The sequence below is a fragment of the Thunnus albacares genome, chromosome 8, assembly GCF_914725855.1.
Source record: "Thunnus albacares chromosome 8, fThuAlb1.1, whole genome shotgun sequence".
Taxonomy (NCBI): Eukaryota; Metazoa; Chordata; class Actinopteri; order Scombriformes; family Scombridae; genus Thunnus; species Thunnus albacares.
Genome location: NC_058113.1, coordinates 8,201,823 through 8,273,911, shown reverse-complemented (window position 1 = coordinate 8,273,911; position 72,089 = coordinate 8,201,823). Strand labels below are relative to the sequence as shown.

General features: G+C 39.5%; 2 protein-coding genes and 1 long non-coding RNA gene across 3 annotated transcripts; 2 read left to right on the top strand and 1 right to left on the bottom strand.

Annotated features, from left to right (window-relative positions):
* Positions 1–26,117: 26,117 nt before the first annotated feature.
* On the bottom strand, positions 26,118–30,919 carry LOC122988111 (transmembrane protein 74). The gene is made up of 2 exons (XM_044360271.1): positions 29,647–30,919; positions 26,118–29,010 (listed from the first exon to the last, which is right to left on the bottom strand). The coding sequence occupies exon 2, from the start codon at positions 28,942–28,944 to the stop codon at positions 28,099–28,101; it is 846 nt and encodes a 281-aa protein (XP_044216206.1). The 5' UTR covers positions 28,945–29,010; positions 29,647–30,919; the 3' UTR covers positions 26,118–28,098.
* On the top strand, positions 28,509–33,581 carry LOC122988112. The gene is made up of 2 exons (XR_006404710.1): positions 28,509–28,593; positions 33,341–33,581. It is a non-coding gene; the product is annotated as an uncharacterized LOC122988112 (long non-coding RNA).
* Positions 33,582–43,034: 9,453 nt separating this feature from the next.
* trhra (thyrotropin-releasing hormone receptor a) lies at positions 43,035–52,522 on the top strand. The gene is made up of 2 exons (XM_044359362.1): positions 43,035–44,265; positions 51,508–52,522. The coding sequence occupies exons 1-2, from the start codon at positions 43,459–43,461 to the stop codon at positions 51,946–51,948; spliced, it is 1,248 nt and encodes a 415-aa protein (XP_044215297.1). The 5' UTR covers positions 43,035–43,458; the 3' UTR covers positions 51,949–52,522.
* The last annotated feature ends 19,567 nt before the right edge of the window (positions 52,523–72,089 follow it).

Below are 72,089 nucleotides of genomic sequence, written 5' to 3'. Positions count from 1 at the left end.
GTGCTGCTCTAGCCTTTACCTTAATGTGACACTATTCAATTCAGACTTGTGTATGGGGTTCAATTAGTCTCCAAAACCCCGCACATAAAAACCAGGTGCACGTGATACAAGCGAACAGAATAGTGTCTGTGAACGGAAAACCTTCCTCCCGAAGGAGCATTTCTGCTCTGCGAGCACACAGAACAATATCTGCGAGCGGAAAAGCATCCTCATGAGGAAGCATTTCTGCTCCGCATGCACAAATGCAGTCCTGCGAGCACTGGACTATGATGAACGTGAGCTCGGCTCTCCGTACAACTTCCAACTGCTCAACATAGTTAGTCCGCTACTTTGATTAGTCACTTAGTTGTCAGACATCATTGATATCTGAACTTTTTGTATACAGTACTATGTACACTACCATTATAATATGCACTATCATATACATATGGATTATATATATTTGTCTGTATATTCTTGTTTGTATTTTTGTATATATATATTGTTACCCCTAGGATGTATTTGGGTTTAGGTTCACATGACCACATGATGTGACTTGTATTCATGTATATATTTAAGATGGTGTTGTGCTATTGTCACTTGAGTCTGTTGAAGAGCAGGTGCGCTCGAAACATCACCTTGGTGCAATAAATTCCAGTGGACATTGGCAACCTGCAGCGTGCGGGCTATTTCTTTGTATTTTTCATTTAGAATACTGACCATGACCTTTGATTGGCTGTTTGGTTTGATCGCTGTTGCCTGAGAGAACAAAGGGAAATAATGATATTTAGCGGCTGATTCTCCAGTTGTCGTTTTTTTTTTTTACCACTTACACTTACAAAAAAGTGTTCATCATAGCAAAAGCCTTAACATTGTTTAAACCCACTTCCAAATTTGTGAAACCTTTATTTTGCTCCATCCAGACCACATTAGACCAGGTCTAAATAATATACCACTATACTTAGACTTACCAAATCTGGACTAGATTACCAAGGAGACTCCAAAGAATCATTAAAACACAGTTTCAGATTTGTGAAAACTTTATTATATTAATGAAAACACAAAAAATTTCACTGATCTTGTGGCTAGAAAGTCACAGCACAATTCCACATCTCTTCATTTCATTGGTTATGGCCATGTAGAGCACATCTTTTTCACTTTAAACAAAGTTAGAAAAGTTATTTTTACCATTTGAAATACAATCACACAGTGTCTTTATAGCGTAAATTTTATAATCTATCTAATGTGGTCTGGATGGGAAAAATGCAGTGAAATAGTCCTTTTTCAGTTTTCACAAGGATGTAACGGTACACCAAGTTCACGGTTCAGTATGTACCTCGGTTTTGGGGTCACAGTTCGGTACGATTTCGGTACAGCAGGGAAAAAAAAGAAAGGTAGAAAATAACATTTTGGTCTTTTATTTTGAAAAATGTAAAATTCCAACAATGGCTCATTGGCCAAAACTATTACTGAGACAGTTTAGTTGCTGCAGTGAAAAAGGAAAACAACCTTTCTGTTTCTTGCAAGGAGTCTGGACACCTGCTGACAGCTGTTTTATGCTGATTTATGGTCTAAATGTATATAAAGTAGTTGAAACTAGCTCCACCTCCAGCAGCTACAACAGTAACATGCTGCTTACACACTAATGTTTCAGTATTAATAATCTAATAATGTCATATATGTCAGTCAGAGGGACCAAACCACTACTTTTACTTTAATACATTTTAACTACATTTTTCTCTCAAACTGGTTTTTCAAATGTGCTGTCTGACCATGTCAGAAATCAAATGTGTTTATTGTAGTTCCGAACGGCTTCACTCAAAGGTGGAGTGAAAAGCCAACCATCACAGAGAGGGGAGGGAGACAAGGAGACGCAGTATCCTTTCACTACACAGATAACGGAGAATAGTTTAATAATGTTACATGCAGTCAGTGTTATAGGTCTCTCATTTGTCATTCTGATGGCAGGGTAACCCAGGCTACCTTGGCTAAGCCAACTAACATACCCATGAGTATGCTAGTGCTGCACTGCCAAAACGTTCCACGTGGACTTCCGCACGTTGGACTAAGTGGATTATTAAACTAATCTGACAGTAATTATTCAGGTCACGAAGTGTATTCGTCGTACGTCGGACTGCATGCACCAAACCGTAGTGTCCATACCGTGATGGTTCAGGACGAATACATATACCGTTACACTCCTAGTTTTCACAAATAGAATGAAGGTTTCACAAAAATGAAACTATGTTTTAATGACTCTGGAATCTTCTTGGTAATCCAGATTTGACAGGTCTAAGTATAGTGGTTTTTGATCTATCTAGACCTGGTCTCATGTGGTCTGGATGGAGAAATATCAATGAAATCATCACAGCCCTGTGCTTGCAGGACCGCATTTGTGCACATGGAGCAGAAATGCTCCCTCGCAAGGATGCTTTTCCACTCGTGGATACTGTTCTGTGCACTTGTATCACGTGCATGCGACTAGTTTTTATGTGCACAGGTTTTGAGACTAATTAAACACCATACTTGTGTTTTATGGAAACATTACTAAGTCAGACCTTGCAAGACAGCTATAGACAGTTATGACTTTTACGTAAAAGTGCCATAGGCACTTATTCAGACACGAGACATGTTGAATTGCCATCAAATTTACGTACCAAGATGCATATCTGAGAGGAGCTACTGACAAATAATCACTGGAAAGTGGAGTGAGGAAACAACAAAATTTTATGAAAAAAAAAATTAGGAAAGAGCAATATTCCTGAGGACCACTTTAGCACAACACACAGAGAGACACAAAGAAACAAAGTGGAAGCGCTGTGGAAAATGTGCTGTCATTTAGTATCATTTTCTGAATCCTGTCTGGCCAGTTTTATGAATACGAGGCCAATGGAAACAAGTGCCGCTGCGGACTCCCAAAGATCCCAATATTACTGCGCTTTTCGAAATAAAACAGGCCAAAACTGCAACCAACCTATCATCTTCATATAATGTTACGCATTCTCTTTATCAAGTACATTTGCAGTAAGCTTGAGTGACTCATCATTTTCGCAGAGTATCCCCAGCACACGTCAGAACTCTCCTCCCCTCACCATCACCCTTTCACCCCAGAAGAGGGTTTATATTCCAGTTCAGTGCAATACGCCAACAGCCCTCAAGCCACATAACTGCTTCTTATTTTCACTGCAGCCTCTCCATGTCTCTTTTATGAGGGTTTTGCCAGAGCAGGACGGCTCTTTGGGTTTAGGAAAGAAAAGGCCCCACAGCTGCCAAAAACGATCGGTGGTTGAGAAACAATGGCACGCCCTGTGTGATTCTCACTGCTCCTCGAACCCCAGACGTCCTCCTTGCTGTAATCCTCTGTTCCTTTTATTTGTCAGATCATGGTTGCCTCCTCCAATTGGTTGTGTCAGCTTTGGCCCAGGAACACTGAGACGACCTGACCAACATGGTCGTGCCTCTTGCCAAAAGGACAGAGAAGAAAGGGAATGAGAGAAATGCTTTAATTGCTGCAAGAATCTAGACAGTTTGGGAAAATTTGTTTGAGAAATGTGCGGGTAATAAGACAGAGGCGAGGCGAAAAGTGGCGGTGTGATCCAGCGGACTCGAATTTGCTGCACTTCCACTTGCGACTTGTGTGGCACACACTCTCGCCTGGGCCACATTGAGACAACGGCGGAGAATCGAGAGCAATTATGAAAGTGTGGGTGTGTGTTTGTCACAGTGACGTGGATGGTGGCGGTTATGTAGATGCAGAGGAAAACCATGGGTAACTGAAGTTGACAGATGCGGAAGGGGTGTACACTTCCAAGATGCGAAGGAAACAATTAAGTAAATATGACTGAGCAGAGCAAGTTCCCATAGACATGAAGTCAACACACCACAGCCTAATTACTCTCGGAAGTAGAATTTATTCAGATATCACGTTTTGGGTTTGACATAAGTTGAAAGGACTTTTGAATAATTCTGAATATTTGGGATATTATTGATTCTTCCTTTTACAGCAAATGATCCTGGAAGAATTATTTTTACGGTAGCTATTACTGTAGTAATTTCTATGGAATAAGTGCAGAAAGCTGCTTCAGCCCCACTGCTTTGGACTTTCGCTGAGAGCTGTGAAAGTGATTACCGCTGTGGTTTCTGTCTGCATTTCAAACCTCTGCAGCAGTTTCATTCAGTGTTCAACTTTGACAGAAAATATTTGAATAAAGCACAAAATTGTGTCATCAAATACCTACACACTCATTCACTTCTGAGAGGTTCGGAGCAAAGAGACATTACCGCCCATTTCAGTGAGTTTATTGGAAGGGATGCGTGGGGAGAACAAGATTAATGGCTTTAACTTTATCTTGGCAAATCAAATTCCAATAAAGCTCAAAGAAAAATTAAAATCAAGCCAGTGCGAGCACTAAACTATGACTTGATTGATGCGGGTTGGGTAGAGTAGCTCCAAAAGCCTGCAGGTGATTCTTTTACAGCCCCAATATCCAATTCAAATGGAGGTTTTATTAGCGGACGATTGTTGATACAGGGACGCTCATTTCCTAAATGAAGTGCTGCTCACCTGGACGTGCCTGTCAGGAAGAAGGATTTATAATCTTCTGGTTTAACATTACAGTGTATAAACTTATGGATATTTAATTAGAACCCCTTAATCTTTGTTAAAGTTAATTTGAAGAAAATGGGTCCCAGCAAGCTGGACTGAGGGTCATATGTGGAGCACCTTTTTTGGCCGTGTATTATAATGCATTTAACAGAGACGTTATCGTGACCATATATTGGTGAGTTGCAAACATTTCTGAATAACCTCTTTTTTCGCAAAGTTCAAGCAGTTCAGTATTTTCTTCAGAATTTAATGTGTAGCTCAAAGACACTTAAGCAGGGTGAATCCGAGGATACCAGCGTTGGAATGGAACTACCATTGAGTCTGACCAACACTGACTTTGTTCCCCGGAGTCATGCTTTGCACAAAGAGAAGCTTTTGTTTGATATTTTGATAGTTTGATGACTCAAGTCTTTCTGGGTAAAGAAACCATGTCATGTCATTGTGTATAATCTCTCAATTTAAAGGCAGTTTTCCAACAGAAGAGTTACGGCTATTTCATAATAACTCTCTATCTTTATTGCAGACTGTGACTCTCATTTTCTTCCCAGTCTCCCTTTCATTCCTGCTGTCCTCCTTGCATCAATGCTGTGTTGCGTCTTTCATTCGCATTTTGGAGAGTCATTCAGTCGGTCGAGTTCTCTGCCTCCTTCACTGCAGGATGCCCTGCTGGCTGTGGGGTTCAGGGTGAGGGCAACCTTGTGATGCCAGTAGTCTTAGAAGTACTGATAGGGCAGGCCAGAGGGAGGCCTGATGGATGGAAATCATTATGGGTTTTGAGCCCCTTCAGGCTTGGGTCAAAGAGGGCCAACAGAGAACAAGACTGGATAAATATGGATGACCTGACAGGAAAACATGATCGTAACCTCAATAACCTCACTTAGACCTTGGACCATTTTGTAAACTTAGTGTATTACAAGCCAATCACAACACCAAAATAAAGGTAAAGACAAAGTACATATGAATATTAGCTTTTTCTATTTCCTGCCTTAACATGTTTCAGATAACATCATGCAGACACCTTTTCAGCAACAAACCAACATGTCCCACATCTTTGCTCATGACCATTTTTATCTTCATAGCTTTAGCTGCACTTGAGGATAATACCCATTAACGCCAGTATGGAGGCATGGGGCAAGGCATATGCGGAGCTGGAGTGGACGCAGTTGGTGGTGGCCTGTGGTCAGGTGCCAGTCAGGCCATCATCAAGAGAACGCCAGCCCCATGAGAGAAGATATCACCATAGCCTGGTTGGCTGACAGCTTCAGGGCCCTTATTGAAAAATCAATGTCCATTTGTGCGTCCAGCTCACCTGGCTGTCTGCCAGCTCGGCTGAAGTCACCTAATGAAGCCTGATCCCGTTACCTGATTCCTGATTCACTGAGTCAAAGTGACTTTGCAGCTGAAGTCATCCACCCATCAGAAACCTCGGGGGTGAGTTCAACATGAACCATGCAGCATGTTGTTGTTGTTTATGTTGTTGTTTTAGTTTGCATTCTTGTGCTCTTTTCGGTGTGGAGTTGCATCCTGACATGTAGATCTACTGGTCTCTGCAATTGCATGCAATCATGGTGAAAGTTGTCATCTAATTGTCTGAACCCTCCTAATGTGTTCAAAAAGGGTTTACACCGTTAAGTGTTCACGGGTCAAATTTGACCCATGTTTGAATTCACTAATGAGCACTCAAAAAAAAAACAAATTATCATCGGTTTTATCTGCCAAGTGACTTATTATTCATCCATAACCATAATGTGTATATATATATATATATATATATGTATATATATATATATACTTACGTTGATATTTTATGTACCTTAGACCACATTTAACTTACAATGCACAAATCGTTTTTAGTTTAAAATAGGAACAATTTATCTATTTTATTGCTTATGATGAACAGAACAGGCAAATAAGACCATGGGATGATCTGATAAACAAAATAGTTCCCAAAATAACTTGTTTATATTTTCTTATATGTTAAAATGAGTAATTATTGTTACATCTCTTGTGTTATGGGTCAAAATTGCCATATATACTTCCCTATGAAAAAAGGAGAAAAGTCAATTTGATTTACAAAAACAACTTTTTATTTCGGTCAATTACACAAGTGTGTTAGTGTGTGTGTATGTGTGTGTGTGTGAGTGTGTGTGCCAGGTGTGCGGTAAGATGTGAGAAATAAAGAGTGAGAAAGCTCCAGTCTATATGCTATATAGCTGGGGGGACAGGAAATGTGTGTCAGTCTGTGTATGTTTGTGTGTGTGTGTGTGTGTGTGTGTGTCTGTCTGTCTGTCTGTCTGTCATAGGCTACGTTGGGGGACAAATTTCAGACTAAAGACGAGTTAATTGGGGATGGCTTGTCCAATTGAGGACCAAAGCTGATTTTTAGGTCAGTGGTTAAAGTTAGGGTTAGTTTAAGGTTATGGTCAGGGTTAGGGGAAGTCTCCAGGAAATTAATTTAAGTCTATATAATGTGTGTGTGTCTGTGTGTTGTGCCAGGTATGTGGTGAAATGTGAGAAATAAAACACAAGAAAGCCACAGCCTATATACTGCTATTGAGCTGGGGGACAGGAGATGTGTGTGTGTCTGTGGGGTGTGAGTAAAAGAGACAGTAGAAGGGTGTGCGTGGGGTCATATTAGCTGCGTGCCACTCCACAATTAAATTCAAGTCAATATGCTTTCTTGGCATGAAACATAATTTTAATATTATTACATAATATTATTATACTATTTTTATAGGATTTCATTACTATTATTTTTGTTTTTTGTAACTTTTGTTATTCATGATGGTTTGGCAACATTTACTATGTTTTTCTCTGCATAAACAACCCATAATTACTACTGGGTCCAATTTGACCCATAACACAACAGATGTAACTTTTTTATATGCATTTAAAAATGTAAATAAATTATCAAAATGTGTTTTATTGTATTCAGTAGGCCATTGTAGAAGATGGAATGAAGCCTTGTTTTGATCAGAAAAAATGAAAAGAATGTTTCACACATCTAAACTTGAAAACGGGTCAAATTTGACCCAAACACAATAGGAGGGAGAAGGGATGTTGTTAAGGCTCATGGTAGATGAAATATATATACAAATATGGGTTTACATTGAATTCAGATGTACTTATACTTTATACTCACTGGTCATATGCAGACATAAAAAGGTTTTTTTTAATAATAAATACTAATTTCTTTTTTTTTAAGATATATTTTGGGCATTTCTTGCCTTTAATGAATAGCTGATAGTAGACAAGCAGACAGGAAACAAGGGTAGAAAGAGGGGCATGACACGCAACAACGGTCCCTAGCCGAACCAGGGACGTCACTGTCATGTGGGATGCGTAGTAACCACTCGGCTACCAGGGCACTCCATAAATACTAGTTTCTGACTCATAACAGCCTTCATTTCAACATCCATGTCGTAATTATGGAAATGAAGGAAACTTGGATTCAAATACATCTGACTTAAAAATACAGTGTTTGAAAACCAAACAAACAAGGATGCCTGATGTCAGCCAGAATCCATTTTTCAAAGTAATTAAGACCCAACTTTAAGGAATATAGACATATCTTGTCAATGCACAGTATTTTCAACCCTCACATGACCTACTCTCCAATCATAGTCTTGAATCATCCAGCGACACGAATGTTCACAAATCATAAACATGAGAATCTTTCCCACCTCTATCTTTGATCCCATATGATATGAACATGGCTTAATTCTCACTACATCAGGTCAATATTGTTAAATTAAATACTTCCTCAAATTCCTCTGATTGGTGCTTGTTTGTTGGCCAGGAGTCCTGCTCAGTTTGCCTTTGTCAAGACCTTTGAATCCACCCGCTCCACTGAGTCGACTGATTTGTCTGGCATCATGACATGAAACAGTGGTTTATTGTTTGAAAAAGTGATTGATCCAATGAGCGCCGCAGGAGGACTAACAATTAGACAATCAGTGCCATGGGTGGGACTAATGTCGTTGTCAAGCTGTTGTCAAGCTGTTGTCAAGCGTTGCCAAGCTGTGAGCCAGAACCAAGGAAGAGTAAAACTAGGCAGTGCTGATCAAATACAATTCAAGTTTCTGTCACTGCATTGCCCGTTTCTCGCTTCAAATGTTTTCAGAAACATATTTTAATGTACTGTTTGGCTGTAATACGAGAACATTTGTGACCCGGCTGCCATGTTAAAAACAGATGAGTCAAAACCAAGCACCACCCAGTTCACAGTACGTCACCCACCACGTCACCACCAGCCAGAGCATTTAATGGTAATCAAATAGAATCCCTCTCCCCCATGGAAATTGGTTAGAGTGGAGGCAATGTCAGACCGAAGATGAAAATGGATTGTAACGAGTTGAAAATTCTGTCTGATATCAGGCAGTTGCTCAGTGGGATCTTCCTCATTGACCAGGCAAGCAGGCATGACAGGATTTTTAGGAGGCAGATAATTCACCAATGTTTTACCAAAAAGACATGTTTGGGGCATATTGAGAATATAAGTGGATACTGAAACTACTCATGCTGTATAGCATGAGTAGTTTGAGTGACAGAAGTCGAGTATAAAATGAAAGACTTAAAGTTCCAAACTGTTTTGTTAATGTTGATAGGATGGAGTGAGGAATTCCATTCTTGCAATAGTGCTGTTTTAGCACTGGAAAACTTGGGTAACCCCTCTAATAGCATACCGTAAATGACTCATACCAGGATGGATTGCTAAAACCAAAATGCAGCCTGTATCCTAGACTATACACTGTACAGTAGATTGTAACTGTGGTCATCTTTTCAAGCTTTGTGGATAAACCACTGTAATATCACAGCTGAGACTGAGGCTTTTCTTCCAGTCACTCCACTCACAGTTTACCATTAGATGGATGGCAGGACTACACTATGGTATTGTGTATTGTGATACATTTTTAGCCCATGCGAGGACTGTGGTCTAATTGTGTCCGGGAAACCTTTCCCGTGTGTAAATGCTCGGCCACTCTGACTGATCATTATGTTAAATGTCAGCTGGCTTTAAAGTTGTGGCCGAGGCAGCTGAGCAGCAAAGCCACCCTTCTTCGGTGGATTACTGCTCTCTGTGAAGTTTCATCTGTCCACGGATGAACGGCCGGCAGCGGCAGCAGGCTATAATCCTTCAGGCCACAACAGCAGTGCCTGATCCAAGGTGGAATGAAACATCTAACTGTAAAACCCCAATCAGAATTAAAATCCCAGAAACTCTAGTGGACTAGGGCAGCAAGCTGATCTGGTGGCTGGGGCACTATAAGAAACCTACTGTGATTTTTACAGTAACTAACTAGTAGCAATTGACATGTAACTTACTGTAAAAAAAGTTTATATTTACAGTTAGTAGCAATATTATAACTGTAAAATGAAACAGTACTTTAATGATAGTGTATCTACAGTTACAGTAGCTGTATGTAATTGTAAAATAAAATACAGTAATTTTATGTTACTGTGTATTGGATTAAAGCACCAGACATTTTGCAGTAAATTAGATTATGGTTATTCATGTAATACTGTAAACTTTCAAACCACACTTCTATGGGTACAAAACCAACTCTTTAAATGACAATTATATATTGTTAACTGTTGAACAGGAAAAAACATTAACCTATTTCAATTGTGTGCAGGGATTGTGCACCATGTTCACAGTAATCTCATGGCCTTCTTCCATATGGCAGGAATACCCACGCTGAATAGTGAACTGCTGCAATTATATCTGTGATGCACAGTGCAAATGGTTTTCCCTTGGACAGGACAGCAGAACAATATAAGTTGTTTATCTCAATTACAAATTAGACGTGCGCTGGTTCACACAAACTAGTAAAAGAGCCTGTTGCCTGCAGCTCTTTGCGTACCAGCTCACTGTGGCTGCCTCCTCTTTTACCCATCCTCCTTTGCAATATATAAATCTGATCTGCTGACCAAACAGCACAAAAATTTTTGCTGTCTAGACTAATATTTGCTGACCATAGTGCACTCAGTTTTGCATTTCCTGTACATGCTTCATAATAAAAGCCACACAGAGGTATACCAATGAGAAGCTCATAATATGAAGTAGCAACAGCAGGAAATGTTTGGAGTGCATGGGCATCAACTCAACACAGTAAATAAGAATGTTTTCTTCTTCTTGTTATAATTTCTGAAAACATTCTACCTTGTCTCCTCTAGCCATAAAAGTAGCAGGGACCATGTGCAGCTCTCTGTCCTCTAAAAGTCATTCTGTAACTCACAAGGTCAATAACGTTTTATGAACACGGCTTAATTCTCACTACATCACGTCAATATTGTTAAATTAAATACTTCCTCAAATTCCTCTGATTGGTGCTTGTTTGTTGGCCAGGAGTCCTGCTCAGTTTGCCTTTGTCAAGACCTGCTCTATATATATTACAAACATTAGTAAATGTTACAAAGACAACATTAAAAATCCAATATGTAAAAAGCTTGTTTAAATATGTAGCCACAGTTAAACAAATCCTCACAAAAAAATACTGACATAATTTCTTAAGCCCACTACAAGAAAAAAAAAAATCAAATAACTGAACTTGACAATATACTAGACAATGTAATTTTCTTGAAACAAAACACTCTCGGTCAATCTAAACAAGGATATTCAATTGTGGGAGATGTCATGTAACCAGGTGGGCAGGTGTCCATAGAGTCTTCAGAATGGTGTTTGTGCATGCGTACTTGTCTGTAAAGAAAAGCCCACCTCTGTCTTTGCAACACAAGTCTGCTGGGCCAGAAAGATTTGGATCCTTGCATGTTAGGAGCCGATTGATTTCCAGGGGTGCAAACTGGTGATGGGTCAAAAAGATGATAACAGGTGAGAACACCCCTGAAAACAGGGTGTACTGGGAAAGAAATTCAGCCCTGGACTTACGTGCTGGGATCGGCCAGGGGGCTCAGGGACAATGACCAATGCGTGGTATCCAGGGCCCTTCCCTTAACAAGCTAACTTTACCACTCCCATAATTACTTTGAAAACAGCTTGTTTATTGTGAATGTGCTCCACACTGCCTGGAAGTGTTGCTAGCTGCCTGAAGCAGCCAAAAGTTTGTGACATGAGACAGTCTATCCAGCAGTAGCTGAGTTTAGCCAACAGAGCAGACAGCAAGATGTTAGCTTGTGCATCAATGTAATGACACAGGGTGGATACATTTTTATTCCTAGGATGGCGAAGTCATGACCCACCCTACTCTGCCTCTGATTGTCTAGTATTCATTGCCTTCGTTGGTTGGGTTGGTTAGGTTTATGGATGAGCAGTGAGACTGGTTAGAGTTAGGTTGAGAATATCACAGTAAGCCAATCAGAGGCAGAGTAGGGCAGGTCATGCCTTTGTCATCCTAGGAAATAATGTACTGCCAAAGGGTGAACGCGACAGAAAATGTGTTATGCCTACTTGCAGATGACTTGGATGAGATTTAGTGCCATCCTCCCCAAAATATTTTTTTGCAGATCTACGCAATTCATGTGGATGACGTAAAAACGGCAAATTTCGCCAATAGGTGACACGTTTGCACTCCTGAATTCAATTTTGATCCTCCACTGCTGCTGCATATTCTTCAGCAAATTGAATGACAGCTACTGTAGATGACAGAAAAAAATATTTTTTTACTATTATTGTTAGTTTAATAGCTAAGCTATGATCAAGAAATGTTTTTAAGACTGTCAAACATAGGAGTAATCTTTTGAAAAATAGGTTACACCTAACAAGATTTTAATTACCTATGCTAACAAACTTTTAAAGACATCTTAATAGTAATGTTAGTAATCATAGGGAAAATGCAAGTAAAAAGAATGTAAAGGACATGGGATGTGAAGCAAAAATACTGATGAGCAATACCTTTTGTACAGACTCCAGATGTTGTTGTTTCCTCCTGATATTTAATGGTGAACATATAGTAAAATGTGAAGAGGAGCATCCATTTGGTCACACACAGAATCTCAGGTTCAGGTTCTCTGGTGAGTTAATAATCAAACACTGAATTGACAACAATTCTATTACTTTAAAGTGGCAATGTCGAAGATCTCCCTTTTGTTCTCTTTGGCGTCACCATATAGTGTTAAGCAGTAATTGCAGGTGTGTTTTTGGAACTCACTCGACTTTACTCCCAGAGATCCAAAAGTTGCCACCAACACCTGGTTCATAATAATCATAATACTGCAAATGCAAGAGCTTTCATCAGTGGGCCATAAGCTCAGTCACCATTGTGTTACCTCATTCGGCCATAGAGAGTGACTTAACAGACATTTATTTAAATGAAAATCTTCGAGATTATAAATTTGAAGTATTGTTTTCTCTGTGAAAAGTTATAAACTTGCACAACAGAGACAGCATCATCTAAGCAGATGACTGCTGCAGTGCTTGTGTTTAAGCCAAATTGAATATAAAATATGAATATAAAATGTATGAAAACAGGCACATAACATAACAAGCACAACTGCCACAAAAGCTGACTAAATTAGCTTTGTCTGTGGATTTTCAAAGAACTATTTATAAATAAATAAAAATCTAACCTTACACAGTGAGACCTGGGATGATGGGGAGAGACTGGACTCATCAGCAGGAGTGGTCGTTACCTGTGAGAAGTAGAAATAAGATGAGGATTAACAGCCATGCACAACTTTGGAGAACATCATTTTTACTGGGTGATTACTTTTTAATTAACTGTCCTTTCATTACAAAATGATATGTCAGATATATATATATATATATGTATGTGTGTGTGGGTGGGTGATATATATGGATGGGTGACAAATTAAAGAAAAAAATGGTACAGGTATGAATGCTTAAACCATACAGTGAGGGGATCTGGTGGCTTTGTTATGCTGTGGGGGGCATTTTGCTGGCATGGTTTTGGTCCACTTGTCCCCTTACAGGGAAGAGTCACTGCAAGTCATTATAAAGTTGTTCTGAGTCATCACCTTTATCCTATGATGAATCATTTCTATCCTGATGGGAGTGGTCTCTTCCAGGATAACAAGCCCCAATTCATAGGGCATGAGCAGTCACTGAATGGTTTGATGAGTATGAAAATGATCCTATGAATCATATGCTATGACGTTCACAGTCACCAGATCTCAACCTAATTGCAAACGCATGGGAGATTTTGGACTGACGTGTTAGACAGCGCTCTCCACCACCGTCATCAAATCACCAAATGAGGGAATATCTTTTGGAAGAATGGTGTTCCATAGCCTTGGCATTGATTCTACAAGTCTCTGGACTCCTCTGGAGGGACGAACACCATTCAGAAATGTTTCATCATAGGATAAAGGTGATCACCCGAACCATGCCAGCAAAATGCCCCCCAAAGCATAACATATCACATACAAACATCTTGGAACACAGTAATTTCATACAGTTTTGCAGTAGACTATATTCTTCTTTGCCTCATTTTGCCATCTCTATCAGGCCTAACGTTAGAGAAATTAATTATTAAGTTATAAAAATTGAAAAAAGGGTGATGTTTTCACAGTGAACTGGTGTAACAGTGTTGAGTTAGCTAGGGGGTGACACAGGCTAAACAAACGTTACAGAGCTCTCATATGCCCTTTGAACACAGAAGATACAAAGCGTTCATCTGTAACAATAAGGCCTGTTGACAAGTTACAACATCGTAACATTAAGCTGTTCCAGTTTAACACAATGCACAGTCAGGTTAGCTATGGATATATGTTAACTAGCTAAGGTAGTAATGATAGCACAACATACTTCTGAGCAGCCAGAGATTGATGTTAATAATTTAACTACAAATACTAGCTTGGTGTAATATCTGGTGTCAGTCACGACCAAATGTTTTAATGTTGAAGACACTTACTGATCAGCTGCTGATGTCGGTAACTCCTGCTGCTGCTGCTCAGGACTGTTTACTCCTCTCCACACTGCAAGAAGTGCACTGTCCACGCTGCAAAAAATATCTGTTGAACAGATGTCTTTTAAGTTCTTGGGGAGTTGTGGTCTTCCATATATTCATATATGCATATTCCGAGTTTGTTGCATCCACTTTCAGAGTACTCTGCAGTCAAATGTTAGCTGGTAAAGTTAGCAAGATGCAGGATGCCAGAAAGTCCACATTATCCATCTATGATACCGTCTGACAACTTTAAAAATCCTTTAAGGTAAAAAAAGAAACAAAGCAAAAGATAACATAGCAATCCAAAAGCTGTCAAGTCCCAAACTGGCTGCAGTGAAGTATTTTGGCGCTTTGACAGAGATCAAATGATGCATTTCGTTGGCTCAACCAATCAGCTCATGACTTCACAGAGGCCTGTCTTGACCTGATAAACACTGAGACAAATTTAAAAACAAACAGCCTGCAGAAGCATGAAAAAATAAGGCCATCTTGAAGTATTTAAATTCATATGAAAAAATAAATGATTTCAAATTAATGTTTAAATTCTTACATTGGCACCATGAAGGGGAGGGTTTTATTTGAAGGTATTACAAAATAATCATCAAAATAGTGATTTTCTTTAAAAAAAAAAAAAAAGAAAAGAAAAGGGAAAGTGAGAACCTTAACAACAGTAACATAATGGTTTCTGTTGTAGTATGAATATTACTGTGATTTTCTACAGTAGTGGGATTATTACTGTGATTTTCTACAGTAGTGTGTCAATAACTGTGATTTCTACAGTATCATGTTGTTTTTGTGTTTTTAGGCCAAATACATGGTACTATTCTGTAAATGATATTCACAGTAATTAACTGTGCGGAAACACAGTAAATTACCGTGGCTTTCACAGCCATTTTTTACAGTGTACGGTACATGACGCAGATATACAATCCCTCTCCATCCGGCTGGGTGCTGTGCTCTTTCCTCCAGCCTTGGAGAAGAAAAGGGGGTTTTGATGATGAAGTGTTTAGAAGACCATTCCTGATGTACCTTCAGTAAAGGGTGAGTCATATTGGGCAGGGGGAGAGGAGGGAGGAGGAGTGAGGTCAGTGAGGGTGAGGGGGAGAGAATGATGGGGAGGAAGTTGATGAAGGAAGGGAAGGAAGAAGAGAAGGGGGAGGAAAAGAAAGACTGCTGAGGGCATTGCTCATGATAAGAGACACCCTCATCCAGGAGGGAGAGTGCTCTGCCTTTAAAGCGGCCGATGCTCTCAAAGTTGAGCTGGCATTCATTACTAGAATGACGTAGTCTGTCTGTACACCTTGTCTGTCCCTAGTCTGACCCTGAAATCACACTGGCCCCTGCCTCCTCTCATTGAAGGGGAACCAGAGGAGTAGATTTGAGTCGAGTACAGTAGAAATTCTCCAACATACATGTGACATAACGTTCTCTTGAAAATTTCTCAAGATATTGGGAATGCCCCTCTTGGTGCTTCCGTCTCCCCCAAACAGCAACCCCGCAGCTCCGACTCTCCTGTCCCCCCTTCCTCTATGCTGGAGCCTCGCAGAGGAGGCAGTGTGTAATGCAATTTGGTTGATTAAAAGAAAACATTAAAGCACTACCTTATTGAATTTGACGGCACGTACGGATCCGGATCTCACCGGCCACTCTGTTTTATTGGCTGGGATAAAGGGGATCACGTCATTCCCCATCACCCCCACCTCCGCACCAGCCTCCCCACCCACGAGCCCCACCTTCCTTCATCCCTTCCAGCCCTAGACAAACCTTGGCAGGAGGACGTCCTGGCAGGACATAGATTTGTTTAGACCCCCCTCTCCCTATTTTCCGACTCCCCGCCCTTTCTCGTTGCGCCTCTCTAACCTTGGCCACCACAACAGAGAGAGGGGGACAGAGTGACAGAGCAAGACATTACAGAGGGATGAAAAGAGAGTGAGAGAGAGACCCTTGGCATCACTAAAGAGGAGTCATTTTGTTTGTGTCAATAAACAGGCTGATAGGTCATTAATCTCATGAGCGGATGGGTTAGAGGTAGTCACCTCCGTGACTGTCTGTCCAAGATGACTCATCCGTTGTTCCTAACAGGTTCCAAGTCTCATAGTCTATAATTTAGACTCAGACGTGCCTTTTGGGGACGAGGGGGGGGGGGGACTTGGGGACAGAGATGAAGGGGGTGTAGCCTTCAGTGAATATCAAACACCTGCCAATCTCCTCAGCAGAGGCCAAGTTCGCTCTCAGCTCGCCATATTCAGTCCATTTATTAGAGTTATGGTGATGGGGCTGGTCCGCCCAGTCGTGTACGGGAGCAACAAAACAACTTCTGAATGGAAGTCCTGTGTTTAGATGACATCATCTGTGGCTGTTTCAATTATGCTGCTAGAAATGAATAACAGCACACAAGGGATGACATAATGTATCGGCAGAATGTTGAGCCACTGAATTTAGACTTTTAATCCATATTGGCCTCATTGCATTGTTGACTGTAAAGACTTAATTACATCACCTACAGAACAATGATAAAAGAAAAACTTTTTTGTCTGGAGAAGGACTGACAGAAGACATATTTTGCTGAATTTGGGATTGACGTTCACTTTGATTCAAGGTGATCAATATATTACTGAATAAAGGCATTAGTATACTTCAAACAAAGTTCTTGTCAGTTGGTTGAACAACATCTGTAAACAACTTTGTTTTCTGTTACTTTTGGGGCTTAGGGAAGGCTGATATCAATTTTGTCTTTGGGTGTTCAGTGAATGGTCCAGGACATGCTAAGGCATCAGTACACTTAAAGCAAAGTGCTTGCCTCCATCTTTCTGACATCTGCATTGGAGACCATGTGTGCGACAATTTCTGTTAACTTTCCGAAACCCATGGTCCACAAACCAACATTCACAGTCATGCAGTTATTGGCCATTTTTCCTTCTTCACAAAGCTACTTCTGTCTCTATTTGTGTGTATAAAGTGCAACACCATGAATGCCTATTTGGAACAACTTTAAACACGTGTGCCTTAAGAAGTGGCTGGACAAAACTTTGTGCAAACTAGTTTATGTAATGCATACGCCAGCCTCTAGCTTGGCACATTGGCTTGAGACAGCAGCTCCAGAGTTGTCTTATTTGCATGTTTTGTCTTCCTATCTGGTAAGTTAGTGACTTTTACAGTCAGGAATCACGAGCTGTTGATGGTCAGTAGAAACCTCCAAAACCATAGGCTTTGATTATGTGCAGGGATTTGGAGATGTTGGAAGGCACTGTTGATGGGGCAGGACAGAGTAGTGGAAAGTAAGGTAACTAATAGCTTCTACTGTTGAGTAATTGTTAAGTAATGTATAATTATTTCATGGTTCAAGTAACTTTGAAGTCATCATGCTCATCAACAAAATCACATTTTGCCTCAATTACTCACATCATACAGTATCCTACTATTCATAAGCTAAAGAAAGAATTGCATTGTTTCTTACCATCACCCTCTGTACTTTTATGTAAAACAGTTTTAACAATGATAACTTCGGATGTTGAGTTACTCAGCTTGAAAGACTGCTCCTGAGCAAACCCACATGTTTTGCAGTGTCAAAGGGAAAGAGAGGATGCAGTGTCAATTAGCAGAGGAGGAAAGCTTTATCAAAGAGAAACTCCATTAGCAGTACAGAGACACCCCTACAATTATAGCCCTGTTTGACAGATTTATTGGCTACATGGATGTCTTTTAGATCAAGTAAATACCTGCACATGGATGATATCAATCCATCCTTGTCACTTTTCCCACCCAATTTTCTTCTGCATCATTGCAAGGTGGAGCATAGGGTGGGTGAATATAGGAAAGGGAAATATGAGAGGAAGGGTGAGGAGAGGAGAGTTCCAGATAGAGGGGGGAGAGGCTGGTGGTGGTGATGGTGGAGGAGGAAGAAGAGGAGAAGAAAAGCAAATTTGAAGGTTAGGATGATGAGAATGCGCTGCCTCATATCGGTGCACTGTGCCACTGGGAAACTTGAGATGTGAGCAGATACGATTGTATGCTAGAGTTTCCCGCAAAGAGCCCCCTTCACGGCAGAGCATCGAAGAGGCGGGGGTAGGGAGGTTAGCAGGGTGGAGGTATTATTGCGTTAAGACATTAGATCCAGGGCATCATCATCTGTGTATCAATTGCATAACACTTTTGGTGCCAAGGCAGAATGGTAGAAAAAACTGTGAAATTGAAAAATGAGATGCAAGGATGATAGAGGAGGGAAAGAGGTGGATAAAACTGAAGAAGTGCAGGAGGAAAAGGGTCCGAACGATTGGAAAGTAACAGCAAGAAGAGTGTGAAGAAGACAGAGGTTAGAGGAAGAGAAAGTCAAGGAGAAAGTGAAAATTCTTTGGAGGTAGAGGAGTACTTTATAACCTCTCTTCATCTCAGACTCCTGGTGCTCTGAGGAGGCATAGGCCTGGATAAATTATTCAGTTTCTGGCTGGTTGATCTCCTTTGGGACTGACACTCGCTCTACTCGAACGTTAGAGCACCACTTGACGGTAAATGTTCATTGGGACAAACAAGAAGTCCTTAAAAAAGACCTGTGCACTTAACTCACACTACAACCCCCCCACTCAAACATTCGCCCTCTCATCCTGACCTAGGCCAAGATCAATGCACAACCGGAGCCAGATGTTGCACAATACCACACTGGGGAAGCAAGGTTTCTAAGAGGAAACCTCCAGAGGAAGTTGTGTTCCTGCATTTATAAATGTACTCCTGGGCAAGCCAATAGATTGCAGGGGAGCGAATACATTGACGAGAGAGGATAGAGTGGCTTGCATGAAACTTTCACGTCATCTTTTTTTCAACCCATGTGCATTTTTAGAGAACCACAGTGATTTACAGAGCTCAGCGCTGTAATCCAGGGATTTCACACAGCCTATTCTCAGAGCATCAGACTCTGGATGCTGACAGGGCAATAAGTGCGATGCTTTGGGTTCCGGCTGGAGGTGGCATTGTGAGGTCTAATGCTGCCATCTTCAGGTTGTCTTCAGCCATTAAAATGAAATAATATGGTGTGGATCATATTAGTATAAATGAATGAAAGCGATCATTTATAAAGATGAATGTCTGCTGTGGCTGGCCCCTGCTCTGTCTCATTATAATCTGTATCAGGCACAGTGAGGATTATTGGTAATTTAATTACATTGTTAGGATCCTTAAGCCATTATTTTTCCATTGTTTTTACTAGTGGAATTTATTATAGCTGTTTCAACTTTCTTGTGCTTTGAATAAAAGAAAATTCAAGTGGACTAAGTCTTCAGTTTATGTGCCTTTCAACAATAAGTATACCAACACAACAAAAGTATACCCACACATGATATACCATAATAATCTATTGTCTTTCGCTCACAAATTCTGATTCTTAGAGGTTCGGCAATGTTTTTACTGTAGATCTCCCCAATAAGTCTATAAAACAAGCTCACGCAGAGCACATCTGTCAGAATTATAGCTGATACAAAGAAAATACCTCGTAGGACTCCTTTTTTAAAGTCTCTGCACTGGCTTCCAGTTAGTTTTAGGATAAGTACAATTCTTGCTCTTGTCTAAGAATGTGTCTATGGATCTGCCCCTGATTACTTAGGTGATATGATGCAAACACATTTCTTTGATAGAGCCCTTAAATCCCCAGTCTGTCTGCTGTTCACCTTGAACCAAACTCAATGTGAATCTGAGGACAGCAACATCAGTCAAGTGAGCAGCTGTTTAAAATTAACCTTTTTATTTTGCTTTCCTCTGTTATTACTATTTACCTGCTATTTTATGATTAAGCACACTGCTGCTCGGTTAGAAGATTACAGTTATTAAGGTGATGTTGGTAATGCAATGTTATGGTAATTATAATTGCAGTTATGTGATTACTGTTTTTTTTATTTATTTATTTATTTTATGTTTTTGTTTTCTTTAACTGTTTAGTATTTTACTCCCTTTCTCTTTTTAAATGTATTTTAATATTGTGACTTTTAGTTAAATGATCTCCTCTTTTCTTCATGATCTTTGAGCTGCATTTTGTGTATGAAAGGTGCAATGTAAATACATTTAAATAATAATAAATATTAATAAAAAATATTATTATTATTATTATTATTGAATTGCCATTTGTATTATACAGCCCCATTTCTTTTTATTTTATATTCATTGTTTGTATTGTATTTTTTAGTGGTGAAAGTACATTTATTTAAGTACTATACTTTTTTATACCACAAGTTTGAGGTACTTCTGCATTTATGCTTGAGTATTACTGATCCAGTAATATAATAATATAACACTCAAGATGTATTACTCTAACTTATAACAGACCACCGTTACATTATAGTATTGCTCCTTTACTTAAATAAAGGATGTGAATACATCTTCTACTGGAATTCTGCTTTTGTGCTTTATGCTTATTTCATCTCGAGCTCATCCTTATGCTGTTACAATGACCCCCAATGACAGTGTGTATGTTCCCATGTGTGTTCACCCTGTCAGCATCCTCCCTTTCCACATCCTGCTGGCTCTCTCCACCAGCCAGTATCATCTCTCATCAGTCAGATGCTAGCTGGTAACACAACACTGGAGGCAAAAGAAATGCAGTGCAGACAATCAGCTCTGCAGCGCCTGCTTTTGGTCTCGGCCTCAGACCCAACACCGCATCCGACTCTGTCCAGAGCCTATCCTCTATCTGCTACCGGCTTCTTGTCTAAACAGAACTGATTGTCCAGAGCTGATTTCACCTCCTTGAGCTGAGAGCTAAAGCACACTGGATGTGCTGGAAACCGCAAACATGTACGTTAACACACGTAGATTGAACATGCAGCTCTACAAAAAATTCTTGCAGGCAAAAATTATCTCATTGGTTGGATTAGACCTCTGTGGGTGGAGCCAACAAGCTGCAGTTTTTTGTCAAAGCACAAGCTAAAATATGGCAAGGAACTCTGATTGAAACATAAATTAAATTATGATTGCAGTGGCATTTTCTGATTCCTTCATTATCATGGTATTCATGATCTTGTAAAGGTCAGCACCAGCTAGGCCAATATGGCTAATTTGAACTTTGAAGGTCAGGTTCTTGCTGTTTTCAGCCATGTTAGCAGCATGGCTCTAAGGATGGCAACATCAGTCTGTCAGTCCACCACTGGATGGATTTCCATGAAATTTTGCACAGATGTTAATGGTGCATAAAGAATGAATCCTAATAACTTTGTTGATCCCCTGACTCTTCCTCTGGCAACACCATGAGGTTAACATTAGTTTATGATGCCAAGAGGATGGATCCTGACGGCGTGTGCTGCCAGCAGGTCAAAGTTTCCAATAATTCAGTGAAATATTGAAACATCTACTGCATGGATTGGTACAAGATTTAGTACAGACATTCATGGTTCCCAAACAACATATTCTAATGAAATCTGTGACCACCAACAAACCACATTTGTGGTTTTAAAGAAAATGTGAAGAAAATTGTTACAGAACTGAATGATCCCCACAGAATGAATTGCATTACTTTGGTGATCCTCTACCTTGTCATCTAGCTCCATCATCAGGTCAAAATTTTAATTTGTCCTCAGAAAAATTTGCATGTAAAAATGCTAAACTAAGATGGTGAACAGGTAAATGTACATGGTGGTAGGCTCTTAATCTTGTTTACTTGGTTTATGCCCTTGAGTTTTAACTCAGCCAATGAGGCAGTTCCCTGTGAAGAAATGTCTGTAGAAAAGTAAAACATACAGATGTACATAATGTACTTATAATGTATGAATGTGCCAGATTGCTCCAGATGCCTCTTCGCTTTGTAGCTCTGTTGTTCAGATGTTGTAGGAGGAGATAAACAAGCTGTTTTCTTGGCTCACTGATGGCTTTCTAAAGGCCACACTCTAGCCCACTTATTTACTGCAGCAAACTAGCAAGCAATCATTATTTACTGTAATTAGAGGTAAATGCATAGGCATAATGGGGGAAACAAGCATACAAGGGAGGCCATGCATGACGAATAACTGCATTAGCAATTTGATACAAATTAAATCAATGGAGCCCGGCAAGACTGTGTGATTGTGTGATAGAAGGGGCTGAACAGCGAGGTGATCAAGAGGTGAACCGAGCTCGTGATTTGTTTGTGCAATATGTCTACATTACCCGTGTCTGCTAAGCTGAAGAGGCAGTCACGTCATTGAAAGTATGATGGTAATGTTATTGTATAAGCAGCCACTGTGTAACCACATCAATGGCAAGGCCATGGCCTCTGCCTTCGCAAACAGCCCATTAAAAATTCACTGTAGTGGATGATCAGAGAGGCTGAGAGAGATGTAACCTGTATTGCCTCTCTGCAGCGGTTGAGTGGTTTTACTGTAAGATTGATCCAACCGATCACCTCATTTCCTCTCTCATCTACCATAGCAGCCAGAGCGCTGATAGTTTATCCGTCTGAGAGAGTGATCTGAAGGTGCCAAGTACAACACAGGAAATGGCTCCGCAGACGTTCTCGTGTCTGGTTATGGCAGGCCCGATTGCCGGCTGTGGGATGAGGCAGCTAAGAGGCATCAGTGAGGTTGACCAGTGAGTGAGTGACAAAGCGCTTCTGAGGACTGTTTCAGTGTCAGCCATGCGGAACACGGCTGACCAGAGATGTAAATCGATTTGACACGGAGAAGTAGTTGTGGTTCTTTCTTGTAAGAATAGGGTTTTGTTCAATCTCACTACACAGCATAAGAAACTGCTGAACCATTGAGGATTTCAAAATAGTATGACACAAGAGACTGGAAGGAGTGATGAGGAGGGGGCATCTAATAATAAACCAAATTGAAAAAAAACACACACAGGCATCATAAACTTATTTTTCAGGAGCTTTAATGTCATGTAAAAATGAAATGCTGGGAAAAGGCCTGGACGGGGCTCAACAAGGATGTTCTTGCAAACTGAATGTAAAACAGCCTGGCTAAGTGCATCCTGAGAAATGAGCTTTGTAGACTACATTTACAATACAATGAGCTTTCCAAAGAACCAATATGCACATTGACTAAAAATATCCTGTCTGAGTAAAACAGCGGAGGGAGCAACCAAGAATGAAGTCATATCCCAGAGGAGTATGGCTTTAGTCTTTCCCTCCAAAGCAATCAATTGAAGTGGAAACTTTCTTCTGGCCTCACAATCCACTGATAGATGGAGGGCAAGCTCACCACACATATTAATATATCTAATAAGGACAACAAAAGAAAGGTTTCTTCTTGTTTGTTCTACTTTCAGCTTACAGCCTGAGTGCACACGCCACATAGATGCATGTACACTGAGGACATATTAAAGGAATAGTTTCACATTTTGGGAAATATGTTGCTCTCTAACTTCAAGAGTTAGATGAGAAGACGGATATCTCTCACGCCTGTATGGTACAAGTGAAGCTAAAGCCAGCAGCTGGTTAGCTTAGATTAGCATAAAGGCTGGAAACAGGTAGACAGCTAGCTTGGCTCTGTCCAGATGTAACAAAATCTGTTTACCAGCACCTCTAATCTTCACTAAATTAAAGGTGCCCTGTGGAGTTTTGTTGTAAACAAACAAAAATTATGTTTACATTGAGTTACTCACCAAAACGTATTGTGTGTATCCTGGAAGTCTAGCAAACATGTGGAATGGAGCCTCCTCATAAAACATTTATGAAAACAATTTAGTATTTAAATCCTGCATTGTTTAAATCCATGTTAACTAGCTTGCAGTCTTCTTCCCTGTCTTTCTCTGTGTGTCTTGGTGCATTACAGCCACCTGTGGAATAGTGTAAAAACATTGGCAGGACTGTTTATTGCATCATGCACACATGTGCGTCCTCGTGTGTGCACTAGACAAACAAAACAGGGACCCACTCAGAAAAAACTGTTCTACAGTGCTATAGAGGGCAGAAACTCCACAGGGTACCTTTAACACATTATATCTCAACAGGGGGGGTTATGTGTGGAACTATTTCTTGGCTGGGTGCAGTGTCTTGTTGTCACCATGAGATTGCCAGGCAACCAGCTGAGACTACAGGAAGTCACTGCGCCTGGCCAAAAAAATACTCCCACACATAGCCCCCCCCATAAAACAGCAACTTCTCGTTTTTACATTTTGTTTTTTTTTTCGTTGTAGAGGTGCTGGTAGGCAGGTTTTGTTACCTTTGGTCAGATCCAGGCTAGCTGTTTCTAGTCTTTATGCTAAGCTAAGTTAACAGGCTGCTGTTCATATTAAGAGTGATATCAATCTGCTCAGCTTTTTTTCCCCAAAAATGTCAAAGTATTCCTTTAAGTCCCACTCTGTATACAGTATCTCAGTGTTATGTAGATTCTTCTCACTCTGCCTCTCTGCATTTTCCGGGGACTTCATTTTTTCTCGGGGTGGAAAATCCTATTTAGATCATCTGTGGACACTAAATATCTCCACAGAAAAAACCTATTGAAACGGTTTTCATAGGTCAGCAGCTTTTAAAGGTGAGGTGACACACAAGTCCTTTGCAAACTCAATATACACAATATACACAAACACTCACCGGCCATTTCATTAAGTATGCAACAGCTCTGCCATAAATTCTACATTTATGAAGCTTATACATTTTCAGTTTTTGTTGACATTATCAGAGAGGTGATAATTCTACTTCTGTTTATTATTGAGGTCGTAGTGGGTGGTGGTGTGCATTATATTGAAAAGCGTTCCTAATATTTTGTCCACTCCATTAACATACATGAGGGGGGGGAAATATTAGGGACACAAGTGGCCACTGAGTGTATGTATGTGTATGTATATATATATATATATATATATATATATATATACTGCACACATACAGGGTATTAGCATTGACAAGATGGAGGAGTATAATAACACCTTCAGGAAATTAGCTGATGGCAGCAGCTCAGCTGCTCCTCGGCCTTACCTGAAGGGATCGACTTACAGAGGAGCCAACCAAATATCAATAAGGGTGATTTCGCTGTGCACTGCTCAAGGATAAAGAGCTTATGCATGAAACCTCTGGAAATACACTTGAGCTTGGTGTGTAAAATGCTGTCGCTTCAAGAAAATCCCTGATTAAATCCCCCAAACATGTTTAGTTGGCTATATGAGGGGAAGCCTGATGTTGGCTCTGAGGCACTGTGCCAGCCATGGAGGAGGACAGCAAGAAGGGAGGGGGAGGATAAAGAAGGTAGAGGAGAAAGAAGGGGAGAAATAGTACATGTCTGAAAACCTACAGTGTGGTGCATTACATGCTGCAGATGAGTCTGTTTGAAGTCTGAAATGTTAATGGCTTCCCCCAGGCATTTACGATCCTCTGTGTGCTAAAAGAGTGACATTCTCACAGATGATGCCACCTCTGAATATGACTCTGACACTGAAAGGAAAGCAGTGACGTACCTCATGTGTAATGAAGCCATTATATTGCTGGAGTTTGAATTAATTGCTCAATATTATCATACATGCATTTTGGCACTGGTAGCATTGTTGTTGGCCGCCCTTTAAGTGTTTGACAAGTTTTATTCCAAGTGAAAATATTGGAGAGAGGGAGAGAGAGAGGAAGCGGGAAGAGTGTCCAGCACTTGGACGTCGCACTTCATTTCCAAAGCCAATAACGGCAGGAAAGCCCGCTGAATTAAAAATATTGCTGTAACATCTGTAATACTGGTTGTGGATTTACAGCTTCTGTGAAGAGAACAGGACAACATTGCCTCATTTGGATCATTCATTTTTATTACCTTTCCTGGAAATCTCTTCATTTGGCATTTTATTGCCATTTCAAATGTGATGGTTGTTTTTCAGAGATGCACACACACTTGTCAGCTCTGACAGAGGAAATGAAACGCTGTAGTAAAACAAACTTGCATTAGTTCATTGCTGCAATAAACATGCCTAATATACCCAAATGATTTTTGAACAATAATGCTGGCTGAATACCTCATTCTTTTCTTCACACGCCTTTCTCCTTTCACTTGAACAGTCAGTGCACTGACTGGCGCTTACGATATATGCTGTGACAGTATACAGAAAAGCAACTGAATGAAAGCACAGCATCGGTCTAGCCTCAAGCTGTTTATCATAGTGTAATCAGCCTACGCATCTCATTAATAGAGGCTGACTCATGTCGTCTTGAATGTAAGCCTCGAAAAAGGGCCACACAGCCCACAAAATGAAAGGACAGGAACTGAGGTAACAGAATGACACAGTATAAGAATCATTAGCACTTGTATTGTGGAATGCAGTGTTTCACTTTGTATATGAATATATGCAAATATGGCAGAATTTCAGTGTTCATGCATGATTTATGAGCCTTACAGGGTAGCCTACATGAAAAATGACTCCTTCTTTTTGTTCGGAGAGAATTGCGTGGCATTCTGTATTCTTTTCTGCAGGCCTGCATAAATGCAGTCCTCCTCCGACAGCGTTAATAACCGTCAGGGAGAAAGAGAAGGCTGCTTTCGCATAGACAAACTAAATTCTTCCTCAACTTGGTCCAGGACCTGTCTGGTCAGTAGTGCATTAACATATATATATCTTTTTGCAAGTCTGCACATGAAAAACGTCTTTTCTTAAGCTCTTTGTGTCACCTGCATTTTTTTAGTCAGCAAATCACTGCGATAACATCAAATATAACCTTTTAAAAAGAATGATACCTCACTTTTGGGAAGGTAATTAGTTCTTTGAAGTTGTGACGGCTTAAGGTTTTGGAAGTAGGGCAACTCTTTCATGTGTGATTATGTGTTCTTAAGTCCATCCTCACGTAGACAGAGACAGAAAAAGAAAAGTAGTCCGGTAAGGAAAAGGTTCATCAACACTGAAATGTCACCGGCACTTGGCTGTGATCGTCCAGGACCCTTCCCACACGCTCATTATGTAAGCACTTAAGTGTAATTTTACAGTGTTCATAGGTTGAAGATAGCACGGAAGTTCTGCAGGAAGGAGAGAGAGCTGATAGTAAAGAAGAGGTGAAGGAAAGTCGAGAAGAAGAGCAGAGGAGAGTGCACGGTGTATGCCTGCACTGTCAAATGCAGTCAAATTGTTCACTACAATCAAACCGACGTGGAGCTTTGGCTCAGATGCACAAAGCTGGGCTCACTGGCTTACCTCAGCACTGCACCAGAGAGGGACTGTCACTGGATATTACCGTGTGGGCCACTGAGCTGAGTCTCCCACATCAGAGTGGACAGGGACAGCTTTACACCCCTCCTTACCGCCCACTCTCCTGCCCTGGGGACACACACTTCCCTACTTCCTGAAATGTGTCTGTGCATGATTTTGCTGTTGGAAACATTCACATTAAATATGAATAGCCTTAATAATAAATGGAAGCTCTTGGAGATTGCATCCTGGGTACAAAAAATGTGATTCAGTGTTTGTGACTCAAAGCTCTTAACATTCTCCCTGCTCACTTTTATAGTTTGGTGCCACTCTGTGTCATTTGGGAACAATTTGATAGCTACCACATAGTGTTTTTCTGGCTATTGCTCACTTTGCATTTGAGTGCTTTTCTTGTCTGTTGTTTTTGCAATGTGGATATACAATACAGAATTTGATCTATGTCTACAGTATAAGCAAAAATGTTGAAGAGTTGCACTTTGAATATATGAATACATTTCTAGGTTAGAGAATGTGTGTGAATGGCATTAATTCCTCAGTTAAAAACAGAAAGAGTTTTCTATGCAGAGCAGCATTTTAAGTCACAGTTTCCTCCATTTCCTCCTGCAGGGACAAGTGCGCAGATGAGTGACTGGGACTGGATCTCGTTTTCAGGCTGATCGAGCCATACAGTTTGGCAGAGCGCTTCGAGTAAGCGATGATCTTTCTCCTGTACATCTCCCCCTTCCACATGGAAATCATCAGCAGCGTGGAGAGCACCACGCCGCCCAGTGTGAGCAGGCAAAGTCCAGCTATGACGCACCGATCCAAGTGGGCGCCTATCCGGGCGCTCTCCATCTCCAGCCTTTCCATCTCCCTCGCCGACACGCTGTCGCGGTCCACCACCACATCCCGTGGCACGGCGTAGGAGATGATCACCAAGGAGATCCCGGTCACCAAAAACGTGACTGCACTGATAAACCCGTAGTCTATAGAAGTCCCGGAGCCTTCCCCGAAGGAGAGATCATCCTCGGACATGAAGGAGAATTCTGGCAACGTCTCGGAGCAAGCCTCGCCGTTGCGCACGGGTCTGTGAGTACTTTTACAACTATTTTCCGGGCTGGCCAGTCGCAGGTTAACATTCTCATCAATGTAGGTGAAGGATGTCTCTAATTCCTCGTCGCAGCAAACTCGGACTTTCTCCTCGCCGAGGTGACCGAGTTTAACCTCCGCGCCTCCCTTGCGTGGCGCCGTCCTTGGTGATGAATGACACCGGCCATGGCAGCCCCGGGCCAGGTTACAGCAGCCCTCCCCGGGGAGCGCTCCTCCTGTTGATCCGACCAGCTTGCGGACATGCAGCGCGCTGGAAACACGGTCAAGGACGTTGGGAGGATCGGGCTGTTTGCCTCCCTCATCTGCAGAAAGCAGCTCCGGAGAAGCCATTCGTTTTCACCACCTGCTGGTTCGCGCTAAGCCTTCCACCCACGACGTTTTCACTCCACAGCATCCCTAATAAGAAGACACGTACCAGTTCTAAGTTAAATGGTGCATCTTAATTAGATTACCCTCATTTCAAATCTTGAAACCTTCTATCCACTAATGCGCAAAAATGTGTGCGTAATTTGGAACAGTGCGCAAAATACACACACCCCTACAGTGATACTGAAATCAAAACCACTTAAAAGTTGATTAGATCGTTTCAGAGGAATCCGTGGACCCTGCTTTAAAGGCGCTTATAGAGGCTGTGATTAGCCAAATGCCTCTTTATCCAATTAGAAAAACAATCCACGTGTAAACCTAGATTAAACTATATTCTTATTGTGTTTACAACCTATACAATACACGCATTCATAAAACTGGTCTTAAACTACATACATATAGAATATACATAACCACACTTGCTCTACTTCCGAGAAAATGATCATGAAATAATTCCAGCCTTTATAACCTACAGAATATAGATAAGACTGGCGAAATATCCACTGCAATACTCCTGCACACTTTATTTGAATTCAGCTGAAGATATATGCTCTTCTGCATATGGGTGGACCAGTCATGCACAATCCGCTTTTTTATTTTTTTTTTCTCTAATGCCAAACAAAACCCTCCTCAGACCGCACAAATAACCAAAAGAAATAAACTCACCGCGCTACTTCAGCATCCCTTCCGCCTTCTTTTCCTCATAAACGATACGGCAGCTGACACCACATCACGGAGACAGATTTTTAAAAAGCCTTATCAGTGAATATGCTTTGAATATTCTCTCCGTGCTCGATACTGTGGCGGCAGGCTGCTCTGAGGGGAGCTCTCCGTTAGTCCCTCCCACACAGAGCCTCAGCTGCCCGCGCTGTGGCGCTGAAAGGAGCGCCGCTATCTGTGAGCCGATTGAGATCACTACCAGCCAGTCAACACAAGTAGGGTGAAGATTTGAGGGGCTAGAGGGAACCTCGGGGACCTGATGATCATATTTGACTGGCAGTGCCCTTCACTAGGAAAGATTTTAGGATAATTTGATGTCAGTGAACATTTTTAAAGCTCTTATGAAGGCTAAGAACAGGTTAGTAGGACATAAGAGATAAAAATACCATCAAGAATGATTTAAACTCACAACTAGGCTATATAAAATAAGTCTCTGAGACTTAACAGGGGTTCAAGTGCTATAAAGGTTGATATAAAGTCAGTACTGATAATCATAGACACAGTTGAAATTCCTATAGGGCTCATGCATGAGTATTATATTGACATCAGAGGTCACAGTGTAGTTTCCATGAGGCTATTTTAGTCATGTTAGATCAAATTGAACACATACAGAAGTATGTTATTGTTTAAATAAACAAATTCATGGACAACTTAAAGGTGGTGATACAGCAATCTGCACTGCTTATTGTCAGTTAATGCTATCATATCAGAAAAATACATCCAGTTGTGTTATCCAGACAACATTGTTAAACTGCGTGTATCATGCACCATCTGTTCCCTTGTGCACTCTCAGAAGATTACTGGTCACTATGTCAAAGCCATCCTAATCCATGTTTAATCTAGAGATCTAATAGGTCATCTGATCTGTGACCCCATGCAAATCTTTGGGAGTTTCATCTCATTCATCCCACATCTTCAGAGTCCTTTTCTTGACAGCATCTTCAAAGATAAATGACAAACAACACAGTAAATGACACGTTTTTTTTTTTTTTCTCGGAAAGTGACACTTTGTAAACTAGATTCTTAGTGCGGGCCACTGTCAACCATTTAGTGCTTAATCCCACTTTAAACAGAAAATTCATTTGCTGACTGTTCCACCTTATTTAGCACAACCGGGCAGAAGCTATAAATATAGTCGCCACTTTTCCTGGAGTCCTGGTGGCTGGGTGAACGGCTTTGGCTCATTTCCCAACAAGACTCCATTTAACAGATGAGTAAAGAGAGAGGGAGGGAGGGAGTAAAGAGAGAGGGAGGGAGGAAGAGAAAGAAACAAAGAGGGTCAGAGACAGACAAAGATGTACTCCACCATTTTTGTTCCAGAAATGAGTTTGCAGTGAGGGGGGGGGGGGAGCAGAGACACTCCTGGATCACTGACTGATAGATCGTAATGGTTTATGGTGTGTTTGGTCAGATTGTAGTCAACTTTAGTCGTCTCATGCAGAGAGATAGAGAGAGAGAGGAAGCTGGAATCTGTGTGTGCTTGTCTGAGGGGTAACAACAGCCAACTATTAGATGCAATCTGTCTGCAACAGTGCACCACTTTTCCTGCTGGCAAGGACACCAGGCTTCGAAAAGGAGGGGCGACAAGGGGAGTCGCTGCTTCTAACAGCTATAAATCCTCATGGTGTGTCTTCTGCTACAGGCATGTACCCACACACACAGAATAAAGATTATGAAGCATGGATATTGAGCTGCTTTTACTTTAGACAGTAGCAGATAACGGGAGGTGATGAAAGAGAGGCGGGTGGGGGGGTGGGGGGGAAGGGGGGGGGGGGGGGGGGGGGGGGGGCCCTTCAAATACAGCAGCAGGAGGGAGAAGGAGAGTGAGACAGTACATGTGTGGGAGTGTGAATTATGAAGTGAATTAATGAATAAGGGAGTGACTGAGTTCACCTCACCTTCAACTGCTCCAGGAACTGCAGGAGCTGGTCAGTGTCTGACAGTAGCAGACTGTGTAGCACATGGTTGAATATGAATGAGTGGGACTGTGTGAATGTGAAACAGAGTGCTGCTGGGGAAAAGCCCAGCTAGCAGTTGTAATGTGTTCACTAAGTGGATATTTATGCATCAATAAACAGGCTGTAGCAAGTAAATATGTAGAGATTGGTTGTGACTAAATATTAACACCCAATAACTGCAGTGTGTCATATCAGAGTTATCATAATTATGTATTTCCAACTTGTAAATAGCGTTCATGTCAACATCCAAGTCGCAATTATGTCTGAGGATTTTCAGATATATCCATGTTGGCACTCAATAATATGGAAGTTCCTGAAAACCAAACAAACATGGATGCCTGACTTCAGGCAAACAGTTTGTTAAAAGTAATTACACTCAAATTAAATAAGTATAGTGTTATATTGTCGATGGACAATATTTTTAACCATCACACAACCAACTCTACAACCACACAATCGTCTTGAATTGTCTGATGATGTGAACACTTGCAAGTCCCATATGTTGTGAACGCTCCATAACTTAACCAAGTGACACAGCTAACATTAGCTTGCTAATGTATGACACTATAGAGCGAAAAGTGAAAGAGTTCATATGAAATATGGTAAACATATCTGACAAGAAACTTGATCCAAATGCTTCTTAACTGGGAAAATTTTAAATTACATAATAGTAACACAATACTCAAAAAAAAAACCCGTCATGCTAATAATGTCGGAATAAATAACTAAATAGATAAATAAATAAATAAATAACGATTCAGTTAGCTTTGGATATTTCCGACGCATTCTAAACTGCGTGAATACTAACTTAGAATCACGTTTGTCCATGTATATAAAACAAAGTAACATATGCATTTACAACGGATTGGCAGTCAGTTTAACCCTTACATGCATACCTCTGCTCTTAAGGATTCTGTGGCCATATTACATCCTGTCTAATTCAGTTATTGTCTTCAGTTATGCCCTCAAGTTCCTTCTGTTGCTCAAAGTATTTGTTTATAACAAATCTTCTGGTGTCAAAATGTCAGAATATTTTTTACTTTTTTCACAGTATGTAGGAATCAGATAATAGAAGGTAATGTGTTTTCCTGTTTGGCCTTATTTTGTCACTTATACTCTGATACCATTTTCTATGTAGCTTTAAATTTGAATTAGTGTATGAATTAACTGTGGGTTAACATTATTATCATTAATTGATAACCTATTCCATCCACTTGATGATCTCTTAATGGCGAGCAACATGAATATATTATACATCTTGTATTAAGTTATACATTAAATCATCATGCGTTATTCATTACTGTTATTTATAGAATCTTACTGTTTATACTGTGTTTTCAAAAAATTCCAAATGTTTCCCCTGTGTCTCCTATGCTCCTCTGTCTGTCTGTGTGTGTGTGTGTGTGTGTGTGTGTGTGTGTGTGTGTGTGTGTGTGTGTGTGTGTGTGTGTCTGTGATGCATGTGTATCAGCCTACACACCTGCTCCAATCCGCATACCTGCAATCCATCAGCTCATCTACTCAGCAGTATATAAACCCCGGTTCTTCATCCACTCATTGCCAGATCGTTGTTTCAGCCGCTGTGGTGGATCACTTCCAAGGCCACTTTGAATGGTGCATTCAAAGCTTAGTCTCTTGTGTTGTTTTGTTTGCTGAACTAACCTTGTCTCCCTGTGCCATAGAATCACTGCATGCCAGCCCGTTTTCCTGCTCATCTCTCTGCCTGCCGACCAGTCATGCAGTCGACCCGTCCACTAGCTTCATCCAGTCACACTCACATCTTTGTCTTCATCCCTGCTCTGCCCTGCCGCGTCAGCCACCAGCTTCCCTCTGCCCCTCTGCCTTCGCCTGCTGACACTCTCATCTCCATCCACCTTCACTCCCTGAGAGCCCAGTCAATAAACCTTTTCTTATTCAATCCAACTCTGAGTCTGTGTCCTGTATTTGGGTTTCCCCCCCCCGTTGATTGTAACAAAACACTCATGCATTAAAGGGTTAAAGGACCAGTGTGTAAGATTTAGTGGCATCTAGTGGTGAGGTTGCAGATTTCAACCAACTGAATACCCCTCCCCTGCCCCTCCCCTTCCAAGCGTGTAGGAGAACCTACGGTGGCTGTGAAACTTGCGAAAAACAGCCTGGTTGCCAGAATAAAACATTGGCATTGTATGTTTCTGCAAACCATAGATACATTGAATATCTATGTTTCAACGCATGGAATACATATCATATCAACATTTCTAAAGTGATGTAGTTCACATGAGATCTATATAAGCTGACTTTCTTATTAGGAGGAGGAGGGGTGGATGGTTAGGAAGTTTGTTGGAAGAAAGTTGGAAGTCAGCAGAGAGCACAGTTCGAGACCACCTCGAAACCAATGCCTGCTTCCTGTTTCAACCGACAAAATCGTGTTTTTAGCGAGACGTTGGGACATTTGCAGCCGTTTTTAAATTTTTTTATTTGAACCCAAACCATGATCTTTCCCTAACCCTAACCAAGTGGTTTTTCTGCCTAAACCTAACCAGACCTTAACCACAGTGTTGTCACATCATAAAACATCATTATTCAACTGATAATGGCCAACACTGAAATGTAGACATTTAACTTATCCATGGTTTGCAGAAACGTACAATGCCAACGTTTTGTTCTGGTGACTGGGTTGTGAAAAATGCAAAAGTCTCTCTCTAGAGTCGGTGTTTGGTTTGTCTGTTCCGGGCTATTGTACAAATGGTGGTGCTACAGCGACTTCCTATTAACATAGTTGTTTGCTGTTGATTGGACATTGCCACAGATGTTTCCTAGCACATTTAACGTTGCAATCCAATTTATTAGGAAACTAGTTTGAAACTAGCTAGTAGTTACAGACTTTTAGGAAGGACTTTACGCACAAATTTAGTAATGGATTTGGGAGTAAATGGTGCAACAGATCTCCAGATAAAAGAAGACATAAAAGACAAATGAATCAATAAGACTCTGCAAGTGAAAATAGGAAAATCTTTTCAATGGTCATAGTTATATTTAGCAGCTTTATAGTATCACACTTTGAAAAAGGGGTAGATTCAGTAGGTTAAAGTAAACCATCACAGCATATTTCTTCACCACTAGCAGCCAGAGAGCATCCTGAGGTCTCCGACAGGGAAGTGTGCCACAACAGCATGGTACTGTAGATTATTAATAAGCAGGTGTACACAATCCCCTGGGTTTGTTTGGGGAAGTCTGGCACGCAAGCCCTCCAGCTGCTCTTAAAAAGCCTTCCAGAGATGAGAGTGCAGGCAGACAGCAGGATGACAAGGGAATTAAGAAAAAGGCAGACTGAGGTTCAGTGGGAGTTTTTTTTTTAAGAGAGTGCGGTGGTGGCGGCAGACATTGTTATGAAATATTTAGCACTTGGACCTTAAAGTTCATTTACAGTGACTTTGATAATTGAAGCGGTGTGGTTGGCCTCAACATAGACACTGTGGGGTAATGGAAGGATGATAATAGCTTCCCTAGTGTGTGTATGTATGTGTGTGTGTGTGTGTGTGTGTGTAGTCAAAGATTTATGCTTCATGAGAAGATAAGACTTCACAAAAAGGGAAAAAAAGCCTTTCGGTGATTAAGCAAGCCGACTTGGATAATTAATTCCGCCATTCCATCGACCCTTCTTCTCTTTATCGTCTCTTTATCATAATTAATGTGATGTTATCCCCTCACGCCACAGCTGCTTTTGAATTATAGTGCTCTCAATGGCTCTTGATGATAATTGTCTGTCCTGTCTTCTGCCTCTCTTTCTCCATCTGTAGCACTGATTATGCCTTACAGCTATTCTGATGTGCCAAATCATACTGGTGCCCTAATTATAATATAACAAACATTTTGTTTTTGATGTTGAATCACATTCACTTTGACAAATACACAGTCAAGGTTCAGTTGAGCTGTCGTGTCCTTGTGCGCTCTGAATGGAAAGCAAAGTCACAGTAGCTGTTTTGTATGGGCAAGGCAAACATTTTAGGCTGGATGAGATGAGTTTCAGTCATTAGGTAAATGAGAAATCTTTGACTTCAGGCCAGAGACGTCATTTATGGTGGTGGAATAGTGAGCCAAGCACTGAGTAGTCTGCTGGCACTGCAGCTATTGGTAAAATTTTGCTTCTGAAATTCTGTTGGGATGTTTTCCTTGAATTTTCAATTAGGAACAAAAGGACCTCTCTGTTAACCCCTGTGTCGTCTTAACATTCTGTATACTCCCCTTGTCCTAGGTGTCAAAAATGACCCACCTTCACCGAACCATTAAAATAAAGCAGCTTAATTGAATTTTAAAACCCAAATCTCTTTACATGAAGAAACAACCTGTCGTTCATCACAAACTTTGTGAATATCTAGGTTTTCCCTCTTCACAGTGCAGAAAGACTGCATTTAATCAGTGGACACCACTCATTTTAATTACAACACACCTGTCATAATTGTTTTCTTTACTAAAGAAGAGACTTGTTATCATCATTGCTAAAGGTACTGCATAGGTGTAAACATTAATTTTTTAGCAAGAGAAAGCACTTGTATAGCCCAAGAAAGTAGTAGAAATGGGCAGAAAGTAGTTTTGAATGCATTTTATTGAAGGGAAACAATAACAGCCTTGAACTTTTTTGGCAACATTATTTTATATTCTTATATACTGTACAATAAGGAATTCAACTACAAAATACTAGTCCTCTCCCATTTTTGAGACATTGTCCCCACCCAAAAGGTGTATAAACAACAAAATTAAAGAAGAATAAAATAATAGATACAAAACAAAAATGTGAAGAATATAAATCAATCAACCCTAGGACAGTATGCAAGTGTGTGTGCATGGACATTACAGATGTATTTCTCACATGTGCAGCACATAGTATTTGTTTTACAGTCCTTCTTTTGTGGGCAGAATTGGCATCTCCTCCTCTTGCCTGCAGCAGCTGCAGCCTCAGGTGGATCAGGACAAGATTCAGCACCCTGAATAGCTTTGAAAAGCGCTGCACAAGCGCTTGTCAAAAGAGATTACTATCAGTAATTAGTATCAGTGTCTCAGAAACAATCACATAAGTCAATGATATCACAGAAATACATAATAAAATTAACAGTGAAAATCACTTACATTACAGATATGAAAATAAAAATTTACCTCTCAAATGGAACCAGTTGGTCATCCACTGTTACTTCAGGCCCAGGGTTGTAGAGGTACAGCCGACGCTCCATCCATTTCTCCCAGACCTCTCTTATGGCTGCCAGTTTGTCTCTCACACATCTTACAGGTCTTAACTCACGGTTATCAAATCAAAGTATTCTTAAGAAAATGTGAAAGACTTTGTGAACAATGATTACAGTGAATGTGTACAATGGTTAAGATATTCATTTGTAGCCACTCACATAACATCTTTTCATTTTCTCTTCACACAGGAATATTTTACAAAAAGGAATATTCCCTTCACGGTTTTAGATTTCTGGTCCTCCATCAACATCTGTTTCATGCCCCTCAATAATTGTCCTGCGATAGAAGAAAGTCCCTGGAGGTGAAATATCAGCCCAAAGAAAGTCTGAAAGAATGCATTTCATAAATATAAATGAATTTGGATACAAAGAGAGGAGAGTCTTTTCCACAAACCTGGAGCAAAATGTTAAAAAGTTCAACAGCATAAAAATGTAACCGAGTATTTATTCAAGCTTTTGCTTTTCAAAACCGTGTAACATTTTGCAGGCTGAAACATTTGTTTGGCTTAATTCCAGTATGCCTTGAGTGGCCTATACCTAACATTTGCAGAAAAAAAGTTTTCAAGTATAAAGGCTTAAACAAAACTATATGGCAGCCACTTGAGCAGCCATTAGTGCTCACACTTAAAGTATGACAAATGTAGACAGTCACATACACCTCGAGATCATACAGATAAATGCCACCTTTATAAAATGTACCATGGTGCAATACCTACAGCAACTTGGCCTCTCTGTCTTATTAAATACTTCAGTGACAGGGTTTAACCATGTGGTGGCAGTGAAGCCCCACTCTGAGTGCTCTAGGAAAGGGAAGCAGAAGCAGGATCAGGGCAGATGCGACAGTGGTGGAAAGTAATTCAGTGCATTTACTTAATTATGGTACATAAGTATAATTTTCAGATATTTCAACTTTACTTTATTTCCTCTTTATTTCCATTTTATTGTACTTTATAGATCTATTACACTACTTTCAGAGTGAAATGTACTTTTTACTTCACTGTACTATTTACTGTGTAGATTCCCTTATGATCAGTTTATCAAATGCAATTTATTGTTATAGATTAAACTAGCCAGCAGTGAATAAAGTAGTTAGAATCAACTCCACCTCAACCAACTACAGTACAGTAAATTTTGCTTATATATTAATGATTCAGATATAATAAACAATACCACTCATAGTGGACATTCAGCAGGATAATGAACACTTGTACTTTTGATCATTTTAGCACATTTGCTGATAATACTTACTGTGTGTACTTTTATTTAAAGGAGCGGTTTGACATTATGGGAAACATATTTGCTTTCTAGGTGAGAGCTAGATGAGAAGATCCCACTCTTACATCTGTCCATTAAATTTGAAATTACCACTGGCAGCCTGCTAAGTCTGGAAACAGCTAGTCTTGCTCTGTCCAAATGTAACAAATTCCACCTACCAGCATCTCTAAAACTTATTCATGCATTATAACCTCATATTTAGTGTACATGAATAAAAGAGATATCACCACTGGGGGTGAACAAATCGTGCATCATCGCCTCTGCAACTAGATATCTACTTGATTTGACTCATTTGGACAGCTGAAACTTCATATTAGCTTCAGGTTAACTTTTAAAAACATTTTTGCACAGAGGGAGGCATGTGGATTTTGGCCCCCATCACTTACATTGTAAATACATTATGAAGGGCTCTTCTAAAACAGCCAGTGTGAACAGGAGGAATTATTATGGCAAGAAGAACCTTTTTCAATGTTCATTTGAGCACCTGACTATTGTTTTAAGACAGACTTGAAATATTGCCAACCTGTCTGTAAGATCTGAATACTTTTTCCATCCCGGCACTGATGTTCACTGGTAGTAAGGTTTTCAATTCAGTGAGTTGGAAACAAATTAAATAAGGTTGTTAATCCATCTGTGTCAATGATCCTGCAGGCATGCTCATAAAATGCATCATTTTCAGAATAAATAAAGATACATTACCTCTCTGGACCAAACATATGCACTCCCTTTAATCATCTCCATGGAATACAACTGCATCAGTAATGGATCATAGCAAACATAACCACATTAATAGAATCAATATCCACTTAAAATTACTTGGGAAATCTGCTGTCTCTGACACCTCAGCTGGATGTATTCTGCAGGCTGGACTCACAAAATTTCCCACCTACCCCCTCCAGCCGTGAGGAGTGATGACCTGTCATTGTCTCCCACCTGAACTGAACACTTCATTTAGCCATCCTCTGATAAGGTGTAATAGGCACGGAGTGGATCAATACAGAGGTGACAATGAATTAATACCACATAGACAATCAAGGTAAGTTATGTGGACGCTGATATAAAATCTCTGGAGGGATCAGTGGGTTAACCAAAGAGAATTAAGCGGCTAGGGACTGAGAAGCACTTAAAACCATGATAATCCAATGCTGGCTTGTAAAAACACTGCCATTAATAGTCAGTTAATCTTATGTTACAACTTCTTTATCCACACAGTCTGTGGATAATCTGTCCACAGTCCCAAAAGTAGCCGAAACAGCCATGCTTCCTTCCAGGCTGTTTTCCAACAGACTGCTGAGCTCTCATTGCTGAACCAGCCTCCTGGGGAGGTTATATAGACAGTAATATAAACAGCTGCACTGCCTACTGTGCTGAAATCTGAGTAATTTTCATCTGCTGCTTCCCTTTTTCACTTGAGCCCATGCAGCTTCCCCGGGAATAACAATCACACTAATCTGGACTAGTGTTGAGCGACTGCCTGAAACCTCAGCCAGTTTGTTTATCTTTTTGGCTAAGGGACCTGAAACATCAGTGAGGGGGGGGGGGGGGGGGGACTGCTAATCACGACAGTTAAATCATCAGCTCTTACACCTCGGTTTGTCGTTCCACAGCGTATATCCCGCGGGTGGAGATGAGTGCAGACAGCAGAGGACTTTTTCCTCCCTCTCCCATCGAGAAGTAGCTCCATCAGCCAGCCCAGACGCACACATCTCTCTCAGCCCCTCTATCTAATGTTACATGTGTTTACCCTTAGGGAGGAGAATTGCTGCTATACGCCACCCGTGTGTGTTGTGATAGCTCCTGAGAACTCACACCCCCTTGTTTCTACATAGCGATGCTGTAATCTAACCGAACAGTGTGAACCTTAATTTTCTTTTCTTCTCGATGAGGCATAAGAGGTCACGTGGATGCAGGTACACGACAGGAAGAAAGAAAAGGACATAAATAAACGCTGAGAGGCAAAACATACATGTACAAAGAATGAGCAACCCAATTTCCCAGGTACATTTAACACAGGTTCATATATAAGTCAGCCAGCTGAAAATATGATGAACTGTAATACAGTAGTAAATTGGAGATGCAATGAGCCAAATAAACAGACAAAAAGAAGCACAAATAGACTGTCGTCATATATCTTAGTGTTCCAAGTCATGCTGTGAGCATTTTCCAGATTCAGTTGTATTTTTTTGAACTGACATTAAAGCTACATGAAATGACCCATCATCACAATGCCACACTAAAAATTGGTATGACTATAACCTTGTTCCTCTTTATATGATTTGTATGTCCTTCCATCACTATAATAGTCTATAATGTGGTAACAGTGCGCCTGTAGGACTCGATAAGTTTAGAATGATCTTATTGTGTTTTATGGGATTTTTTTTTTTTTTTTATCTCTTATGATATCCCTAACTTCCTGTGGTACTTGGAAACTGAACTATGGGGACTTTGAAATACTTACTTTATGGCTTTTTATCTCTATCTGCTTTATGGTTTTTTATCTCTCAGTGTATGAATACATTATTTAACACTCTTATAAGTACTAACAGTGTGTCTAATGTTTGTGTGTGTGTGAGTTTACAGGGACTCTCATTTTTAATCTTGTGTAGTATTGGGTTTTATCATAGATAAGTGACTTTTCTCTCCAATTGTATACACTTTTAAATAGTCTGTACACTTTTTCCTATTTGAATAATAGTATATTTTATAGTATATCATATATTTTCATCACCTGTGGGTCAGTCAGTACAAACTCATGCTGTGCGGCCACACATTGCACAAACCCAATCAACTTTATTTTAAATTCTAGTGTAGGTCCCCAAGTTTCCAGAGATGACAAAATATGGCTGATTTATGGTGACATGTGTATGAATGATGCACCAGACTTCCAGAATATTTCCTTCTGATGGAACAGTGCAGCCATAGAAAACAGGAATTTGGGGATTGAATATTTCACTCAGTGTGAACATCATACAGCTTCCCAGAAGAGCTGGAACAAACTGGCAAAGAATAATCCCCATATGGTCAGACAGTGTGGAATTATAATATATCATTTCAGTTGTAAAGTTATGGAAGGGTACATAAGTGGAAAAACTGGATGTTGAGGGATTACTGATATAAATGACTGATGATGACATGTTTCCCTCTCCCCACTGCTGTCACCTCCTTTAACCTCTTTCGCCCCCGGGTGACATTACTGTCTTTCAGAGGCTGTAGGGGGCTCAGTTTTAAAACTTCAGTGAAGATACTGGTATCATATGAAACTAGATGACCAAAGGAATCCATTGTTATCATGTCATGCTAGCTTGTTGGAAAGGGGCTAAATAATGCTCCAAAGTGAAATTTTGGTGAGGGAAGAACTGGCATGGCCACTTTTAAAGGGGTCCCTTGACCTCTCACCTCAATATATCTGAATGAAAATGGGTTCTATGGTTACCCATGGGTCTCCCCTTTACAGACATGCCCACTTTATGTTATTCCCGTACAGTTTTTGCATGCAGTATAAATGTGTTATAAATGTGGCATTTGAATATTTCTGCATACTGGGGTCCCTAAACAGTCTGGGAATTGCATAAATTTGTTATGACTGGAAAGCTGAGATTCTCCTGGATTCAATGAGCCCAATTGTATTCATGTGTGATGATGTTAGTCCCCATAGTAGTGAGACAATTTTTTGAAATTTGACCTCACTGTGTAAAATGAACTATTTGACCTCTAGGATAATCACAGCCTCATGAAACTTTACAACCACAAACTAGAGACCAAGGGCAGTCAGAGGATGTGTGGCTTTCCTAGGTATATTGATGATAAGGGAGTTTCTGAGCAATTTCTAGAACAGAAGTGCTCACCATCCAATTGTCAAAAAATGCAGTTCTTACAGAAATCTGCTAATTTCAAAAGGTTTTGACACCAAATCACTGCATGGACTTTTCTGTGGTGTTCCTCAAGGTCTTGGCGTTTTAATGTGGTATTCTGGAGGGATTTTTGACCATTTTTATCAATTCTTGAGTGGTCAGAAATTATTAAATTTTGCACCAAATCCGTGTAACAAATGGTATCAACCCAAAAAACTTATGAGACATAATTGAGCATAGGAATGACCATCATATACTGACATCATAATGTCTAAGCCCTTATACACTCTAAACTTTTAAGATTTGAATAGGTGCATAACCAAAACACAATGTTCATCACAGATTTATTACTAGAAAAATTTGACACACAGTGCTGAGCTGCATCTCAAATTAATCTTCATTCTCCCAGCTTTTAGATTATGTATACTACTTCTATGTGGCATATTCTGTTGACCTGCTATCTACCCCTAAGCATCCCCTGTCCCTCCCAAAAAAGGGTCTATGGTAGGGGGGGTTGGAGTAGGAACATCCCCATCTATTTAGCAGGTAGAAGCAGTATATAAATCAAATAATAAAGGCAGTAACATAGTTGTAAACACATATAAGGACAACTGTTACTCCTCTGATGAACCATCAATAACTGCTGTATATACAGTTAATGAATGCTTAATTACATAATATAGCTGTTACAATTAATTAATAGTCTTCATGTGGTTAGAACTCATTTATGAACATCTTAATTAAGAGATGCTTTACAACTCAGCAGTCATGAAGTGTTTATGCAGTAGTTATAACAGCTGAGATCATTTTTATGAATTCATCAACACTTAAAAATATATGCAAGAAAATAATCCAACCTAAAAATGTCCTTGTATTTGCTTACAACTACATTATAATGTGTTATAAACCAACCCCCTATAAATAGGAGATGTTAAAATAAAAATTTATTTATGTGACAAATGAGTGCATAGTGTGATATACATGGTAATCCCTGGCATACTATAAGAAAAGAAAGGTCAGTGGTTCCAGTGTCTGCCTGTGACTTCACGGTGAGGCTCTGAGGAGCAGAGAGGCTCTGCAGGAAGCTCTCAGTCATGACTGTGTGAGCAGTGAGACAGGAGCAGGGCGCGGAGCTGCCAGCAACACCTCCTCTCTGCAAACTTCAACCAACAACCGAGGCTCAGTCTACTTTTATTTACCATGTTTGTATGGAAAATGTATTGGAGTTTCATTTGAGGGTATTGCACTATCAGAAATTGGATTTCATGGAGAGGAAAAGGCAGTTTGACTGGATTATATCTGGATGAAATTAAGTTTTTGGAGGATTTATAGCCGGGCTCTTCTTGAACTTTTGATGGCCGGGCCCTGCAGTTTATTGAAATGATTTTTTTGTAATTTTTTTTATGCCTGGTGTAATTTTATTTAAAGCGCACAGAGCTCCAGCTTCCTCCTGTTATGGAAAACCTCACCATGGATAACATGACTGTGGAGAACGACACGTCGGTGCAGGACAATCAGACCCTGGGTGTGTGGACTGACTACACAGTTGAGTACAAAGTGGCCAGCGTGTTTTTGGTGTCCCTCATATGCGGGGTTGGCATCGTTGGGAATGTGATGGTCATACTGGTGGTCCTTACCACCAAACACATGCGGACTCCCACAAACTGTTACCTGGTGAGTCTGGCCGCAGCTGACCTGATGGTCCTTACAGCCGCCGGGCTGCCCAACATCACTGACGCCCTGCACGGACAGTGGGTGTACGGCTACGCGGGCTGCCTGGGCATCACTTATTTCCAGTACCTGGGGATAAACGCGTCCTCCTGCTCCATCACCGCCTTCACCGTGGAGCGCTACATCGCCATCTGCCACCCCATCAAAGCGCAGTTCCTGTGCACTTTATCCAGGGCAAAGAAAATCATTATGCTGGTGTGGACGCTCACCTCTGTCTACTGCGTCATGTGGCTCTTTCTGTCAGACACTAAAAAGTTGGTATATGACAACGTGGTGCTGCTCAGCTGCGCCTACAAAGTATCCAGGAGTCATTACCTGCCCATTTACTTCACAGATTTCGCGGTGTTTTACGTGCTGCCCCTCATGCTGGCCACGGTTCTGTACGGACTGATCGCCAGGATACTTTTCCTAAACCCGCTGCCTTCAGACCCGAAGGACAACACCAAGAAGTGGAAGAAAGAGATGAGTCAGTCAGGGAGGATGATCAGCACCAGCTCGTCCAGCAGCACCACGGCTGCCTCCCGCAGACAGGTGGGAGACTGTTTGATCACTGACATTATCACTGTATAATGATTAGAGTGTGTGTGGTCCAGGTATTCCTCACGTTGTGGGGATGTAAACCTGTTTACACAGTCACGTTGTGAGGACTCGCCTACCTTATGGGGACAAAAAGGAAGTCCCCTTAACGTAAAATCAATAATTTTAGGGTGAAGACTTTGTTTAAAGTTAAAGTTAGTTTGGGGTAATGTTAAGGTTAGGGTAAGGGTTGGGGTTAGGCATGTGGTGGTCATGGTTTAGGTTAGGATAAGTCTCCAGGAAATGAATGTAAGTCAATGTAATGTCCTCTGAAGTGATGGAAACACGACTCTGTGTGTGTGTGTGTGTGTGTGTGTGTGTGTGTGTGTGTGTGTGTGTGTGTGTGTGTGTGTATGTGTGTGTGTGTGTGTGTTTGTGTGTGTGTGTGTGTATGTGTGTCTGTGTGTGTGTGTTTGTGTGTGTGTGTGGGCCAGTGCTCAAAGTTCAAAAGGGGCACAACAACAACATAATTTACAGCATAACCTGTTGAATTATATCCATCCATATTCAAACAGAATGTAACATGGACTATATTATTTTCCTCCACCCCATGAAATGCGGGGGACAATGCAGGTGTGTGTGGTGTGGAGGTGTGTGTGCGTGTGTGTGTCACACCTATTAATCATCACAGAGCCAAAGGCAACAATATCTGCAGGCAGGATGAGGCACACTGAGAGCTGAGACCCATAACGGCCCCAAAATAGATCCTAAACTATGATGTGTGAGGTTTTGTCATTGTAAGGGTAAATGAATGGAAGGATTAGCCCAAGGCTTCAAGTATTTTTGTATGAAGGACTCAGCTTATTATGTTTGGCTGAATGGCACATAAAACAATTTGCCTTCAAAAACAAAAACCCCTGAGTGGTGAAAGACATTTAGCATGTACATGGTTCTAAACAAAGAATATGCTTTTGATAAGGTGACAGTCTCTGATCCAGAACAAAACATATAGCTCTTCAAATCCCATAATTACAAAGAATTTTAAAAAACTACAAGACACACAACAACTGGGGTGGAAAGGGAAGAATATTTAAAGACTATAAAATATGGATAAAAATAATGCAGAGGCATCAGAGACAGTTAGACAAAACCACACAGCTATAAAATCTTATCTTAAAAGAAACTGCTCAGGTTAGACACAAGCAACACATGGCTGCTATTTCATAAACTTTGTTTCTGCAAAAGTAAGAAAACATTCAGAGATTTATTTTTAATAGCTCCAAGCAACACAGTGGAAAAATATTTATAAATCCTTGGACACCATTTGCTGTATTTCAAAATATGTTTTGACTGAAATACCTTATTGGATGTTGGATTTTTAATTGTTCTAAAATGGAGATGTCACTGAATAAAGACTCAACTTTTGTAGGATTCTTTGATATACATTTTTCCAATCAAAATGAGAACAAAATGAATTGTGATTATTTGCCACTGTATTTTTTTCTGACACATATTGTATTTTTCTGCTACTTCTACTTCTAGTCAGCACATCTTCGAGGTTTAAAACAATAAGAAACATCCGCTGAGCTGCGATGTGTCATTTTCAGTTGTTTCCAAACATGCGTTTTGTCAGGAACGGAAAAATAGTCTCTCATGTTTAAATATTTAAATATTTACACAGAGATTTTTTTTTTTTTGGTGGTGTCTCACCTGTTTTTTTCTAAGTACAGTCACTGAAGTCAACAACCTTTTAACAGCTAAAGAAACATCATTAATTTATAGAGTTGTTGTGTAGTGTTAGTACCTGTATGGAAAGATCTGTAAATCCTTTTATAGCAGGTTCCAATCTACTTTGAATGTGACTTTTGTTAGTGAGGATGTCCTTTAGTTTACATTTGGATAACAGATCGTGCTTTTAAAATATTTACAGAGCAGTACTTCATCTAGATACAGCTGTAAGTTCCTTACAGTTTTCCTCCTTTGAATGCGTTCATGTCTCTCCATCACCTGACACCTGGGCTGCTTCTGTGTGTTTTTCTTCCCTCCTTAAACTGTTTCTTTAGCTACATCTTGAATCAGTTCTTTACTTTCTCCTTGTTTTTCTTTCATCACTGTTACATCCTGCAATTCTCCCTCACTTCGGCCTCCTCGCTCCCTTTCCTTCCTTTCCTCTTCCTTTCCTTCACTCACCCTGAACATGTAAAAAGCTTTCCTTTTAAAAATCTGACAGAGCATGAAGCAGAACTTCAACTTGTATGCTGTTAATTACAGTAATTGTAGACAAACAACACACAGTGGGAATACATCACAGTCAAGCTATCCAAACTATCAGGCTACATTAACATTACTGTCATGTAAAGCAATAGCACTGAGTTACATAAACTGGATGGTTAAAACAACACTGATGTCAATTTAAAAAACATCTGCACCTCTGAAAAGTTTTTGCTAGATACTTTGTTGTGTTTTGTCTAACAGATTGATGCCGCATATGTCATTTAATGTCACATTTCATCATCTGAACTCTTCATTCATTTTTCTGTCTGAAAGCAGCTCCAGTCTGCCTGCAAGCTTCAGCAAAGAGGGTTTGTTTGATTTAAACACCCGCATAGCAGGAGTGGGCGGTGTGTTTGTCGGTCGCTCCTTGTTAACATTAACAGCTGTCTCCGTGTCTCATATGGGGATACAGTGTTCAAACAAAAAACAAAACAAGCGCTCCTAGAAGTCTGTCTATCAGTAAGAAGCCAGTCTGAGCTAACAGCTGTGAAGTGATGGACAGTCCGTGTAAAGCTAAACATAAAATACGCCTTGACGAAAGAACACTTTAGACATCAAGGGGCAAAGGGGCAGGTACTTCTCTGCACATCAGTCTCCCTCCTCTGCACGTGCCTGAGTTTGAGTGATTGGAGATTTGAGTGTTTTGTCATTCAGTCCCCTCAGGGTTAGTTGCATTGCTTGTCTTTCAACATAAAATCAAAGCAGAGCTACAACGATTAGTTGATTCATTGATTAGTTAGTTGTTTGAAAAATTAATCGCAATTATTGTGATTATCAAGAAAAGTACAGTGTCAGCAGGTCCTGCTACAATTGACCCCATGGAGGGGCAGTTTTAGTAAAAAAAAAAATACTGATTTCACAAAACACCTTCCAGACATTTAGCATTAACCTCTGCATTTTGTTGTAATTAGTTTTACTTAATCTATGACTGGGATCCCACTGTTCCACACTCCTGTAGGCCTGTGTGCAAAAATAACAAATTAAATACCTTTTCTTCTGATTTAATTAAAACCCAGTATGTAGAAAAGTCTTGAGGTGTTAATCCCTCAGAGCAAACTGTGATGCAACTCCCAATAACAGAAATCTAAATTAATTTGGGACTTGGGAGTGCTAGTGCTTCTTATAAAGTACAGTCAGCACCAATCACCTGTACAGAGCATAATGAAAATCCACCTCATTCAACCACATTTTACAGCTGAAACAGAAATAATAAGAATTTTCTGTAGCGAACTTCTGAAACATAATGAGTATTTATAAGCAGTTTTCATGCGTGTAAGTGTCAAGGTGTTAAAACAATGTTAAGTATGTTTTTTAAGCTGCTAAAGTCTCTATAGGAGCTCAGAGAGAATATTGAGGTTAACTGTTGGCACATAAGAAAAGTGTAGAAAAATTGTACTTTTCTCTTAGCATTTTCACAATTTTGAAAATGTCCAAAAGTTTCAACGGACTCACTTTTTGATGCACAGTACAGTAAAGTGCTGGCAGCCCTCATTTGCTTTCATATTGAGTGAAGTGCAAACCCTCTAAAAACTCAGTTTGCCAAATTTCTTTCTTCTGTGGAACAGTGTTGATCCACTTTTTTAAAGCTCTGAAGCATGAGTCAGATGTGCAGCTCACAGTAAAGTCAAACATAGAGTCAAACTGACAAAAGTGATAAGATAGGGGCTTTTTTTAAAAATCAAATTGTGTTAAAATGCTCACTGTGCAGCCACCTATTGTGTGTTCATGTACATGCTTGAGAGGGAGGAAAAATGACTGGCTTATCACATGTGTAGTAAACTCAAACTATCCAGGTCTGTGGTCCCTCTTTCTGTCATATCGTCTTCCTTGCTCCAAAGAATTACTACTACTTTTAAAAAATAAAACAGAAACCTCTGAAGGCACAACCACAGGCACTCCCTGCCACATATGCAGGTAGATAGCAGAGCTAGACGTTTGTTTATCAGATCAAGGGATGAAGCCTTCCTGGAATGACAGGGGGAGTGGTACCCTGGGGGCTCTCCATGCTCTGTTGGATAGTCTTAATCAGTTAACCCCAACTCAAATAGGCTTTTTTTTCTCCATCACTTTATGTTTAATCTTTGACAAATGCACATCGATGAACAAACAATCACACGTGTTTCTGGTGGTCAGCATTAACAGATCATTGTGGACACAAGAAACAATCCATACAGTGTACCTTACTGAATTACCTAAAGGTCAAGAAGTAATGAGGATCTAGGATTAGGTGTTTCACTCACAGATGACACTGGCAGTGCCCCTATCTAATGCAATTAGACTCACCTCGCTGCAGCTGAGACAGCATGACATAAATATGGATAAGATTTAATTACATACAAGTTTCACATTAGGATTATCACCTGGTAATTATATTAACAAATCCAGGCATTGTTAAGTTTTGCATACAGATTTCTGTCAGTCTTCCTAGTTGGAAATTAATCAACAGCATCTGAATAAATAATGAGTGGCTTATGAGATCTTCAAAGGGGTGGTTTTAAAGTTGTATTGCAAAGTTTTTTTATCCAAGGAACAGCTTGGTTTGTTTATGGACCCACACAGATGGTGTCACTGTTGGTGCTTATCTGATTTATAAACTGCGTAAATGTGACCTCACTAAACCTTTGCAGTTTTCTTTCCATAAATGTTTGTATTTGTATTAATCATCCAAAGTTTTAATGCAGGTCTTTTGAAAAACATTGTTGAATTGCACAAGGAAAGATTTGACATAAAAATACACACTGTACAATCATAGCGTCACATTTCAGTGGTAACCAAAAAAAAAAAAAGTCAGTCAATGTCTGGATCATGTTGTGCTAATTTTATCTGCAACAAAGAGCTCACAAATCTGAGATCATGTTCCAGTGTGAAGCTTTAATCAGAAAACCAGTGAGTTTTCTTTAAAGGACACATCATACAATCAGCAGGAGAAAAATTACACCTGTGAGGACATGATGTGTTCAAGATCATCAAAGTACTCAACTCAGGTCAGTCCAACCGAGAGAAATGTAATGCAATAGAAATAAAAAGACTGTCAAGAGGTTTAATGAACTTTGTGTATAACATGGTCAAAATTATTTCTGAACCAAGTTTGTCCATCTTGAACAATTCTCTTTGAGACTCACACAAAAGGAAACCTTCAAGACCAACAATCAGTAATGAAGAGGCTCACTCATGGTGTGTTTCTATACACCTTTTAACCATAAACTATTCAGTGCTTTTCTTTTTTGAGGAATGGCTAAAGTCTGTTACACACAGACACACACACACACACCCACACACACACACACAAGTGAGATGAATTAGCTTTTTTTGTTTTGCTTGACCTTAAGTATGTCGGGAGGGGTTTCTTTGGTTTGACTGTATGTCTGGTCAGTAGGGTTTTAAGGATAACCCAAGTAAAGCAAGCATCTTTGTCTTGTTACTATAGAACAGAAGTATAGAGCAGGTTGTTGTTATTGTAAAAATGGATGTTTGTCTTGAGGTGTGGTGGGTAATTGGTTTTAGCAAGCAAAATTTGTTGAGCTTATTTTCATCTTTGAAGATTTTTTAAGTTTAATAAGATTATTCTCAACTGGTAAATTATGAAATTAACCACTATTGCCACTAAAATGTTTCCATAGTTTGATTTTAGATTTGAAGAGATTGCATTCATCATTATAGACTAAATTTAAAGTTTCCCAACTGCCAACAACACATACAGTTAGGAGCTACTACTGCTTCCCACAGCAGTATAAAAAATGTGTAGATAGTATTGATTTTCGTAGTTAAAGCAATTCTCTATGAGGACCAATTCAAGAAGGTCTAATAGGAGAGCATTAGGAGGATTAAGGGTGGAGTCACAATGTTGTAACATTTTGATTTTGCATCAAATCACCACTGGTGGAAGATTTATGAATATAGATTCTTGGCATGGAGTCACTACAGCAAGCATTTGTAATACATATACTTTGGTGATCACAAATCTGAAAAGACACCAGGAAAGAAATTTTAAAAGGTATGTTTAGGTATGTTTTATATTCTTTTTCAAATTGTCAACTTCTGATTTGTACTTTATTGTTGGGTTTTGTCTTTTGGGGTTTGTAATAGAAGGAGAGGCTTAGGTCCATTTTCATCTTGGATAACTATAGCTTCTCTCCAATCTGATGCTTTTACTTCAATGTCTTTATTAGCTCAGCTATCTTCCAAAGCTTGTCTTTCTTGAGAGAAAGAGTTGGACTTTCTTTGGTGTCATTTTCATGAAAATGTCCAAAGGTGACAGTGGGGATCAAGTTTATTAATTTGATTTTTACAATAGTTTTATACTGTATTTGTGTTTTAATTAAATTTTTCTTGGTTGGGTGGACCTGTATGATCTGATCTGAGCTCTGTTGTTCTTGAATGCATCCCGCTGAGGACACAGGTGTAATTGCTTTCCTGTTGAGTGCTGATTGTGTGACATGCTCTTTAAAAAGAAATATCACGGAATCTGTGATGAGGGTTTTATGCTGAAATACGTCATCAGGTCGTTATGAAATGAAGTGAACTTTCTACCTAAATTGCTTTGAGGCAGATCACCTTGCTGAAATGTAGTGCAGGAGAAGCACACCAATTTTCCTCTTCAGAACTTGATATTGTGGTAATTTGGCTCTATGAAAAATTCCAGTCACACCATCAATATTTGAGCACAAGTGTGGAAGCACTGAAAATCTCATTAAACATATTCAAGTTGACTCAAGTAAAGTGTTCAGCTGGAGATGCAGCTGTTCACAGACAAAATATCATTTGGTTAAAAAAACAAACAACCCCCACATCCACTGGTCTAACCAGGCGTAACCCCTTATCGCAGTTGTCAACTGCACAGATGGTGGCAAGAAGCTTCAACTGAATGAAAACTAACATTATTTTTTAGGTTGTTATGTCATAGACTTTGTGGTTTGGTCATAAAGACTGCCTGTGCACATTTTCTGTAGTAGTACTTTTAACACATTGATTGAATTTTATCAGGTGACCAAGATGCTGGCTGTGGTGGTGATCCTCTTCGCCTTACTTTGGATGCCCTACCGGACCTTAGTGGTGGTCAACTCCTTCCTGGACAAGGCCTACCTGGACACCTGGTTCCTGCTCTTCTGCCGCCTCTGCATCTACTTGAACAGCGCCATCAACCCGGTCATCTACAACGCCATGTCCCAGAAGTTCCGCGCCGCTTTCAAAAAGCTGTGTCACTGCGGCCCTCAGCGCATGGAGAAGCCTGCTTCATATAGCGTTGCGCTCACCTACAGCGTCATCAAGGAGACGTCCAACGGGGAAAGTCCTGACCACTTCACTACAGAAATGGATGAGCTCAACACGCCCACCAATCAGTTTCTACCTGCTAGCCTCCTGCCGACTGCCAAGAAGATGCCATTCGAGGAGCCTTCCCTGTTGGGTAGTGATGTCAAAGCCTGAATTAATACAAACTTCGCAACTAAAGAAGGTAGCAGAGATTCTGGCAGCTTAACTATGGATTCAGTCACTTTTGGGAGAGTTTAATTAAAAGTACACAGACACTTCCAATTTGATTTCTCCAAGGTGTTTATTTTTTCTTTTTTGTGAAATGTTTCTTTTATTTGACAAAACCGTTTGCCAGAAGCTCAATAGGATTCAATGAGATGGTCTGCCATAAATATCTAGTAACATTTTGCAGAAAATAAGTGAATCATCATGAGCTGTGAAAATACAGTATATTTACACATCAGTGCAGCAGTAATTCTCTATTTTAAAGCAAGAAATCCTGCCTGTGTCTAATGTATCTAGGAAAATAGGAAACATTAATGTAGAATGTGAAGTACCTAACCCTTACAATATAATGCAGAAATAAACTATGTATAAATATTAACTTAAAGGACAGGTTCACAATTTTTCAAGTGTGTCTTAAAACAAAAGGCAGGTGCCCAAATTACCATTGAAGTAGGTTGTTCTTGCCATAATCATGTCTCCTGTTGATACTGACCATTAGAAGATCCCCTCAATGCATTTACAATGTAAGCAATGGGAGACAAAATCCACAGTCTTCTTTCCGTGCAAAAATGTATTTAAAAGTTGATCTGAAGCTAATATGAAGTTTCAGCATCCAAATGAGTCAAATCAAGTAGATATCTTTCAATGTTACAGTCTTTTTAGTGCCAAAGTCCCTCTTTTGGTTACTATACTTCCACCGCAGCTCAATAGTTAAACACTGTCTGAGGAAACACAAAGAGGGAATTTGATGCTAAAAAGACTGTAAATGTGGCAGATATCCACTTGATATGACTAACTCAGACTTCTGAAGCCTCATATAAGATTAAGATAAACTTTTAAATATATTTTTGCACAAAATGACTGTGTGGACACACTGTGGATTTTGGCCTCCATCACTTACATTGAAAACACATGAAAAATTGTGAACCAGTCCTTTAAACTTCTACAGGAAAAAAGGTGTATGAGAGCAGTTTGTGTCCTTTAGTTCATCTTACAGTTGCATTATTGGTTTGGTTTAGGCAGACTGCTTCCATCCATCCACCCTCTCAACTCAACAGAACCCAACTCTTTTAAACCAAACACTACAATAAGTCACACTCAACAGTGGGAGAGTGCAATAGTGTACATCATCGTACAATCTTCCAATTTTCACAGAAGACTTAGAGCAAAAGTCTTTCCTCGCCGTTCATGTACCTTCCCACCAGGAGCCATGTAATCCAAATGAATCCAAATGCACAACACCGTGACATTTTAATCTCACTACTGGAGAGAAAGCACAGATATGGAATTATAGCACAGTACATGACATTTTGTAGAAAGGTCCAAGTAAAAAAAGATATTACAGAAATGACACACTCACCTGAACCCACTGCGTCAATTCAAAATTGCCTGAGCTCTTAACGCTTTCTGCAGGGACTTTAGTTTTAATGGAGAAAGACACATCAAAGCTGTATGTTGCTTTGGTCACTGTGAAGAGAATCACTGTAGACTCCCTGTGCGGAACCTGTAAGGGTCAGTGGTCAGTGTATATTAATGAGGGAGAAATGTATAACCCTGATGTGCAGACAGAGAGTCTGTTAGTCACAGGGTCAGATAACTGTTGTGGCAGTAACTCACGGATATTAGCTGAGACTGCAGAGTGCAGCTCTTTTCTGTGATTTATCTGCTCTGCAAAACCCACAGAGCAATGATGGAATGTGTAAATAGATCGCAACAAAGTGCCATACTTAAGTGAGTTGGTGCAGTCTACAGTATGTATATAGCTCACCCTGCTATTAAAAGAAGACATTTCTGCTGTTTTGCTTGGTTTTGTTTTTTTTTTAGCTACGCATATATATAAATTGAAGAGCACTCAAGAGAGAATGAATACTTTAAGTTTCTAAACGAAAGGGACCTGTTTGTTTTTTTTGTCTATATTGTAAAGTTGCTTGAAATTGATTGTGCAGTGCAATGTGAAATTAATTCAATATTGTGTTTTACAAATGTGTGCCAGGGAGTGCATTTTAAAAATAATTGCTTGTTTTGATCTATTGTTCCACCAGTGTGTTTTCTATCATTTCAAACCAGTCAGCAGAAGCTAACAAGCTCCACAGTGAAAAAGGTGAGAGACTAAGAAAAGAAAGGTTTGAATTCTGTAGTAGTTTGTAGCATGAAGTATACCTCTCATTCGTGCGCTTTGATTTTTCCCCTCTCTTCTCAGTTGAAGTGTGTTTCATTTTTGGGGAACAGTTGTGATGGAGATGTTTTCTGTAATGCACGGTGCACAGTTTGCAGCATGAGCACAAGCTTTTGTGATGTGGACACAAAGACAACACAATCTGATAGCTGATATATTTCCATCTGAGGTGACGCTTTGTGCACATTTCTGTCTCAAGGTTTTCTGCTCTTGCTGTTTGATGGATTGTTTTGTATTTTGTATTGTTCTTTGTCTATAATAAACAGAGACAATAATTGCAGCGCCTGGTTGATGGTGCATTATTGCTACATCTTAATGTCTCGTAAGACGAGCTCTTTTGTTCCAAAACTCCCTGCACCTCCACCACTTCTGATCTATTACCAGCAGCTGTTGAAGAAACTACCTCATCCGAGACGCTGCCATGAATCAGCCTCAGATAGCTTCAGTATGATCCACGACTGCATTGAGGGCATCAATCAGAGGGGTCGATTGCATGTGGTGGCCTGCTTTGACACAAATTAATCTCACAGAAGCTATCTGAGCCCAACTGGACCTTCAACACAAACAATATGACACCCCCATGCAATTTATGGTCAGTTACTGTAGGTAATGTCACTCTAAATGTCTGACTCATCAAACCTCCCTCAGTTGTGGTTAAGTGATAATGCTAACAAATATATAACAGCAATTACCCAACGCAGTGTTATAGAGCTGGAAAGAGTTTAATGTGCTGGGAGAGAATGTCCTTGAAAAACAGAAGCACTAATTGGCTGCTGCTATAAAATTTCATCAGCCGTGTGCACGCCAGCAGTAAATCTTAATGCCATGAACACTTTAGTTTCAGAGCAGAACCTGTATATGTAATGATGTTACTCACAATAGTTTCTTAATTCTATTAAAGACTATTGCTTTAATCACACTTCACACTATGTATGCATGTAAATGGCCACACAACACAACAATAGGTTATGTTATTTTACAATAGTGTCTTTTATAAAAGGTGAATGAATGACTTGAATTTGAATGTGATGCTTTGGCTGTTAAGTTCATGTGTACAAAGATTACTGTTTCAGATGAAAGGGCAATACAGTTTTTTTTTTTTTTGCAAGGCATTTGAAAAAAACACTAGCGAGGTTGTTTTTTTTTCTAATGCAAACATTCAAATGTCAGCATACATGTATGTGGAGACACAGAGACTACATAATATTAGTTCAACCCAGCAGATGTAGGCATCATGAATGAAAATTAGCATTCAGCACAACAATTGCACCTGGGACACCTGATGATGTACCAACAAAAAGACTAGCATGTCAGAATAGTTTGGCACAACTGTAAACAAGGAAAAGCAAAAGAGAAATTATGCTCCATTATATTTCAGTGAACCTGTGAAGACCTCTGCACTCTCATGTTCTTTCTACTGACTTATAAGGAAAGAGAAAGAGCCCACCCCCACTGCAAAGTGACAACGAAGGGTTCCAGGTTCTCTTTCATTTGTAAAACTGTGATTGCATAAACAAAGATTTCGTCCTCTGTGCTTTCAGGTGGAACCATGCAGACACCTGTATATGTCACACTAGTTGTGAAAGACAACAAGCTTTTTAGTGGAGGTACAATGTGTAGTCTGCCATGTCTCTTGGTCAAATTATATTGTGTCAATATTGTACTGAACCCTGGCAAAAGAGAAACAGGAAGAGAAATATAAAAGACTTTGTAAACCACTACGACCAAAATGAACGACTCTTCTCAACTCCTTTCTCATGCATCAGAAAATCAAAGACAGTATACTCCCAGTGGTCAGAATTCAACTCCAACCTTTTCCATGCAAATTTTCTGCATTCACCTTCAAAGAGTTCAAAGGTGATTAAAATCTCCACTTTGCTGCTCAGCTAAAAATGTCTTGCAGTAACTTGAACCAGTCTGCAATTGGTGTCCTCAAGCAACAGATTTATCCTCAACCTCTTATATATAACCTTTAAAGTCAAAGATCCGTCAGATGTGTTTTGTCTTGCACTCTGAACTGAAACATGATTGACCCATTAGAGAAACAGCTGAGCAAGACCTGCCAGTTGGTAGAAATGGTACATAAAATACTGAAAGCATTCATTTTATGTATTGCATTCAAGGGTGCAGAAATGCAGGCTGTGACTTGTGACTTGTTGTTCACTAAACAGTGTAAAGCCATATTGTGGTACCAGTAACAATAAGTGTTTCTTTTTAATTATTAAAACATGCATATTCACCCACTAGATTGGAGAAATTTATCCAGTTATTCTGTGAAAGGCAATGATGCCGATAAAGATTTACCAGCCTGGAGAGCCACACTGATTTGGAAAAGAGTCTGAGATCCAAACGGATGAAAATGAGACACTGAGCAGGGCTGAAGTGGCCAAGAGGATGAGACATGAGAGCAAAAGCCTCAGCAGTGGGCAGCTGCACCGATGAAATGGCCCTGGCTCTATGAGCCTTATTTATTCACCTGCCTCTGCCTTCCAGCCCTATTACATTTGAAGTGCTGTGTGTTTTCATGTTCTTTTTAACAATGAGGAACAAGACGTGAAATGATGCACCAACAAATTTGCATGAGCAAAGAATAACGCTGTGATGATGAACATTTTCATCTCGCACAGGATTCAAGCCGTTTGCCAGTAAGGACGGTAAATCATGGTTTTTACTCCTTCTCTCCACTTCATTTGCATGCTTGTCAATTTATTCAGCCATTCTCTATATAATTAGTCTTGGCTTGAGAATACGTTCTAAATGTTGAATTTATTTTTCATTCTGTAAATCTATGTTTTAGTATTTTGAGGATGTAGGGAGCTCACAGCTGACAGACTGTAGCCTTTATCTTGAAAAGCACAGTAAATCTAACAATTTTTCAAGCTTAGTTTTCTCCATTTGAAACTTGTCAAATCTGATTGTATGTCAACAAGGTCAGTTCATGATGTGCATAAATATAAGGAGAGCTGAGAGAGCTCACATGTGACATTTCCCTCTGTCTGTCGATATTATAATTGTTTCATACTCCAGAGCATTCATCAACGCAACCAAAACCAATTAAGGCAGAAATGTTACTTGAATGTTACTGAAATTGTTTTAATAATGTCACTGAGACTGACAAGCTCTGCAAGAAACACCATGCACACCAACAACAATCTCTTGTTGAGAAAAAGCATTCACGCTTGACTTCACCAAGCTCTGCACCAGGAACACACAATCATTACTTTAGGATGAGCTATTGAGCTGCTGCATGCAGGTGTAAAAAAAAAGAAACAGCCACAGTGTGATTGATCAGGTTACTGAACATGTTGCCTGTTCATCATCTCGCCTTCCGTCCTGCACTCTGCCCCTTAAGGCTGCTTCAGTTTTAGTAGTAGTAGTAGTAGTAGTAGTAGTAGTAGTAGTAGTAGTAGTGGTGTAGCCTATGAGTAAACTTCAAATGATCTGGTTCACTCACAAGTTAAAGCTCACTTATTATCACGTTATAACTCATCTGTGCAAAGTGCAAAAACAACATTTTACAGGGGATTAAGTGCTGACTATTTCTTGGACGGGACTAGTAGCTTCCTGAAATCTCCACTGCTTGCCCAGCAACCTGGTATTGATCTTTTCATCTATCTTTCAGCAAGAAAGTGAATAATTTCCCAAAATGTGGAACTATTTCTTTAATCAAATCACGGTATCTTCAGTGTGTAGTTTTTGCTTCAAATATTACTGAAAGAAATCAGGTCTAAAACAGTGCTTTATCACACTCAGTATATTCAGTACATGATTAAAGAATTGTAAATACAATGAATTCTAATAAAACTCATAATTATTAGACACTTGCTCACCCACACTGAATGGGGTATAAATTAGCTCTTTGCCAATGTCAGCTGACATCGGCTCCAGCACTTTGACCCTCTAGAGAATAAGTGGTAAAGAAAATGGATGGATGGATAGAATACTCATAATTAAATTTCCAAATCACATTTGGCATTATTACATAACATACAGAGAGCCGAAATGAAACCTGAACATCCTGGTTCTGTTCAAGAAGGAAGAAAACCTCATTCAACATCCCACTGACATTTGTGATCCACTGGAACCAAAATCATGTCTTAATAAGCACAATAAAACCTTAAAAAGCAATGTAATGTCATTGTTTTTCATAGATTATGGTTATTTTAGTTGTTATGCCTTTAATCACAGATTTTTGTTAGTGTATTATGTTAAAACAGGTGCTTTTTCCAACACCTATAAGAAAATGCTCAAAACTAGTTTGTACGTGTCTCCTTAGATTTGGAAGGTTAAGCTATATTATCTGGCCCATCCCTAACTGACGTAATAGCCAAGACTCTGAGGTCTATTTTGTTAGTTAACCATCCCCAACTGTGGTGGCAGTTGCCATGTCAAGTATAACAATTGAAACAATGGCTGACTGTAGCCCCAGATTGTTCCTCTCATACAGTAGCTGCTGGTAACACATTAGCAAGTCTTCACAAGCACCAGCAGAGAAACAGTGTTGATAGCATTTGGGACTTTGCAGTGTAGCTTTAGTTTTAGCCAATGATTGCAAAACTAAAATAGTAAAATAGCCTCCACAAAAAAATTTTCAGCCTTTTTCTTGCACAAATTGCTTTTTGCTTTGTATTTAATTTCTTTACATTAAGCCTATTTAGACATCCAGTTTCATCAACAGGAGTAAAGGACCTGGAACAAATCAGAACTACACCAAGTTTGAAACATTAAAGTCAGGGAAAATATGAGTAAATTCACAAACAAATATGTTCTGCTAAAGTTTCATCATTAACAAGGGACTCCAAACAGACTCTAATGAACTTCCTCAATGACATCAATGCAAACACTGCAAAAAGAAAGGTAGCATGTATAAATGTCATTTCCTACTTCCTCTGTAGCTTAACAACAGCTTAGTTATCAACAGTTTTGTGTTTAGTGTGTGTTTGTGCAGCCCGTCCTCACAAGAAAAACAACAGCATAGATCTAAAATTCAGGCTGGCAAAAACTACCTATAGTTACGTTCACGCCATCTAGTAGCTGTAGTAATTATGACGGGGCAAAGTGACGCAGTTCAGATGACGTCAATATACAGTAAGGTGACCTGATAAGATGATTTTGCCTTATTAGGAGGTGATGGGTTAGGTAGGGTAGTTAGATGGCAAAAAGTGGCCTTTGCTGCAGGAGACCACGGTTCACTTCTCGTTTCCAACTGCAAGTTGTTTTTTAAAAAAACGTAATGTCGTGGTGTTCACGTTTGTCATGACGATGAATGTTGTGTAACTTTATGGAAGTATAAACCATGTTTCAAGTGATCGTTTTAACCAAAACCATGATCTTCCCTGAGCCTAACCAAGTGATTTGTATGCTTAAACCTAAGCTGACCTTAACCACAGCGTTGTCACATTATAAAGCATATTAGTGTTTTAAAAGTCACTCTGGACGTCCTCTGGTCATTCTTACCACAGCCGCTAGATGGTGTAAACGTAAGTATAGGTTGAATTTTAGACCCATACTGTTGTTTGAGGATGTGTTGGTTTGAGTGGTTTAAAGACCCAGCAGAAAACAAGTCTAAATGTTTTAATAACTTCCAAAAATTACAATACAATAAAATCATACTGGACAGCAATTCTAGAAAGCAACTTCAGTTACATGTTCCTTCCTGGATGATTTATGAACATCTTTTGTAATCTTTCTTTTAGAGTGCTGTTACTTAAAACATGGCGTACACTCCTCTGATGTGAAGTTTTCAGAGAGCCATTATTCTATGCTGAAGAAGAAGAGAAAGCTTTTAGTTTTAGTTAGTTTAGTTTTAAGCTTTTAGTTTGAAGCTGAATACAGCCAGCCTCATCACTACTGCAACTTTTCTCTGTCCTACAACCGTTGGTTTCCTGTAGAACTTGTTTGTGGTTAAAAGGCACATCAATCCTGCATCAATAAATTGGCTACTGCTCTAAGACAAAAGCACAAACCCTGATGGAGCATACAAGTACCAAGTGAGGAGTGAATAACCCTGTCTGAAGATAGGAAAAATAAGACCAGGCAGGCTAATTTTTCCATCACCTCAGCCAATCAAATTGTGAACAGAAAGAGAAAAAACGTAGCATGAAAAAAGCCATTTAATCACAGCTTGTTTCTCAGGCGCCCCAGGAAATCTCTCACAGGAGTGCAGCCTTTATGAAACATGTCAGTGGTCGATAAGACCGGAGGGGAGGAGGCTCAAAACAATTTGTGGCAGATAAGCTAGTCACTTATATGGTAGGCTTTGCAGAAAAGGGTATTGTGTCATTTATGCAACAGTCTTGCACAAATATGTCTAATTAGCACTGAAACACAGATCTCTGAAATTATAACAAATGGATGATGTGACAGAAGCACAAATTACAAACTGGACACCTTTATCACTTTTTCATCATTTTCACAGAGAGAAGCAACTCCGACTATGTTTAACAGAACTACTCTGAAGGAGAATTCCAGTGTAATTTCAGATTTTTCTAATTTTTTTAATCTGTATTATGACTTTTATTATTTACACACTTTTACATGCACTGAGGATATCAGTTGTGTCAAATCACAAATTTGCTAATATTAAATCCAAACAGCATAGAAAACAATTGTGGAAACTATTTGTAATTCGGTCCCTTTATCAGTCCAAGAAGTCTGGTAATCACATTTTGCAAAGCTGCATTGCAACAATAATATCAAGCTTTAAAACTTCTAGATTTTAGTAGAAGTTCCACTAATCACATTACAGTAATGCCCTTTCTGCTTCTCTCATCACAACATTTCTCTCTTCAGAGTAAAACTTTAAACCAATAACATTCTCTGCAGTTGCTTTAGGACCCACTTTCTATCATTTGCAATACATTTAAACCAATCAGTGGATGCACGATTTTGCACACATATGGCTTAGAAATGGCATCCTTATCTTTGTTGGGGATATTTTTCAATATATCATATTTAATTTAAAACCCTACTAAGATGAGAGAATAACATGATAATGAATGAATACTGAATAAAATAAGCCCCAAGTACTACATCAGTAAGAGAATGCAGAAAATAAGCAAAAACGTCAACCACATTGCAGTTATCCACTAAGAACAACAAAATCCTTAATAGTTAGGGAACTAAAACAATTTGTTTACTATCATCTATATTTTTATACAAACAATGGGTCAGATGAGTGCGTGTATTATCTTTCAGTTCATTGTTTTGGATGTACACTCTGCTACTTGACCGTTGTGGTTCACTCTCACTGCTCTCATCAGCATTGTTTCCAGACACAGCTAGCAGGCAGCTGTTTTAAGCAAAAGGTCATTAGAGTCTGCTGCAAATGTGTGCACCCATCTACAACAGAGCTGTTTCTACGACAGACCAACCTCTCTCTACTTCTTCATTGTTTTCTGTGCACGGAAGGTGAATTAGCATTTTAAGTTATTCTGCACATTTAAAAAGTGCAGACCTAAGTTCCCCTCAAGATAAATCACATGACAGTGCAGTTTTTCAGTGAGACAAAATAATTATAGAATTAAACCGACTTACTTACCAGCAAGACATTGCAATTTAGGAATGTAACAGTTTTATCTAGAGCACTTTTAAATAAGTGCTACAGTCAACTATCAACAGGATAATTACACAGTACCAAGATTATTCAGAGTGCTAAGAAAACAATAAGTCAACCACATTAATCAAGACACCAAGTTAAGTGTAAAAACAGTAGTTTTATACTGCAGCAGCAGCAACAACAGACTGTTTTTAACAGTGCTTTCTTTCTCACACACAGGCTACTTCAAAGCAAAGAAAGGGGGCCTGTGTGTTTCCTCAGCTGCTCCGGATTCTGTTCCTTACATGTGAAAAGTGTCATATGGATGCATATTGAGCTTCAGGTCATTTAGCTCCTATCTGCTAGGATGCTCTCAGGTTGTACAGTTCAAACACCACAGCCCTGTGCCTTAGGAGCATAATGATTTATGGGTATTTGCTCGACATTGTTGCTGGCCGTGCGTATTAGCTGTGCATTGACAGAATCAGTCAATTTGGATTGACAATTTCCAACCTCTTGTAGGTTTGAAGAAACCAAGGAAACTGTTGATAATAAAATGATATGATTTTTTTATACAGCAATTCCATATCAATGTCATCACCACTACACTATTAGATATAGCAGCAGAATAAGTATCATAATAAGTAATAATTGCTTCCAAGCAAAATGTAGAGAAGAACCACCAACAAAAACAGCTCTTACAGGGGAGAGAATATAGCTGTGCAAATTCCCTTGACTTGATGGGAGCAGTGTCAGGTGTGTGTGTACAGCACAGCACATTTAATTTCCAGCTCACGGTTCCGTCATACTGCTGCTGGGGTGAGCAGCCAGGAGCCTTGCTGACCTTGGCCCTGCCTTTCTCCTTTGACAGATGAAGAAAATGTTGCTGAGCAACAACACCTACCTGTCCCTTCCAGCAAGAACATCTGGCTTCTCACTGCTCATTTTCCAGATATAAATGAACATTTATTGAACTTTTTAATTATGTCCCTGAGACCAAATTCATAGTGACATTAATTTTGAATTTGGCATAATAACTTTTGATAGATTACATAGCTGGATTTATGTAAATTTAAATAATGAGGAGTGTATCTTGTGTAATTTCTTTATGAAATGTCAGCTTATTGTAAAGGTTAATTGATTTCTCTTTCAAAGTAGTTTCCTGTATTTAGCAGCTAACAGTAAGTGACAGATGTCCCTCAGGCCTTTCACCAAAGATCAAACCAAATATCCACTCCCGATCAAATCTCTGTCAACCTCTCCTCTCTCTGACTCACTCTCTCTCCTTCTCATATAATCAGTGTACACAGTTGTGTACAAACACTGACAACACAAGGCTTGCTCAATAGGAGTGTAGCTGGAGCAGGAACTGTTAATCTGACACAATGAAATATCTCATATAATTAACATTTTTTATAATCAGCTGTCTGATGAAGCCAGTTAAAAACAACTCACTCTTTATTGTAACCCAAAAATGACAAATCATTCTAGTTGTTGGGCAATTCATTGCTGACGTCCTAATAGAGGTACCAACAGCAGAGTGCTGATAATTTGAAGGCTCACCTTATAAGAGGAGCAGGCTTCACACATTAGCACTCAGCTGATGAAAAAAAAAAAGAAGATAGGAGAAGGTGAGCGGTGGAGAGCCTCTTTCATTTAGTTGACCGATAACAGCTAGATGAACATTACCTTGGTCAGACCTCTGCACAGTCTCTGACTATTAGATACAAGGCCATATACCAGGTTCAATAAACCTTATTTGTGCGTGCTACCAAAACATCGGACGACAATAACCAAGGACTCTGGGAAAAAGCTTCACTTGTCATGTACTAACTCACTCAGGGGCATAAATAGAACTCAGCCTAAACTGAGGTTATTTGGCAAGTATGTGGTACAATGGGGCTCCAGCTAGGAGACTTTCACTTCTGACCTTGCATTGGTATTTTATCCTTAGACATGGTATATATGTTTCAAGCAGGCATCCATTCATTATCTTATCCCAAAAGTAAATACTTTTTTCTTGCTTGTCAGCCAGCAAATGGCAAACTGCCATTGTACTGTGTGCTGGTTCAGGTTTGAAGTAGTGCTTGACGGCTTTTCGAGGGCAGATATTGATTCTCTTCATGGATTTAAGTTAGTAAGGCTGATGGTGTCTTTGAAATGTTGACAAAAAAGAAAGAAAAAATTCTAAGGTCTATGAAATAGTATTTAAACAATGTACACAAAATTTTTCCATTGAAACTATGACTCGCATTGCTGTTGGCCAGATCCCATTTTGGATTGAATCTGTCTTCAGTTAGAGTTTTCTTCTTTTCTTTCTTTTTTTGTTGTTGTTGTTTGTTTTGTGAATATTTGGACAAGTGTACTATGTGTACATTGTTAATGACAGAATAAAAGAGAGAAATTTAAAGTACTAATCATTTGTGTAAGAGTTTACCGATTTGGCTCCCACCCAGTAAATTAGAAGTTACAGCTGAGGCTGATGGGAATGTCATCTTTTGTGGTAAATCTGTACCAAACTTTGTGATGGATTGTCACTTGATTTTTCACTTGATAAGTGTAAACTTTAACATGCTGATGGCACTTCATGAAAAGTCAGGGGTTTGCCAAAGTCATTAGGATGTATTCTCTGGACACCATGGGTATCTGTGCCAAATTTCATGGCAATCCATCCCATAGTTGTTGAGGTGTTTCATAACCAGAGACAGACTTACATTGCCATCCATACAGCCATCCTGCTGGTGTGCAGTGCTTGTGTTTATTGCAACATTTTGCAATAAACTATAGCATCATGGAAACCCTGACATGTGTACATGACCACAACACAAACCCTAACACTAATCTGTCTTTTCTCGCACAAAAACAAGACACGTTGTCTCAGGAATCTCCTCTAGCCTGCAGGTTAGTCATTTCTTTATCAAAAGGACAAATCAAAAAGGTCAGAGAGGGGAGCCAGGCTCAGGGTCAGGCCTAGACATGATTAATCCTCTCCATCACAGACTAAACCTGACAGAATTCCTTGAGATACCTCCAATCATACACTGAATTGACAGGTAATTACGTCGATGTGTTAGAATCAGGCAGGGGGCATCTCATCCACAGTAAAAACAAATAGTATTGACAAATTTGTCAGGCTCACTTGAAATCAAATCATTGACTGTATTACCTCAAGGAACTGCCATACAGTTCACATAAGCCAGCACTGTTAGTTTCTGCAGTGTTTGTCATTGTATGTGAAGAATAAATGATTACATATGCCAGACCTAGTTCACACTGCTGTTATTATTGTAGTAGTTATCTCTAGTTCAACTGAAGAAAAATTAAGCAGCAGATAGATAAAAGTTAATGTAAAGAAGACATACTCGGAGCCTTGAGTAAGACCAAACTTATTAAACACTAACATTAGACTTATTTTGACCTTCACTGAAACTGAGGCGAAGTCAGAAATTACTAGTCAAATTCCCAACATGACCTTCGACTGAAAATCTTTGAATAATTTATTGCAGTGTCCATTCAGAAAATGCCATTTCAGGCTTCTTGCCTTGACTAAGATTGATTACTGTATAAAATGCCAGAGTTGGTGTTCCGTAGGCTGTAGAGGGATTCCCTGCTCCCATGAACACGAGCTTGTCATCTTAGACTGCAGTAAAAATGGAACTTAAATGAAATGGTGGTTGATTTGTGAGCCTTGTCATAGATAACCCACCACAGTCAGCCAACAGCTTCTGTAATTGCCATGGATAGCAACAGCTGAGTGGAGGACTGGACTAACTGGGTTTGCTCATAGATCACAAAGTACATTTTGTATTTTGTTATCGCATATAATGTTAATATATACTGTATAATCTCTGCCAGGCAACTTCAACATTATACGTTTGGCTGTTCCAACTATTTGAACATAAATCTTTAAAGCTGCAGTGATGAATATTTGTACATAAACAAATGTATGTGTAATGTGAAAGGGGTTGCTAATAGTGACAAACCCTCAAGGAGAATTATGAACTGACTCTGCAGTTCCCCTTGACTCTACAGAGCATTTTAGCATCTTTCAGTGCATTTTTTTTGGTTTTACATCAGTCTTACCGCTAGCATCAGCCTCGTGTGCAACTGTTTTCTGTAAAAAAAATCTCAGTACATTACCAGACTAAGTTAGCCATAAGCTGCTAAAGACAGAGTTAAACGTTTTCAGGGGATGGTGAAAACCAAAACAGGTTTAAAAGAAGAGTGAATCTTGGACTTAAATTCATCAGGTGGCCTGAAACAAGACTCTAAATGAATGCTAATGTACTTTATATCTGCTAGATGTGTAAATGGGCAACTATTTGCTAACAAGTTAGCCATATCAATTTTGTAAGGTCATAAAATGCCAAATATCTGATTCAGCTGGTAGAGTTTTGCCCCCAAGTGGCCAAAAAAGTGCAGCTTTAAACTTATTTATGTGTTTTGGGGGTTAAGAGTTCAGTCATCAGTGGTGAGTCTTCCTCTGGATGTAGGACTTGCTCACAGTGTACAATATTTTAGGTTGTTGTTTGATTGATTGATTTGTTTATTTAAGTGTCCTGCACCTTTCTGGTGCCCAGCCCATATGGGCTTACAAGCACTAGATAATAATAACCAGGATGGCCACATGACAGATCATGATGTACAGTTCCACAGATTCAAAAAGAGAACATTTCAGAACATTTAGTTTACATAGAAGAGATGTCCTGTCATAATGGATACAGTGTTCTCTGTCTCAGCAGCCAAGCCTCTCCTATAAATCTTGCTAGAACAAAAATCTCCATATTAAAAAGCCAACTCAACATATCAGTTTTGGACAACCAAAACAAATCAGGATTTTTCAATTGGACCTTTTCAAACAAACAATTCCTCAAGTCACTATACAAAGGGCAATGAAATAGAAAATGAAATTCATCCTCAACAACACCAAGATCACAAAAAACACATGAATGTTGCTCTTCAGGAATACCTTTATATCTGCCTACCTCAATTGCCAGTGATAAAGTACCAGTTCTTAACTGAGCACACAGAGACCTTTGCCTTCTCTGTAGATTTAATTTTATATATGGTTCTGTATAGTAATCATCTCTGATTTGAATGTAGTTTTGTTGCTTGTTGAAATTGATCACTTCCTGTCAGTAAACAAACCCACACTTTCATTGGGGGAAATAAGGTTTTAAATGATATCTCAATTAGTGTGGAGGGTATGAGTTCCTAAATATTTGGTGATAAAATTGGAGGATTTTTACATAAAATCTTGACTAGGGCAGCGTCATCTGGTCTGTCTGATCATTTTGTAAACAGCAGACATAATGTTTAACACAGTAACCTCTATTGTGCTGAATTTCAGGAAAGATTCTTTACAGATAATGTGCTCAATAATATCATAACATGTTTTGCAACATTTCTTCTTGACATTAAAATAATTGCAGCTGATTCTTTGAATGGTATTTATGCAGGATGGGCCGAACACCGAATCGTGTTCTGCATTTGGCTTATAAAAACTGACTAAATATGGCCTTACCATTTAATTCTGTGCAGATGACCTTTTTTCAGTTACATCAAAGTGATAATTACCCAAGGAGGAGCCTGGAGAAAGGGCATATGAGTGTGCGGCTCTGAAGTTGATTTTCCTAATCACAATGGTTTTCTGTTTGTCTGTGCAAGCAACTTTTGTGTGTGTGTTTTTTTTTATCATTCTGCTAATTCAAAAGGTAATTTATTTAATGATACTCATCACCAAGGAAACGCCCGGTGGGGACCACAGTTATCACTGAGTATATCTTTGTGAAAAACAGGCAGGCGTGAGAAAGAGTTCGCCAACTCAGCTGTGATTTGACCTGGACAAGTTTCTGAAAAACACAGTGGTCAGCAACCTTCACCTTCACATTCATTAATATTTAATGAACATGTTAAAAAGTATTCCAGCCATTAGAAAAGAACTGAAAGCATGGCCCACAGCTTCTACGCATACATGGAGCAAACTACAAAGGACTTTAAATTTGAACTCTTTTTTGATTCTCAACCAGTTAAACAGTCTAATTTCAGAGTTTGTGCAATTTGATTTTAACAGTTTTTATCCGCACTAGTGGCTCCAGAGATGGCAATGCCCTTGGTCTTGTTTAATTCTGAATTTAATGATCTGTGTGCAGTGATCTGTATATTGGTCTGTCCACTCAGCCTTTGGCTTTACCCTCAAAAATATGTTTGTTTACTTCAGCTTTTAAAGTGGATGTATATGTTTAAAATCTATATTTATTTAGTTGATTCTTGTGTTTATCCACTATTTCTTTGTATATTGTATTTCTACTTCTCATTTGCATCTCTGTAAATATGGATTTCTCCTGTATGATCTGCTAAGATGAAATAAAGGCTAAGAGTGATGACTTCAGTTCATGTCCTTGTCTTGTTATCGTCCTTGGTTTGTGATTTACCATGTAAGAATTTATGTTAATGTCTTGCTGCAAGACCTTGGCAGTGTTTGGGGAAAGTTCTCTGTTTGACAAATCGAGCATTCACGCCTTTTTACCAAACTTCATTTAAAATGATTAAGAGCTTTTCAGGCTAGCAAAACTCAATCCTTTCAATTTAAGGATTCAGCCACTGCATCACTGCTTATTTCCCTCCCGTTCCAGCTTCCCAAAGGAGTTGCCTGTCAACTGCTCTGCACTGGCTCTTTTTCAGCATCAGGAGGCGCACTGGGAGGCAACACTATAGCTAATTGGCATTCATGAGAGGAAAGCTACTTGATGCTGTTGTAATCAGGGCTTTGAGAGTTATTGTGAAAACCACATAGCTCAAACTGAAGCCACACTGGATGAGCCCTGGTCTGCTTATTGCTTTATCATCAACTTGAATGGAGGGCAACAATAGAAACTTTTATTTCCCCTCGACTGCTTTTCTGTAAATCCATTTTAAATTTTCTCTTCTTTTCATTCTTTACTTATATGTAAGAACTGTATTGCATGTGAAACACAACCATTTCATCATGTTATTAAGCCATATGTAAGATGATTTCAGATGACTCACATTACATGCGAAAACACATTTCATATGGGATAAATATTCACATAAACATGTAGTTTGACACATGTAAAACAGCATTTCACACATTTCCCCCTCATGATGAAATGTCATATTACAGTTGTAGTTAAATAAAAACAAACTGATTTTGATTATAACTTGAATGCACATTAGAATTGTACTTGTCTGGACTGGTAGAAATACCATATGGTAGAGAAGCACTTTAGAGTTTGAAATAGGAATAAAAGGTATGCTGTGTTCCTTTGTTACTGACTGAGTGTGTGTGTGTACAGTCCCTGTTCTATTTGTTCATAGCAAATGAACGTGAGCTGAGATTCTTTTCATGTTTGCCCTCTCCAACACACTGAAGCATGCTCTTTTCACAGATTAGTATAATGCAGACACATGCAAACACAAATATCCACAGACAAGTGAAGAGGCCACAGTAATGTTTGTTTTTTCCCTTTAGGTCTTCAACATTTTACTCAAGAAAAACATTTGTGCTACTTAATTTTATAATCTGTTTAATAGAAGATTTATTTTATTGAATTGTTATCCAAGGAGGGTTGAATCGAGGGTAACTGGACTTGGTTGTAGATACCTGAAGACATCCAAGGGGCTTCTTCTTGCCAAATTTTCCTGAAGGTGAAAATGCAGATGCCCTTGAGACAGAAGATGGCTTGAAAGTGACATTTTCTTTGCAACACAAACAAATAGTGGAAGAACAGCCTCCAGTCAAAAGGTGGAACGCTGATGGAACGCTGGCCTTCGCTGTTCACAGAAAGTCAGGTATGCACTATATTGAAGTAATCATTATTTTCATTGTAAATTACTCTGTTGTTTCATTAGATTATTTCAATGATTAATTGATTAATCATTTAGTTTGTGTCCAAAGTAATGGCAAATGGTCATGGGAAGTTAGCAAAGCCCAAAGTAAATTTAAAACACCATTAAACAGGCCAATGTTTGAATTCATGAGGTTGTGAGGTTGTTTTATTTATCTGATTTTTTTGTCTAACATTTTAAATGTTATAAAAGCTTGATATCCACACCATGTTGTCATATGCACCAACCTACACCTATCATCCATACTCATCAAACAAGAGCTTTTGATCAAAACTCAATCTTAACCTTTGGAAAAAATAGTTTTACAATATATGAGGCTCCCATACACCATCACTCTCCACGTCTCAAGTTTATTGTCCTGGCATTTTGGTTGCAGACCTTACGCATCCTCAATCCATCTTTGCATTATGGTCTTCATTTTTTGAGAGATGTATATAACAGTCAAATGTACTATTGGCATTAAATGACTTCCTTGATGGAGGAAACAATCCTTTGGATGTGTTTTTTTGTTTTGTTTGCTTGCTCAGTTCTACAGAGTTGCTAGTGAGAACCTCAGGAAAGACTTCTACAGAGCTCTGGACCACCACACCACATGTCTCATTGACATCTCCAAATCCATAAAAGGAGTTGTACACCAGTCACTTGATTGCTTCCTCCAGCTAATCAATACACAAGTGTTGTTTCACATTCTTTATCATTACCACTTTCTATTAGTGTGCTTGCTTGCTTCAACTAGGCCTACAGCTGCCTCTACTATTTATATAATGTATAATAACTTGTATAATAACTACTACCTCAAGCACCCAATACATCACCACAACACACACTGCTGTCTTGCAATGTCTGCCCCTGTATCTTGGAAATGTTTCAAGTGAGTAAGTACGTACATTCATTCATAATGATCACATTATGTCCATTGTACAGTGTACATTTTAGGATATTGTCAGACCTCAGCTTCAGTTCTCAGTTTTCAGAAAAAAGAGCATCGTTCCTCAGACTAAAAGGATTCAGGTCTTGGAAAAATCTAGTATAGCTGGACCACAAACAAAACAGCCACAGTCCAAACAGCATAACATCAGGCCAAATGGAATCAGACCAAATGGCCTCAGGTCAAACAGAATCATGACAAACAGCATCACACAAAACAGCCTTAGCCAAATAGTAAAACTCCCTAAAACTGCAGTCAAGTTAGATATTGTAGCCTATATTCAGACTTTGTAGACAAATATCTCTAAATTGCAGCTACATATGTATGTTTTATATGATTTTGCTGTACAAACTGTTCTGTATATGCATGCAAAGTTTGAGCCAAATCTGAGTTTCCCCGATGAAATTGTATAGCTGCACTTTTTTTATATGCACTTTTTGAGTATTTTGAGTGTGTTACTTTAACTATTGATTTCACCCCCTTTGCAGGAAAATAATTTTTCACAACATCCCATTTCTTAAAGGAGACATGTTGGAGGTTTCAAAAACCATGGCTGTGTTTTGATCTCCTTTGGGTAGAGATATCTTAAAAACTAAAGTCTTTTTGAAAATTTGCTGCTAATACTGTTCAGCCTGATTCTGTTTGGACTGATTCTGTTTGGCTTGAGGCTGATTAGTCTGAAGCTGTGATGCCATTTGGTCTGAAGCCAAATAACCTGACAAAGTTTTTCCTGAGACCTGAAGCCTTTTAGTCTAAAGAACAATGTCATTTTGTCTGATGCCTGAGAAATGAAGCTGAAGTCTAATGATGTCGTAAAATGTACACTGTACCATTGACCAGTAGCCTAAGAAAATTAGCTCAAAAATTCAGCCAACATAAAAAAAAAAAAAATTATGGAAGCTTTTTTTTTTTCTTTTTAACGCTTTTGGATAAGGTGTTAAGTTGAACATGCCTCATGTCCATCAAAGTCAAATCACGGGAAATATGAAAACAAGTAATAGATATCTGCTACAGTGCTATTATTCTGTACTTCCCACTGCAGCATGTAAGCAACACTAGCTTCATTGATGGCAATAAAACTAGTTCCTAGGTGCACAACATGGCCAAATCACGTACAACAATCAATGTATTAGACCTGTTTTTATTTACATTACATCAAGTTAACATTTCTTCTCTTTTACCTTTTTCAGAAAAGTAAATGTTTTATCATCCTGTTGTTAGTATTAACACAGCCTGTTGTAACTGGGTCACACAGCTCAGTGAGTGACAGCAGTAGAAATAGATAGATAGATGGCTTAGTGCTGAAATGCGTCCATTTCTACCTGTTGCTCATATGCTCTCAAAGGAGCTCTGCAAGACAATATTCCAGAGTGCTGGTTTCTTTTGCGTGACTTTTAACTGTCACTTTGATTACAGGAGAGAACACACTACAACCGTGGGTCATGACATCCTACCTAAATTTATTTCCTTGAGTTTTTTTTTGAATGGAGGATTCGGACACAGCAGCTGACTTCACCTAGGTGTCTGTTGGGGATTTTGCAGTCATAACTGAGGACACGCCATGAGAGCTAAACACCATT

Coding starts and splice junctions, on each gene's coding strand:
- LOC122988111 (XM_044360271.1), bottom strand. CDS start 28,944: ATGGCTTCTCCGGAGCTGCTTTCTGCAGATGAGGGAGGCAAACAGCCC.
- trhra (XM_044359362.1), top strand. CDS start 43,459: ATGGAAAACCTCACCATGGATAACATGACTGTGGAGAACGACACGTCG. Junction 44,266..51,507: donor CGGCTGCCTCCCGCAGACAG/GTGGGAGACTGT, acceptor GAATTTTATCAG/GTGACCAAGATGCTGGCTGT.